This window comes from Pinus tabuliformis, chromosome 4_1 (genome assembly GCF_031772625.1).
Source record: "Pinus tabuliformis cultivar Carrire ecotype Pingquan chromosome 4_1, CPIR1, whole genome shotgun sequence".
Lineage (NCBI taxonomy): Eukaryota > Viridiplantae > Streptophyta > Pinopsida > Pinales > Pinaceae > Pinus > Pinus tabuliformis.
In genome coordinates this window covers 611,335,700-611,407,788 of record NC_142303.1, presented here as the reverse complement: position 1 = coordinate 611,407,788, position 72,089 = coordinate 611,335,700, and the positions used below count along the sequence as shown (strand labels likewise).

At 36.4% G+C, this 72,089-nt stretch overlaps 1 protein-coding gene, 1 long non-coding RNA gene and 1 pseudogene across 6 annotated transcripts; 2 read left to right on the top strand and 1 right to left on the bottom strand.

Annotated features, from left to right (window-relative positions):
• Nucleotides 1–27,532: 27,532 nt before the first annotated feature.
• On the bottom strand, nucleotides 27,533–30,854 carry LOC149177493 (uncharacterized). Of its 4 annotated transcripts, none has more exons than XR_016258773.1 (4): nucleotides 29,022–30,854; nucleotides 28,020–28,802; nucleotides 27,882–27,926; nucleotides 27,533–27,673 (listed from the first exon to the last, which is right to left on the bottom strand). It is a non-coding gene; the product is annotated as an uncharacterized LOC149177493 (long non-coding RNA). The 4 variants fall into 3 exon arrangements; XR_016258772.1 differs by having other exon boundaries at nucleotides 27,882–28,802; XR_016258775.1 differs by lacking the exon at nucleotides 29,022–30,854 and having other exon boundaries at nucleotides 28,020–29,015.
• Nucleotides 30,855–31,512: 658 nt separating this feature from the next.
• LOC149177492 (inorganic pyrophosphatase TTM2 pseudogene) lies at nucleotides 31,513–32,335 on the top strand (annotated as a pseudogene).
• Nucleotides 32,336–32,405: 70 nt separating this feature from the next.
• On the top strand, nucleotides 32,406–36,197 carry LOC149177491 (CASP-like protein 3A1). 2 transcript variants are annotated; one of them, XM_089420152.1, is made up of 3 exons: nucleotides 32,406–32,624; nucleotides 34,165–34,300; nucleotides 35,750–36,197. In XM_089420152.1, the coding sequence occupies exons 1-3, from the start codon at nucleotides 32,491–32,493 to the stop codon at nucleotides 35,963–35,965; spliced, it is 486 nt and encodes a 161-aa protein (XP_089276278.1). In that variant the 5' UTR covers nucleotides 32,406–32,490; the 3' UTR covers nucleotides 35,966–36,197. The 2 variants fall into 2 exon arrangements, with proteins under 2 accessions (XP_089276278.1, XP_089276277.1); XM_089420151.1 differs by having other exon boundaries at nucleotides 34,165–34,326.
• Nucleotides 36,198–72,089: the final 35,892 nt, after the last annotated feature.

Below are 72,089 nucleotides of genomic sequence, written 5' to 3'. Positions count from 1 at the left end.
TTGGAATTATGGAGAAAAAAATACATTTATTTAAATTTTTTGGTTTACCGGTTTGAAATTTGATCTTTTAATATTTTTATCTTAATAAATTTTACATGGCATCATTTTTAATTTCAATATTTTTTGGTCCATATGATAATTTATATTAAAAAGGAGATTAGGGATTTAGCCTAAAATCGTTATATTTTTCAATGTTAACATTCCTTGTGAGTTTAAGACTAAGTATATTGGTTCAATCCAAACCCTCAAGTGGGTACTCCATGAGACAAAAAATTTATACACTTTCAAGCTAAAACTTGTTCAAAAATATCCCTAATATCCAAATACATTTACATTCCATTTCTTACTACTTGTTAATATGTCTTTCTCTGACCTCTCATTTTCCTTGGTGAGATGTTTTTGTCATTTTTCCCAAATAGGATCCAACAAATGTTTTCTATTAACTTCAAGGGGTCGTATATGTTGTCTTTGTCGCCCCTGGAAGGTTCTTCACCATCTATCTGATTTTAACATGGGTCTCCTTTGTCTTTGAATTTGGTGAATCCGCTTTGATATGCTTCTCCCTGACTTTTTTTTCTTCCTTCTTTTGAGCTATATTCCTTGTCAAGATCTTCCCCGATTCCCTCGATGGCTCCTTCAATTTCCTTAGGGTGATGTCCGACATGTTTTTTAAGCTCATTGAAGGGCTTCCCACGGTTGAGAAATCAATTTGACTATAAATTAGGGTAGATTTATCTTCTTTGATAATTGCTTGTGAATGTTTTTGGCTTCTTATTAATGTTTATTATGTTCTCTTCATTAAATAATTACCAAATGTACAAAATACGAAGATCACAAACAACAAGGAACACAAGATTTAGGCTCCAAGCCAAGGTGGAAACCCCTCAAGGGGGAATACCCAAAAAAAAAAAAAAAAACTCCTCTTCTTATAGAATCAGATCAAAGTGAGATTTCCAAGACCCGTGACCATAAAAAGACTCCAACCCTCAAGATGCTAAGCAGAAGCCCTCCTTCCACATAGAAAATCCATCAACAACAAGAGATGTGCCAAGGAAAAACTTCCACAAATCCAAGCTTAAGAGAAACTCTTCTTTACTTGTCAATTTCAGACTTTGGCCCTCCTTTCTTCTGTGATATTTTAGAACAACTCATGCAAATTGCTTGTCTCCAAATGAGCTGAATTCTCCCTTTATTTATATTGTCAAGAGGGGTTCGAATAGACACGTCTTTTGGGGCAAGGATGACTTGATAAGCAAGGCCAACTTGGCATCTAGAGGCAATTTTTACTCAAATTACATATTTGAAAATCCTTTTTCCAAACTACAAATATGCCTTTGACTTTGACTAGTACAAATAATAATGAGCATGAAGAGCCTGATTAAATAAAATAATAATTTGACTTGAGCATGAAACCCATGCTTGAAAAATAAAATTCATTTTTCTTCTTTTTGTTTTTACATAAAATATAGAATGACATAAGTGCAAAGATAATTATGAAGACCAAACCTGGTTACATTTTCCAACACCCACTGCTTCCTACGTTGATGGGATATTGCCTTCTTCATGCGATGGAATAGAGTTTTGATTGTTCCCATCTAGCTCCTCTTCTTCTCATTTTTCTGGCTCTCGGATCTCCCTAACCTCTTGTTCAAGATTTACCATTTCTTCCTCAAGTGCTCCTTTTCTATTGTCATTATTCGTAACTTCTTTTTCATTTTCCTCCTGTGATTGCAGAATGTCAAAAGGATTTGATGAGGTTGAATCTGCATTCTTACCTTGAGTTGATTGACTTTTAATTTCTACTGCTTTTCCTTTGTTTCCCCCCTTCCTCTGTGTTTGTCATTGTTCCTCTTATGTTTCTCTCGCCCTTGCATGGTTGAGCCTTCTTGCAATCTCTTGTGAAATGGCCATATTCATGGCATATCTAGCATTTGAAAGGAAACTATTCATAGTACAAAACTTGACGATGGCTCCACCTGCCCTGTGTGAGGTTGATCTCCGTAGTTAGGCCCTTCTCTAAACCTACTTCCACACAAATATTTGCACAAGCAAACTGAGATCCCTTGGGGTTCAACTCTGTCCAAATATTTCCCTAGATGATTCCCAATTTCTCTTAGACAATCATCACTCCAGCACAATAGAGGGAGTCTAGGAGGCTTTACCCAGACATGCACTGCATTTGGAATATCACCATTCGGGTCAAAGTCCAACAACCATTTATTCAGGTACATTCCCTGAGCCCCAAAGAAATACATGACATTTCTGAATATTGCATCTTTATATTCTTTGTATTTGAACAAAAAAGCAAAGAAATTGTTCCCACATGCAAACAAGTCAATTCCCTTTCATTAGTGGCTTCCATGTTTTTTCTAGCCATTGATCCATATATATGGGGGATAACCACAATCCAATGAATTTCCCTACTAAGGGCCGATCAAAAAATTCCAAAGAAGTTCATCGAAAGCCTAGAGGAAGTGCCACAAAGGGAATGGTTTCTAACTTTTTGACAAATATGGTCTGCGCTTCTTTTGTTCAAGATTTCCTGGAGAGTGATGCTATAAGGGCCTGCAAGTCTGATACCAGAAGATATGGATTCAGATGGTCCACAACTGACTGCCCTTATAGAAGAATGACATGGAAAAGATATGAAAGACATGCTAGTTCATCACATTTAAATTCTTCACAAGGCCTATCTCCAATGTAAGGAAGAAGACCAATGGGGCTCAAGTTCTTCAAAGTCTCGTCTTGGGGTTCACACAAAGGATTTCAAGGTTGTCTCCATGGGATAGAAAGAAGCCAAAAGGCAAGGCTCTAAGAGCAATAAGACATTGATTCAAGGAGATAGTAAATAATTAGTCAATGTAGGGGAAATCATGTTAATGTTAGAGGAATTTCATCCTTTGAATTCTTGAATCTTCAAAAAATTTTCTATCTAACAATGATTGTCATAGTTAATTTATGATTGTTTATTATTAATAAATAACTTGCTAATTTCAACCAAACTTGATACAAGAATTTCCTGAATTTTGAATTTTTTTTAAAATCCAAGCTATATATATAAAATATTCTTATTTGGAAAATATATGAATAAAATAAAAGAGAACTTTAAAATTTGACATCCACTAGAAGGAGGGTTTGAACCTCCGACCTTGTGGTTAACAGCGACACGCCCTAACCAACTGAGCTATTCCAGCAATGATTTTGACGACTTTTATTTATTTAAACTTCAATGCGTTTGAATTTCTTACAATTATCACCTTCCGTTGCCGGGATTTGAACCCGGGTCGCCTGGGTGAAAACCAGGTATCCGGACTAGACCACAACGGAATTTTCATATTAAACTTTAAAAGAGATTGTCCACTGTTTAGTGCAGGGTAGCATCCGCCACCAGTCCAAAAGACGTAAAACAAATTTCCTCACTCACTCCATATTCTGCGATTTTGGCTAAAACTATGTCGTTCTCATTATCCTGCTGCGGGAAAAAGCCACTGGCTTAAAAATCTTTTAGATAAATATATTAAATTACTTTATTCAAAAAAAGTTTCTCACTTTTCTATAATGTGAATTTATGTATGCTCGTTAAGAACATTAATATATAATTAAAATAAATCTAAATTTAAAACAATTCGATTTTTATTATAACCCGTATTAATTTCAAAAAATTAAATTATAATATATATGTATATTGAAAAGTAAAAAAGCTTTTTGGTAAAAGTCATATCATCAAAATTTGTTGATAGTTTTCGAATTATCTAATGTGATTCATTACTAGGATAAGATGAAGAACCAAATCTTCGCATCAAGTTAAATGTTTTTATTAGATTTGTCAAATGTTAGGGTGGCCAAATAAAAAGTTATTATAAGTCTCGTAAAAATAATAATAATGATGTTTGCTTTGGGTTTTGGTATTGTTTTTAATAATTTAGAGGAAGCTTATGCATTAATGCAAGGGTTAATGTTAACCATTAATGCTAATACATAATAATTGATCCTAGATGGAGACTCAAAACTTTTTATAGGCAAAATGATTTCAAATGATGTTGTTATTGATCATATTCTTCGTTCAGTGTTAAATTGCAATTAAAAGAAGGTTCTCAACTTTTCTAGCATCATTCTCTTTGACATATTCAAATAGAACAATGAAGTTGTGGATCATTTTGCCAATACAGACACCTTCTTAAAAGAGGGGATTATTAAACATCAACAAAAACTAGATTGATCTACCCATTCCATAGTATGAGGTTTAAGCCATTTTTCTAAGTTCTAAAATGTCCAACGGATCAACATGTAGGTCATCAAATCATATCACAAAAATAGTTATGAGATGAGATGGGGGGCTCCTTGTCACATGCCCTTAGTTATGTAGTTGCATAGTTATGAATTTGGGAGTGGAATATTCCTTCGCTAAAGTGGGATTAAGACATACTAAATGTCATTGCTAACAAAGAAGCATAGGTTTACAGGCCTGATAACCATGTATGATTTTTTGTTGTGGGTTTCCTTATTTATCTCCCTCTCCTCCATTTATAAAACTTTTCATTATCTCCCTCTCCTCAAAGGTTTTTCCTTCATAATCTTTGGTGAGCTTCTTGACTAGGTTGAATGTGAGGTCTTTTGATGGGTCCAGCCCACCCTTGTCACACTACCCAAAGTTAATAATGCGAAAATGAATGGAATTTAATGATGGCAACTGGATTACATATAATGTTGGTTCATATGACGGTTGATTGTAATGATTTTAAAAGGGATTTGGGGTTCGCGCTTATGATTGGTACTTGCACTAACAGTTGATGGACAAGTGTCCACCCATTGGGATTGTCAACCCCACCTTGGTATGGGAGACTCAGACCCTAACTTTGGTCATTTGCATGTGTGTTTGCTTGAGTCTTGAGAGCTCTGCATTTTGGTATGCTACGGTTGTCTCTATGTGATTTTTTTGTTGTTACTATGCTCTGCCTTGGTTCTTGACTTGGGAAAACTCGTCCTTCGTTTGGTATGAACCTCTGTTGAACCTGTTAATTTCGTTCATGTTGCTTTGTCTGCACCTATTCTTGATGTCAGTTGTGAAACTGTAGTTTGTTGGTTAGACTCTGCGATTTCTCTGTGTGTGATGTCAATGTAAGTTATTTGTTGGATAGCGCGACTTTTTCTGGTCTTGAAACCTTCTATGCGACTGTTGTTGAGTCTCTGGTTGTATTTCTCAGTTTTGAACAGGATGTGGTTGCAGGGTCTCAGCTTCAGCTTCTTCAGCGATGCAAAGGTAAGTTTTCTTGTTCTATGCTATCAGTCATCTCCTCTTTTCACTCAGTTAAACTGATGTTTTTGCTCCTCCGTGAGCAGGGTAACCCCAATTGACTACAATGACTACAGCTTGTCTCTGCCAGGTAAATTCGAACCCAGGTTTTGTTCTTCCTTCTGTTCTTTACTTACTCTGCCACTCAGTACTTATGAACTTTGGTTGATGATGGTTGTTGCAGGTATAATGTCCTGGAGGGTTTTGGACTTCGGCTCTTCGAGACTCCGGCTAGACCTGGGTAGGGTCGTTCCCTGTTTTTCTTGTTACTTGCATTCTGTTGTTGTAGGTTAGGTTTATTGTAATTCTTGTTTCAATGATTTGTGGAGCCGTCGACTGTATGTAGTCACAGGCCGTTGGCTTGCACGGTTGCTCTGGTATTTAGTTGCTGTAGGATTTGCCTTAGGGTTTCTAGGCCCGCACGCTATATTACCCTCGAACTTTGTAAGATGTTATTGTAAGGACTATATAATTATTTGAACGAGGTTTTGAAATTGTATCTGATTGAACAAAGATTTCTCGTGCTTATTTTATAAATGAAACAAATGGGTTTACTCTTCAGGCATACCTAGATATTTTGCTTGGTTTGTTGTTCAGAAATGCTTGTGCCTTATCTGTATTTTTAATGCTTGAATTATACAACTCGTCTTCGACTCCTCTACGTTTGTATACTTGTTAGGTTCAGGGTTTGTATGCCCTTGTTTCTGCAATGCGTTCTTGAGTTATGTCTGCAAATTCGTTTGGGTTCGTAGGCCTGCTTGAATCAATGCAATTCGGAACATATATGTGTGTACATGTTTTTATAGAACAAAATAGAGATTAGACTTTTATTGTTTCTGGAAATTGAACATAATGACAGATAGATAAACAGTTACAGGATGTTGGAAAGAAATGTCTGTGTGCTCAGAGATATCTTATTAGCTTTCTCACTCTTTCTTTTCAAAAGTCGAACCTTACAATTGTGTTTTGTTCCTTTTTTAAAATGACTGTATGGAACTATTTTCTTCCAACTATTGTTGGTTACATTCTATTGGTTACACATTTTTAGTTCCAAGAATTGTTATTGTCCTACGTTATTAACATGAAAATAAAACTAATTACTTGCAACAATTTACCTAATTAATCCTCTACCTTCCTACGTATTGTTCTTTATTAAGTTAAAAAACATAAACAAAAAAAACAACTACATTATTCACTCAGCAAATTCCTCTTCTATCCTCTTCAGAGACTAAACAGCCTTTCCTTTCGTCTTGACCCGTCAGCTAGATGCTCCTGCATCAGGCTCCCAGGGTAAGAAAAAGTCATGGCTCTGTTCCATGAGCTCCTCCACAGAATAACCCACCTTCTGTATCTATGTCGCGTCGAGCCACGAACTGTCCTTGATTGGACAGTTCTTCCACTTGAAAAGGTATCGCAAATACTCTTTCCTGCAAGTCCTCTTGGCTACCTGTGTGTCGAGAATCTTCTCGATCTCATGGGGTTGAGCCAAAGGCATGTGCCTCATCCAAGAACTGTCTCCAACTTGGGTGTCCCGTTCTGGCCGTACCACACTGTCTTCCTCTGGGTTGGCAGTATATGGGAACAGGTCTGCCACGTTGAAAATAGGTGATATGCCTATATCAGGTGGCAGTTGTATCTCATAAGCGTTGGCTGAGAATTTACGCAAAATCTTGCAGGGACCAATCTTCTTGAATTTTAGCTTGTTATACGCGCCCTTAGGAAACCATTCTTTGCGTAAGTGTGCAAGGACTTCATCACCTATATTGAATTGGACTTCTCACCGCTTTAGATCTGCCTGTTGTTTATATTTCTAAATGTTGTCCTGCAACTTTAATTTCACCTATTCGTGTAGTTCACTCATCGCTTCAGCAAAATCTTCCCCATCAGCACTCCTCCTCTCCAACTTTCCCAGATCTCGCAATTCATGTATTCCGTGAGGATGCATGTTGTACAGGATCTGAAATGGACTGTGTCCAATGCTGTGGTTTGGTGAATCGTTATAAGCTAATTCTGCCTGAGCGAGCACACGATCCCATAACCGTGAATTTTCCCCAGTCAAGCTCCGTAACAAGTTCCCCAAACTCCTGTTCACCACTTCTGTTTGCCCATCAATCTGTGGATGATATGCAGAACTGAAGTTCTACTGTGTGTCCAACTTCTTCCATAGGGTGTGCCAAAAGTGTCCCGTGAATTTTACATCCCTGTCAAAAACAATAGACTTGGGTAGGCTGTGTAATCTAACAATCTCCGTGAAAAATAGGTGAGCTACGTGAGTGGCATCACTAGTTTTTCGACAAGGGATGAAATACACCATTTTCAAAAACCTGTCTACCACCACCACCACTGAGTCATAACCTCGCTGTGTTCTAGGCAGTCCTAAGACAAAGTCAATGCTGACTGAATCCCATGGTATACTTGGAATAGGTAGTGGTGTGTAAAGTCCAGTCTTTTGACTATGTCCCTTCGCTAGTTGGCAGGCTTTACACCTATTCACATACTGATATACATCCCTTCGCATTCTTGGCCAGTAATAGAAGTGTCTGAGCTGCTCCAAAGTTTTTTCTATGCCGAAATGTCTGGCTAGACCCCCGCTATGTTTCTCCCGTATAATATTTTCTCTCATCAAACAATCAGGAATACATAACTGTCCCCCTCTAAACAGTAGTTCCTCCTGCAAGTTGTAGTCCAACCATGGACTTTTGTTCCTTAGCACGAGATTTTGACAGGCTTCATAGGCCTCTTTGAAATCTATGTCGGTCTGGTACAAATCTTTCAAATGCTCGAAACCCAACACCTGTATTGTACTTTCCTGTAAGAGCAAGGCTCTTCTGCTCAATGCATCCGCCACCTTATTGGCCTGCCCGCTAATGTGTTTCAACACAAAGGTGAAACTCTGCAAATACTCCACCCATTTGGCATGCTTGTGGTTTAGTTTGTGCTGTTGCATTACATATTGCAGTGCTGAATTATCAGAAAATAACACAAATTCATTCCCCAACAGGTAGTGTCTCCAATGCTTTAAAGCTTGGATGACAGCGTAAAATTCCTTGTTATATGAGGAATATTTCTGCCTGCTTTCATTCAATTTCTCGCTGAAAAATGGAACAAGTTGGTCTTCTTGGCTGAGTACAGCGCCAATAGCTGTACCATTTGCATCGCATCGAACCTGGAAAATCTTATTAAAATCTGGTAACCTTAGAATCGACCTTTCTGTAATTTTCCGCTTTAGGAGTTGAAAGCTGTCCTCTGCTGCCTTGGTCCAACAAAAAGGCTGACTGGCCTTTTTGATGGTGTCCAACATAGGCGTGCAGATTTCACTAAAGTTTCTTATAAATTTGCAATAAAAAATTCCCATCCCATGAAAACTACGTACCTCGAATAAAATTAATGATTGCTTCAATCTTTTTTGGATCCATCTTCAATTCGTTTTCTACAATTACAAAGCCCAAATAAACCAGTTCTCTTTGTAGGAAAGTACATTTCTTCAAATTTATCAACAGTTTATTCTACTGTAATTTCTCCAGCACTCTTCGAACATGTTGAAGGTGCTCTTCTTTAGTCCTGCTAAAAATCAATATGTAATCAAGGTACACTATCACAAACTTGTCGATGAACTCTTTCAGCATTTCATTCATCAACCTCATAAAAGTACTAGGGGCATTACTCAAACCGAATGGCATGACCAGCCACTCGTACAACCCTTCATTAGTCTTGAAGGCTATCTTCCACTCATCTCCTTCTCTGATCCGGATCTGATGATAGCCACTCTCCATATCAATCTTCGTGAAGTATGTTGCCCCACTTAGACAGTCCATCATATCGTCCATCCTTGATAGGGGAAACCTGTACCTAATGGTGATTTTGTTGATGGCCTGTCAATCCGTGCACATCCAACATTCTCCTCCTTTATTGGGAGCGAGAACTGTTGGTACTGCACAAGGGCTCAATCTTTCCCTTATCAGTCCTTTATCTAGCAACTCTTTCACCAATTTCATGATCTCTTCATTATCTTTGGGACTCATCCAAGGACCGATACGCCGCCTTATTTGGTAAGCTTGCTCCGGGTATGAAGTCGATATGATGACTGATGCTTCTTTTGGTAGGCAACTTGTCCGGCAGATCATCAACCACAATGTCTCTGAATTCCTGTAGCATCTCTTGAATTTCTGCAGGCAATTCAGACATTTCTGTGTGCAACAACACTGTCTTTGCCCTCCTCACAACAGCATAATTCACTTCGTTTTCCTCGATCTGTTTCACAAACTGTTTTCCACCTACTAACAACGCTTTTGTCCCGCTTGCTTCTGCTATCTCCTCTTCCTTGATGGGTACAAGTGTATGCTTGACTCCATCTTTAACAAACTTGTAGCAATTCGTTTTTCCATTGTGTACCACCTTCCGATCATACTGCCATGGTATTCCCAACAGTATGTGACACACGTCCATTGGCATGATATCACAGATAACTTTGTCCTTGTACCTGCCAATGTGAAATTCAACCTCACACTATTCATCAACCAATAGTTGGTGGCCTTTCTGCAGCCACGACACCTTGTAAGGGGTGGGGTGCTTAAGCCGCTTCAATCCCAACTTCTCCACCATCTCGGTGGCAACCAAATTATCTGTACTCCCACTGTCAATGATCAATTTGCAGCACTTTCCATGTGATTTGCAAACTGTCTGGAATAGTGCTTTTCGTTGGGTTTATTCAGCTGTTTCCTTGGCTGGCTTCAGCAATACTTTGTTTAGAACCAAGGCCTCCCCCATTTCCGCCACATTTCCTGCTTCTTGGGGCGGTGCCTCAGCTTCCTCAGGCTGTGAAAAAATGTTCCCCTCTAGCCAACTTTCTCTGCTTCAGGGCATTCAAAAGATCTGTGCCCCCACTTGTGGCACCTGTAGCACTGGAAATTAGCTCCTCTACCTCGTCCATTCCCTCTTCCTCACTGATATGGCCTGCCACCTCTAATGTTGTCTCCTTTCTCTATTGTTCTTGAAGCCTTGGAGCTGCTGCCCTCTTCGCTATTACTGGCAGTTCGCCTTCTGCCATAGCACTGTCCTCGTCCTCTATCGGTTCCCCATCCTCTCCTAGCATTTTGTTTTCTAGTAATCTTTTCTTCAGCCTTTACAACACTCTGATAGGCTTCTTCTATGTTTCTTGGGGAAAGAATACTGATTTCATCCAGTATTTCCAATCTCAAACTATTTACGTATCTTGCTATCTTCTCCGGAGTGTCATCGGTATAACTAGCTCTCAAGTTCACCTAGTAGAATTCTTATGTATACTCCTTTACTATCATGCCTTTCTGTCTTAAGTTCTGCACTTGTCGGTAAAGTGAAACCTGGTAATCCTTAGGCAGAAATCTGCCTTTCATCTTGGCCACCATCCTTGACCACTTCTTTATCGGTAGCTTGTTCATTCTCCTTCTCTCTGCTTGGACACTATCCCACCACAGGGTTGCGTGTCCCTTCAATTTGGTTGCAGCGAACCTGACTCTCTGGTCCTCGTTGATCTCTTCACTTTCAAAATACTTATCCAACTCGCTTATCCAGTCCAACAGAACTTCTGTGGACAGGCTGCCATCGTAGTTAGGAATCTCCGGTTTGGGCTTGCTGCTGGCCAACAGAACTGATCTCAGCAACCTCATCTCCGGCCCTTCCTCATCTGATCCGTCTGTTGTAACTACTGCTTCCTCCTCGTTGTCATCTCCTATTTCTGGATCCCTTCTTCTTCCTGCCTCCACTGCCTCTAAACGAGCAGTAAGGATCCTTATTTCTTCCCTCAGTCCTTCGTCTGCTGCTCTGCGCACACCTCTCCCACGTCCTCGTCTTCCAACTTCCATATCCTGACTCTTTCAACTTCCTGCTCTGATACCACTTGATGGGTCCAGCCCACCCTTGTCACACTAACCAAAGTTAATAATGTGAAAATGAATGAAATTAATGATGGCAACTGGATTACATATAATGTTGGTTCATATGACGGTTGATTGTAATGATTTTAAAATGGATTTGGGGTCCACACTTATGATTGGTACTTGCGCTAACAGTTGATGGACAAGTGTCCACCCCTTGGGATTGTCAACCCCGCCTTGGTATGGGAGACTCAAACCCTAACTTCGGTCATTTGCATGCACGTTTGCTTGAGTCTTGAGAGCTCTGCATTTTGGTATGCTGCAGTTGTCTCTGTGTGATTTTTTTGCTATTATTGTGCTTTGGCTCGGCTCTTGACCTGGGAAAACTCATCCTCCGTCTGGTATGAACCTCTATTGAACCTGTTAATTCCATTCACGTTGCTTTGTCTGCGCCTATTCTTGTTGTCAGTTGTGAAACTGTAGTTTGTTAGTTAAACTCTTCGATTTCTCTGTGTGTGATGTTAATGTCGGTTGTTTGTTGGATAGCGCGACTTTTTCTGGTCTTGAAACCTTCTATGCGACTGTTGTTAGGTCTCTGGTTGTATTTCTCGGTTTTGAACAGGATGCGGTTGTAGGGTCTCGGCTTCAGTTTCTTTAGCGATGCAAAGGTAAGTTTTCTTGTTCTATGCCATCAGTCATCTCCTCTTTTCACTCAGTTAAACTAATGTTTTTGCTCCTCTGTGAACAAGGTAACCCCAATTGACTGCAATGGCTGTAGCGTGTCTCTGCTAGGTAAATTCGAACCCAGGTTTTGTTCTTCCTTTTGTTCTTTACTTACTCTACCACTCAATACTTATGAACTTTGGTTGATGTTGGTCGTTGCAGGTATAATGTCCTGGAGGGTTTCAGACTTCGGCTCTTCGAGACTCCGGCTAGACCAGGGTAGGGTCGTTCCCTGTTTTTCTTGTTACTTGTATTCTATTGTCGTAGGTTAGGGTTATTGTAATTATTGTTTCAATGATTTGTGGAGTCGTTGACTGTATGTAGTCACAGGTCGTTGGCTTGCACGGTTTCTCTGGTATTTAGTTGCTGTAGGATTTGCCTTAGGGTTTCTAGGCCTGCACGCTATATTACCCTCAAACTTTGTAAGAAGTTATTGTAAGGACTGTATAATTATTTGAACGAGGTTTTGAAACTGTATATGATTGAACAGAGATTTCTCGTGCTTATTTTATAAATGAAACAAATGGGTTTACTCTTCAGGCATACCTGGATATTTTGCTTGGTTTGTTGTTCGGAAATGCTTGTGCCTTATCTATATTTTAATGCTCGAATTATATAACTCGTCCTGGACTCCTCTACGTTTGTATACTTGTTATTTTCAGGGTTTGTATGCCCTTGTTTCTACAATGCGTTCTTGAGTTATGTCTGCAAATTCGTTTGGGTTCGTAAGCCTGCTTGAATCAATGCAATTTGGAACATATATGTGTGTACACGTTTTTTTAGAACAAAACAGAGATTAGACTTTTATTGTTTCTGGAAATTGAACATAATGACAAATAGATAGATAAACAATTACAGGGTGGTGGAAAGAAATGTATGTGTGCTCAGAGATATCTTATTAGCTTTCCCACTCTTTCTTTTCAAAAGTCGAACCTTATAATTGTGTTCTATTCCTTTTTTAAAATGATTGTATGGAATTGTTTTCTTCCAACCGTTGTTGGTTAGATTCTGTTGGTTACACATTTTTAGTTCCAAGAACTGTTATTGTCCTACGTTATTAACATGAAAATAAAACTAATTACTTGCAACAATTTACCTAATTAATCATCTACCTTCCTACGTATTGTTCTTTATTAAGTTAAACAACATAAACAAAAAAAACAACTACATTGTTCATCAACAAATTCCTCTTCTGTCCTCTTCAGAGACCAAACAACCTTTCCTTTCATCTTGACCCGTCGGCTAGATGCTCCTGCATCATCTTTCCTAGTCTTTATCTTTTAGTGCTCATAATTGGTGGAGAAATCGCTTTCTCTTAACCCCTTCATTTAGAAAGTCTCCCTTTCTTTTACTAAATTTCATGGGCGAGCTCAACTTGTTAAAATACTTTATTTTGTTGATATCTAATTTTTAAATTATTTATGTTTGAACTAAAAATTATCAAAGTTTTATTCAATCTATATAGATGCATACAATCTAGATGTGGATAATATAGGAATTAAAAACCAACACAAAATACAAAAAATTGTAAATAACATGATAATTCATCTTATCCACTATATAAGTTCTCAAAAACCTCACCAATTTTTTTTTATTTATTTTTTATGTTTCCTCATCTATGTTAGCTTTCGTAATTTGATTATGAAATTGCAATCTTAATTTGGATCGACTAATATGTAATGAGTATTTTGTTTTATCTTTTCTTTGTAGTGTCTCTTCTTAATAAGTATTTTGTTTTATCTTTTCTTTGTAGGGTCACTTCTTAATAGCACAATAATTTTTGTTTCCAATTTTTTAATATATAAATTTTTTCTATCTTATATTAGCGAAAATTCATTTTAGAAATTGTAAAAGAATTTGTAAACTAAACATTATAAAAAAAATTGTAAACTAGACTAATATTTTTCATGATGGTCCTGGAACATTTTTGTAGGATATTTATTTCTCCTAAATAAAGAAGAACTCTATTGTATATGTGAAAATTTTCCCTCCACCCAAGTTTCATTTGTTTTTGTATGAGTGATGTGATAATTTGATGATAAGTGATAATTTACTTTTGAATTTGTTTTTTATTTTGTAACATATTTTATTTTTCTGTTCTAGTTTTAGAAGGATTTCCTTTATACTTCAAAGGGTCATCTTATTAGTTTACATTTTTGGATTCATTCCATTTGGGGTTACAACTTTTCAAATATTTTATTGTTTAAATGACTTGCTTTGATTTCACATTTTATCAGCACTTTTAAAAGAGTAGGTTTAATTTTTTAGACTCAATATTTTTTTTTTTTTGTAAGCGAGTGCGGGACCTTTACATTTTTCTGAATTTTTTATTACATCAATCACCTGCCTCTGCAGGACTCGAACCTGGGTGGGGGGAGTGACAGCCTCCGCCCCTACCATTACACCATGCACGTCATGTGCAGACTCAATATCTTATAATTAGTAAATGATATTCAAAATTTCCACTCGGGATTCCAAATACTTTTGAGAGACTACAATCAAATGCAAGATATTTTATATTAAATGCAATTTAAATATAAATTTTGTAAAAACTTGAATTAAACTTTGGAAAATTCCTTATCATGCATTTTAAATTTATATTTGAATGGAAATTTTATTTGCAAATTATATAACAAATCCAACTTAATCATGAATCTATTAAGCATTGAGACAGAAAATATTTATGTACAAACTTCTAATTACATTAAAAAAAATCTAAAATTAAGATAGATTTAATTTAATTTATTTGTTTTTACACCAACTTTTATATATATATGATTTCACATTAAATATTTTCCATATCATTTTATTAACATTATTCATAAATATACAGAGACTTTTTTTTGACATAAAAACACTTATGAGTGTTGGCATAATTTATTATAACATGGTTGTTGACATAATACTACCACATTGTATTGGTAGAAATTTTTATTTGCATAATTTTTCGTCTATAGTTTTCATCATGAAATTTTTAAAAATTTAAAATATAATGGTCATTGATCAAGTTCATGATCAATTGTCAAGAATGCCAATAATGAATGTCGTTATGTGATAGAGATGTGAGACATATTGCATTGTAGTGATTACTTGTTTGTATTGGATAAGAATCAAAATGCCTCTAGGAAACAATCACATACTCCATGCTCTCTTGGTTTATCAATTTTATTTGTAAGTGGTAGGAAACTATAGGTAGCTACAAGCACATGGATTACTTCATATCAATTTGTAAAATCATCCCTTTTACATTGAAGAGGTGCAATGTTAAATTTTTTATTTCCTGTGTTAAAGTAAACTAAGTTGTATTATAAGTAGGTATTTGTATTATGTTAATATGAAAGTGGGATTCATACATATGTATATATCAAACAAAAGTGGTGTTGTATATTGAAAATAAAATAATAGTTATAAATCTAATAAATCTTATACTATGGACATTATACATCTCATTAAGTGAATAAATAATAATGATTGAACAATAAAAATAAAATCATGGTGTTGTATATTGAAAATAAAATAATAGTTATAAATCTAATAAATCTTATACTATGGACATTATACATCTCATTAAGTGAATAAAAAAGAATGATTGAACAATAAAAATAAAATCATGAATACAAATTAGATAAGAATGCAAACATTCAATAAAAGGAATGCATGATTGTGGATGTGCTTTAATGGATAAGAAATATAATCTCCAACAAGGGGTTTGTGGGTTTAAGTTATATTAAGTGTTCAACTCACAATCATACTATAGAAAAATAGAATCTATATTCATAAAATACCAATGGAGGGAAAAATAGAGAACTCACAATGTTATTTTTATGCTAGTGGAAATAATAATAATAATGGAGAATTAATTACAAATGTTGTTTGTATTTTAGATTTCAATAATACTAATAAATCATATAAAGTTCAATGGGTCGTGGTTTAGTGGTTAAGACAAAATGATACCATGTTAATGCCTCATGTTCAAACCCCAATAGGCATAAAAACCTAGATATAATTGATTAAGTTTGACAAAATTCATATGAAAAATTATTTCAAATTATAATTTGTATAAATGCTTTAGTCGTGGCCAAATATTATTCTTACAATCCTTGCTATCCCCTCCCCCCCTCTTTATAATAAGATAATATCATCATGTTAGAAGCAATCGATACAAAGTTTTAAGCTCAAACATAAATGTCTAGAGTATGATTTGGTGCTCTAAGGCAGATAGACTGAGTAAGAATTGGTTCATCAAGGAAGGTGAAATGAGTGGTATTTGGTGTGCTTAAGAAAAAACAATCAAATGCAAGAAATAAATATTGTGTTGTCATACTATTTGTTATTTTAAGGGTGTGTTTTTTTCTTCTTATTTTTTCAATGTGGTTCACGATCCTCGAAGATTAGTGATCACCACGTCCATGGAGTATTTGTACTAGGTAGATCAACCTGAAAGGATCACTTCTTGTCAGCTCAACCTAACCCCAATACTATAGAGAGAATTGAACCTATACTTGTCAATAGCAAATGTTCTTTAACAATTGGAACCTGATTAATTGAGGTAAGCCTAGGGACTTCTAAGAGTGTGTTCTTATTTCAACTCTATAGTTTTTCAAAAAATGTATTGCTAATAATTGTATTTATCAATAATAATGTTATTCTCACAAACTATAACCCATAAAATAGTAAATATTTAAAGCATTCATTGATGAGTCTTATAGAAAGTATATCTTACATGTGCTGGTAACACACTATCCACTTCATATGAGCAACATACATATACTTCCATGTACTTCCTCATTAAGTTGGGTTACTAAAATGTTATAACATGATAAAAGGGATGCAGATATGTTTCCCTCGCATTCCAAAGAGTCATTATCACTATTCCTCTTTGCTTTAAGTTTTATTTAAATTCCTTTAGATGTATCTATTTACTCTATATTTCATTTAAATGTCTTAGATGTATCTATCTATCAATTTTATAGTTAAATCCATTATATCACATAATCTTTATATTTTTAAATATGTATACATAATCAATTTATATATTTAATTTCAAATTTTAAATCCAGTATATCATACCATTTTTATCTTTTTGAATGTGTGTATATAATCAACTTATATGTGTAATTTTGAGTTTTAATATTTTCCGGGATAATCTTACTTCAATGATAATTTTAATTTTTTTTAATAAATACCAAAATTCGAAAAATAATTATAATCTCTTACTTAAAAAAAAAAAAAAATTCATTATAAATTTATAAGGTAATTGTAATAATTGATTATTAAAAAAGAACAACAAAATAAAAATTACATAAAAAATTAACTATGGCATGCCTTAACAAGTTATAGAGTTTTGTTTCTTTTACTTGTAAGAAGCATAATGAATAGGTTGAGAATATCGATTAACAATGGAAGCAGCGAGGCAGCAAGTCCCTGCATTGAGTGGGGTAGTTATGGACTTGGAGCGAGCAGTTTAATGCCCAGTGAGAGAGCAAGCTTGTGTTTGAGATAGATACCTGAAAACTAACCTACATGTTTTCAACAGATCCATGTAAAATTGAAATTGACTGCAGTGAATGTTTCAGCGAATATGTTTCCAAGTTTCATATGGAAGCTAACATCAGGATCTAGGTAAACTAATAAATATTGGCTGAACAAATCTAGCAATAGCAGAAAGCAAACTTACCAAATCTTGCACAAAAAATTTAGCAAATTTAGAATAAAGAAGTTTTATGGAAATATTCTGGAAGTACCTCTTCTTCATTAAGCTTTCTAATTCGCACATTGCTTTGCTTAGCAAATGAGTATCTTGAATCGTGAGTAGAGGATGAAGTAACAGACATATCCTTTTCTCTGGACTGATACCTCGTTTGCTACAGATGATGAAGATGAACCCAAAGGTTCAACATTATGAACTTCCAAAGAAACACTATCAGCTGGAGTGAAAAGTTGTTCTGATGAATCCAGTGGTTTACTTTGGGGCATGTCAGTTGCATTGCTTAGCAAATGAGTATCTTGAGTCTGAGTAGAGGATGAAGTAACAAACATATCCGTTTCTGAAGTTGATGTAAGGCGAGTTTGTGTTATGCTATGACCCCTTGTCAGAGAAACTGGAACTGCAGCACCATCATGAACAATAGGCCGTGAAAGCTCAGTGCTAGAAGCCTTGGAAGTTTCAAGCTTGGGAACAATGGACTGTGAGTTAAAGATGTACTACATGCAATCACCTTTTGTTAGATGCAGCTCGCTGGTTGTTCTTTGTGTAAGATGTGTTGGAATTCAGAGGCACAGCAAATCAACAAATAACACACAGCAGAATAAATCAAGCACATAAACACAGTTCTTAACGTGGTTCACCCAACCAATCTGCGCTACGTCCACCAAACATAGGGATCAGGAATTTATTAATAAAATCAGGAGATTACATCATGAAATCCTCACAAAATTCTCACACTCTCAGCAAACCATCCGAATGATTGCCTGTTATATAGCATAGAGAATCTAACAGCCTCATTAACTCCCTCACATCAAATATAGGAGGCATTAACTCCCTCCCAACAACCTGGAGCTAATCTAGGAACTGAATTCCTATTGTTGTCACCTACAGAGATTTCTGCCTATTTCACTTCAAACAGAAAATCTCAACAATCTCCACCTTGACAACAATTCCCCTGATGCCCTGTTATTATTATTTTATCTTTTCTGCAAGCCAAGAGAAGCCAAACACCAGCGTAGCTTCTCCAACAAAACTGGTTTCGTGAACATGTCTACGCAGTTCTCCTTTGTATGCACCTTTTCAAGAGAGACTCCTCTTTCAATGATAATCTGTCTTACAAAATGGTACTTAATTGGAATATGCTTTGATTTACTATGATAGGCCGGATTCTTAGCCAAATGTATTGCACTTTGACTATCACAAAATAACCTGATGTTGTCCTATAACCTACCAAACTCACCAAGCAAACCTTTCAACCAAACCGCCTCTTTGCAAGCATGCGAAGCAGCAATGTATTCTGCTTCAGTAGTGGATAAAGCAACAATGTTCTGTAGCTTTGACATCCAGCTTATAGCTCCACCTGCAAGAGTAAAGACGTACCCTGAAGTTGATCTTCTCTTATCCAAATCACCTGCAAAATCGGAATCAACATATCCGCAAACAAATTCACTACTCTTATTGTAAGAAATACAATAACTACTTGTGCCTCTCAAGTACCGAAGCACCCATTTCACTGTTGACCAGTGTTCTTTACCCGGATTTGCCATGTACCTGCTGACAACCCCAACTGCATGTGAAATATCTGGTCGAGTACAAACCATCGCATACATTAAACATCCTACCACATTGGCATACGGAATTCGAGACATATAATCCTTTTCTTCATCTGTATTAGGACATAAACTCGAAGAAAGCTTAAAATGGGAAGCTAAAGGGACTGACACAGGCTTCACATTGTTCATTCCAAACCTCAAAAGTATTTTCTCAACATACTTCTGTTGTGATAGCCACAGCTTACCATTGCCCCTGTCTCTGAAAATCTCCATGCCCAAAATCTGTCTTGCCGCTCCTAGATCTTTCATATCAAACGTCCTTGCCATCTGAGTCTTCAATCTGTTGATTTCTTCAATGCTTTTGCTTGCTAAAAGCATATCATCAACATATAACACTAAGATAATGAACATGCCATTATTTAACTGCTTAAAATAAACACAATGATCATATTCACTTCTTACATATTTCAGACTCAACATGAAAGAATCAAACTTCTTATACCACTGCCGAGGCGACTGCTTTAGGCCATATAATGACTTCTTGAGCCTGCAGACAAATTTCTCATTGCGATGCTGAACAAACCCTTCCGGTTGTTCCATATATATTTCCTCATCTAAGTCTCCATGTAGAAATGCAGTCTTAACATCTAATTGCTGCAACTCTAAATCAAACAAAGCCACTAATGCTAACACAATTCTAATTGAAACAATTTTAACCACTGGTGAAAATATCTCATGAAAGTCTATGCCAACTTTCTGAGAAAACCCTTTTGCAACCAGTCTCGCTTTGTACCTGTCTTCCGTATCATTCACACCCCGTTTCAGCTTGTACACCCACTTACATCCCACAGTTTTCCTGCCTTTGGGAAGTTCAACCAGATCCCACGTGCCATTCTTACCTAAGGCCATCATTTCTTCCTTCATGGTTGTTTTCCATTTGTCACTATTTGAACCTTCTACAGCTTCCTGATAACACAAAGGTTCATCATCATTAGCGATCAAAGCAACTGAAGTAACATGATCATCATACCTTCTCGGAGGGCGTTTGATCCTTGTAGACCTCCTTAAGAATGTTTCTGGTGCTTTCACAATTGGCTGTCTATCAACTGTAGGAATTTCTTCATGATCGCCATCTGAGACCTGTTCATGTCCTCCATCTGAACCCTGTTCATAATCTGATTCTGAAACCTGTTCATGACTAGAATCTGAACTATGGTCGTTATGACTATCATTAGAAACGTTGTCAAACTGAATATGCTGGAAATCAGATACATCATCCTGTTTCAATCTTCTATCTACATCTAACTGTACAAGAGAGGATTCATTAAACTTTACATCTCTGTTGATGATGATTTTGCGGGTAGTACGATCCCACAATCTATATCCCTTTGTTCCATCACCATACCCAACAAAGACATATTTTTTCGATTTCGGATCTAATTTAGTTCGCTGATGTTTAGGCACTAGAGCATATACATCACAACCAAACACTCTGAGTTTAGAATAGTCACAAGGGTGTCCTTTCCATACCTCTTGCGGAATCTTGCAGCCTATTGCCGTTGATGGAGATCGGTTTATCACATAACAAGCTGTTGCCACTGCTTCCGTCCACAACTCCTTCGGCAACCCGGCGTTACTCAGCATACACCTTGCTCTCTCTAGAAGAGTCCTGTTCATGCGTTCAGCAACTCCATTCTGCTGAGGAGTATAAACCGTGGTCTTATGTCTCTCGATCCCTGCATCCTTGCAATAGCTGTCAAACTCCTTAGAGGAAAACTCACCACCATTGTCAATTCTTAAACATTTTATAGTTCTACCAGTGTTGTTTTCTACCAATGCTCTAAACTGCTTGAAAACTGTAAAAACATCAGACTTCTTTTTCAACATGTAGACCCAAACTTTCCGAGAAAAGTCATCAATGAATGATACAAAATAAGACGAACCACCATATGACGCTGTAGGGGCTGGACCCCAAACATCTGAATGGATATAATCAAGTATGCCTTTACTAGTATGTTTTCCTGTTTTAAACTTTTGTTTACTTTGTTTACCAAACAGACAATGTTTACAGAAATCCAATTTTCCAGATCTTAGATTAGGAAGTAACTTTCGGTCAGCCAAAATTTTCAACCCTCTTTCACTCATATGCCCCAATCTTTGATGCCATAAGTGAATGGAACTACTGTCATGTTCAGACACAGACACATGATCTGACCCAGTTCTACCTTCTAACTGAAATAGATTTCCCACTTTCTTAGCTTTCATAACTAGTAAGATGCCTTTGTAAATTTTCATTACTCCACCTTGAATTACAGTTTTATATCCATTTGAATCAAGTGCTCCTAATGAAATCAAATTTTTTCTTAAATCTGGTACATGCCTCACATCAGTTAACATTTTGGTTGTGCCATCAAACATTTGTAGTTGTACACTTCCTATTCCAACAATACTGCAAGTGACATCATTACCCATGTACACGACTCCATCATCAACTGATCTATATGTTTTAAACCAATCTTTATGAATACACATGTGGTTAGATGCCCCGGAATCTAACAACCAATGTTGATCATGTTTTGAAACATTAACAGACAATACCTCATCACTCATACCTGAACCAGATACTGAACCTGTATCTGTGGTGTTGGCTTCCTTCTTTTCTGTCGAAGAGCCTTCTTTAGCAGCCTGCTTTCGCTTCCAGCAATCCTTTTTCAGATGTCCAGCCTTGCCACAATGCCAGCACTTCACCTTGGGCTTCTTTCCTTTGGACTTCGAACGAGAGTTGCTATGCTTTCCCTCGGAGTGTCTCTCTCGTGAGCAACCTCTGGCCATCATTACCTCTGATGTAGAGGTGTCTGCATTCGACCTCTTCCTCGTCTCCTCAGCCAACAAGGCTCCAACAACATCGTCAAACTCAAGGATATCTGAAGTACTAAAGCTTATGGAAGTAACAAAGTGATCCCAGGATTCGGGCAATGAACATAATAGAGTTATTGCCTTATCCTCTGAATCAAATTTCACATCTAGACTGTCTAATTGCACCAATAAGGTATTAAAAACATTCAGGTGATCAGCAATTGAGGTACCTTCTTTCATCCGCAAACCGTAAAGCTGCCGTTTCAGGGGAATCCGATTTGTTAAAGATTTCGTCATATAGAGCTTCTCAAGCTTTGACCACAAGCCTGCGGCGGTTTTCTCTGACACAATGTTGAACAGAACATCGTCCGCCAGACATAACCGAATTGCGCTCAGAGCTCTATCGTCCATCTCATCCCATTCATCCTTCGTCATGGAAGGAGGCCTTTTGTTTTTCCTCAACAGTGCTTTCGCCACACCTTGTTGAACCAGCAGATCGTGCATCTTCACCTTCCAGATCTCAAAATTATTCTTGCCATTAAATTTCTCAATTTCAAACCGAGCACTTTGAGTTTTCGCCATTTGTATCAAAAAAACACAATAATCTCCAAAAAGCAACGTTTAAATACCAGCAATTTAAAAAACCAAACTGCCTATGCCTCAAAAATATCTTCCGTTTGCACTTCACACAAAAAATTTTCTGCCTATGCCTTTGTTTTGACACAACAAAAAAACTGCCTTATTACAGTATATAAAGACCTCCGCCAAAAACAAAAATTTTTGTTTTATTAACTTTTGTTTCAAGTATTTTGATGAATGTCCTCGAAATGTCGTGGGAGTACGGTATTGAAAAACCCTGGTTCCCAAAATATATACCCCAATATATTTTAACACCCCACCATTAATATTAATCCACCATCCACCATTTAACATGCGTTCACCCACTTTAAATTAATCCACCATTTAACATGCGTTTCAACCTTTTTTCAAATATGCACCACTCAATTTAATTCAAATGTGTTCACCTCAATTCAAATACGCAAGACTGTAATACGCACCACATAACAGCAATACTGTAATACGCACCAGCGATTTAGATTTAACAGCGATTTAATTTCCACAAAGTTTAAATATGCAACAGCGGTTTAGATTCCACGCAACAGAGATTACAGCGCAATCAGATAGCGCACTAACAGATAAAAACAAACATACCGTTCACAGCAAACGCACTAGCGATTTCAAAAACAAAAAATTCAGGATCAGCGGCTGCTCCGCACAATGCCAAGGCTGCCCAACAAACTGGAGTCTTCTGCTACGCACTTTACTCAGCGCACCGCATAGCAGCAAACCACCAGCACAGTTCGCCAGCGCTCCGGCAACATAAGCCTCCACGCACAACAATCACTCTCAGCAGGTAACGCGCACCAGGCACAGTCCGCCAGCATCAGCAGTCACGCACGCAGTGCCTCCAGTTAGCTTCTCCAGGCAGCGCCTCCAACATGCTCTGATACCAATTGTTGGAATTCAGAGGCACAGCAAATCAACAAATAACACACAGCAGAATAAATCAAGCACATAAACACAGTTTTTAACGTGGTTCACCCAACCAATCTGGGCTACGTCCACCAAACATAGGCATCAGGAATTTATTAATAAAATCAGGAGATTACATCATGAAATCCTCACAAAACTCTCACACTCTCAGCAAACCATCTGAATGATTGCCTGTTATATAGCATAGAGAATCTAACAGCCTCATTAACTTCCTCACATCAAATATAGGAGGCATTAACTCCCTCCCAACAACCTGGAGCTAATCTAGGAACTGAATTCCTATTGTTGTCACCTACAGAGATTTCTGCCTATTTCACTTCAAACAGAAAATCTCAACAAGATGCACTTTGATATTCCTGTTTTGGTAGAATTGGGGATGTTGGTTGCAATGCCAGTGTTAAGGTTTAGATATAAGATATGCTATTTTATCTTTAGCTTTTGGAAATGCTACCGATGACTTAATGCCATGCCAGAATTCTTCTTAATAATTCCTAATGTCAACAGTTTGCAATTGCATCTCTAATGGTGCATTATGAGATCACTCTGTGTCCACTTCATGCAATCACAATGGATCGATATCTCTCCTCTTGATACAGAGATCTCTCCTCTTGATTGAGAAAGCACTTAGACTTTATTTAAGACGATGAAAAGAACCACTAAGTTAACGATGACCAATGCTCTCTACTATTAGAAAATAGGAGGTTTCTCTATAGGTAGGACCAGGAGAACACCTCCTGTTGAATGAGTGAACGGGAAGAGGGAGGAGGACACCTTTGATTGATAGCATGTGTTCTTGAGTACTCATTCTCTTGATCTTCAACATTGTTTCACCTCCTTAGAATCAATCGTGTTGAGACAGGGACCTACCTCCAACCACAAAAGATCAGTTATGCTCTGGTAACAATGATCTCATCCATAGGTCAATGGTGTTGTTAGGGTATTGATTAAAAGTTTTTTTCATTTCATTTATGCTAATGTGGAAATAGTAGCATCGGTTCCATGCCATTTCTTGAAAGCTGAATACCCTCAGTTATTCGGTTCAATGCCGAAAGAAGTATCCTTCTCCAATGTCATAACCAAAGAAGATGCATTCTTAAATGCGAAGATAATATAGCTACTGTAATGAATGACTTTAGATCCTTTTTATTAAGGATATAGCTTCAATGCACTCTTTGGGAGGGACAGAGAACTCTAAATATAGGGAGAGGACTGTGTCAACTTCTTGCAATTGCATCTCTAATTGCGTTGCATTTTGCTTTGCTTTCGAATATCTAATGCTAGTGAATTTGATGTATTTTGTTGTCTTGGCTCTAAGAAATAGAATAGGGCAAATTACATGTATGAATTCATGGGAATTCCTACTTTATTGTCTATGTATCCATGCGTCATTTAACCTTCAGAATTCATGGGAATTCCTACTGTATAACTAAGCTATATAGTACAAGTTATTACTTATTAGCCAATCACTTAATTACCGGATATAATCAGGAAATAAACTGATAGTTATTGCAAAAGAAACCAACATCACCAGTTTATACAATAGAGATTATAATCACATAAAACAGAAATAGTCAATAGTTTAGCAAACAAGCAGTTTTAAAAAGAAAGACCTGGTGGCCATTCTGCTCATCAAGGTTGGGAGGTGCTGAGCTAGTTCGAGCAGGTATCTGCAATCCAACGGACATATCAGAAGGCATTCAGCAATTAAACTCCATTTAATGTGCGCTAATTAAGATCACCAGGATAGAGAAAAGACTGTCAATTCTTGCATCCAAACAATGAAAACAGTCCAACTCCATATCCCACAAACAGTCTTCTAATGGCACATTTAATCAAGTTCAGGAACATACAGTAAAGCAAGTAAGTCTAACTCCATATCCCACAAACAGTCTTCCAATGTCTAATAGGAATTCCTTCTGTACAAGAGTAGAATATAAGTACATTGTACTCTTTCTTAGAAACCATATTCCTTATGAAAGAAGATAGTACTATGAGTACCTTGTACTCTTTCTTAGAAACCATATTTCCTGAGAGAAGATAGTACTGCGAGTACATTGTACTCTTTCTTAGAAACCATATTTTCTGAGAGAAGATAATAAAGTCATGAACTATTAACTATCATTGTTCATAAAGTTTCTTTTGAAGAGAATCAAATTATATCCATAACTAAGCCGAGAACATAAACAATTCATCTCTTTCTCTGTTTCTTTCAACTAAAATCCAAATGACACTTAACAACATAGCTAACTAGATAAGCTAAACTTATTTGAGAGCAGGATTACAAATAAGGATAAGTATAGAGTTATACTTGAGCCCTGAGCTTTACCAGCTTGAAATCAAAATCATCTTTAAGAGCTTGAAATCGGATGACACTATCCAAGATGGATGGTTGAGGCATGACGCAAATTTTCACCACCATAATACTCCCCTATTCCCCTATACAGCACTCTGTTGTAATATCTAGCTGAACTAAACAAAAAGCTACAAATACTCTAATTTTGAAAGAAGTCCAGTTAATTTTGATCGAGTCACTATTCAACCATAACATCGAATTGGATCATTGCATCCTTTGGCCCCAGATTGTTTGGCACCAGCCGATCTCTTTTCCAGGTATTGTTGATGATACTCCTCTGCTCTGTAAAACTTCTTCGCTGGCAGGATCTCTGTCACGATCTCTTTATGCAGTGACCTTTGGTGCCTTTCCATTGATTCCCGTGCAGCTCTTTCCTTCTCAGCTGAATAGTAATATATGCCAGATCTGTACTGAGTGGCTTTATCATTGCCCTGCAAATATATGCACACAGTGCTAACAATTCATGTATCTGATGCAATTTTTATACACCAACCAGATACAAGTGTCTTTATAGTTTTTGCCTTCTATGGTTATGAAATAGGAAAACCACATCAGGATCCAATTATATTTTCTTTTTCTATAACCCACCCTGCACCCCCATAGCAGGATCCAATTATATTTTCTATACCCCGCTCTGCACCCCCATACTGCACCCCATAGCAAGTATGTTAACAAGCCATTGAAATGAAAAGTATATGGTAGATACATTGCCAAATACCTGGATTTGGTTTTCTGGTTAAGGAACCATATGAATGTGTGAAAGGCTTTGAATTTCAGCTTTCAAAGAAGCCAATGCTTCAAGCTGGCAAGTCTATTAGCATAGATATAAGTTAATTCCAAATTCAAGAATATTAATTTTTAAAATACTAATTATAACATGTTTGATCATGTATGATCATGTAGTTTTAAAAAAAAATAGAATTCTTAAGGATTCTATATAGTTTTTAAAAAGATTTAGAGATTTTTAATGTAAAATATTTTTATCCTAGTCAAATCATTTTAGAAAATACAATAAGACTGAAATTTACACCTTAAAATTTCCCAAATTATGTGTTTAATTTCATTGTTATTAAGCTGAATGGGGATCCTAACAAACATTTGAAAATAATATAATGAACCACGCAGTGATATATGAGACTGAAGACGCCCTCAATGCCTGCACTCAGAATTCATTAGGAGTTTAGCTTTGAAGTGCAACTATAGAATATTAATGGGACTCTACTCCCAATTGCATTGCTTCGAACCGGAGAAATAAGGCCAAAGTATACTCAAAACCCGTCTCTGCTTAAAGCACCAGATATATATCACAGCCTGGAGCCTACAAATCTTTTGAAGCACAGGCAATAGAATTCAAATACATTAAGAAGCCCAAATCTGATTTAGTCCGATATTTGAAATACAGAGAATTCTAATGGCTTCCATTTGTTTTTTTAACAAATGGATGCTTCTCAGGAAAGTTGATTTGTCATAGAAGTATGTACATGATTTTGACCAATCTACTCATCTACAGTATGCAAAACGATAGATTTGGGAATTCTATTAGCTAAGTTGCTTCTTTTGAATATGAGAAATGAGAAAACGGTTAGCGTGCATCTTCTGTCCATTCCAACTAGAATAAGAAACCATAATGGTGGAGACTCCTTTGGCAATGGCATCAAAATAGGGGGTCATGTGGATGTTGACTAATTGTTTATAATCGCTGACAGTGTTATTCTCATCGATACCCTGGGTTGTTCCACCATCGCCCACAAAGTGCTTAGCACACGCTACAAAGTATTTGACCTGACAAACATCAATAAATCACATGGTTAGAAAACTATTTCAGGAAATTGTGGTACAATTGATTGATCAAAGAAATTCATATTCTAAGCATGGATAAAGCAAAAGTTTTGCAGCTTAATGTCCAGTTATATAGAAAACTGTGGTACAATTGATTGATCAAAGAAATTTATGTTCTAAATAGGGATAAAACAAAAAGTCTGAAACTTACTGTCCAGCTACATACGGCACCCCCTTCGTAAAGATCTCAGCAAACCTGCTCACATCAAACAAGACATTCTAAACAGTGAAAACTTGACTCTCATTTTTGAATGAACTTCCATCGAGCACATCCGTGCCAGAGTCTTACAGCAACACATGGAGCAAATGTGTATTGAATGCCAGTATATCGAACTTCCAGAGCTGTGGTAGCTCCAATTCTTTTAACCAGATCGGGATCCCTGTATCCATAAAACGTTGATACAAATCGTTAGCCAAACTTTCTAGAAGATTTTGATTTTGAGGGCAGTAATCAGAAGCCAGAGTTCTCATGATATATTAAACATCAACATTTTCACCCTGATTATGTTATTATCCCAATTCAGTTACCCAAGATTTTTCCCATAATCATTCAGATAACCCTAGTTACTTTTCAAATCATTGCCTCCTATGATTTTGCTCATTGCAATCAGAGTGGCCCTTGGCACTTTCCAAATCATAATACTACTTACGATGAAAAAATAATGCCTACGGATATAGGCCCATTGCAATCAGAGTGGCCCTTGGCACTTTCCAAATCATAATACTACTTACGATGAAAAAATAATGCCTACGGATATAGGCCCATTGCAATCAGAGTGGCCCTTGGCACTTTCCAAATCATAATACTACTTACGATGAAAAAATAATGCCTACGGATATAGGCCCAGGCTCTCTAGTATTGTCCAGAGATTAAGGGTTTTCATGAAATGTAGCCGACCACTCAACCTACTCATTTGTTTAAATCATGAGTCATGACATTTTCTAGTTGCAAGGAAATGTTGTGAAGAAAAAATGGAGTTGATACTCTACTTGCCTGGTAGCTCCAAGCCCAACATTGTGAGGGAAGATGGTAGCCCCATAGACATTGTTGTGACAATGAACAACATCAATCCTATAAACACAACGGTTCTGAGATTTAAAAGAACATTTAGGCCCCAAAAAATCACAAAACTCTGCTAATAGTTGCGAAACAGGTAATTCTCGGTAATCAAATGAAGATACAAGAGTGAACTAATTAAAGGAAATTAAAGGAAAATAAGAGATTAATATATTATAAATTTCTAATCTTATACGATATAGTAAATTCTTAATTTCAGGACAAGCATTGCACCTGCACCAAAATCTGGGACTGCTCTAATTGAATTCGGATCTGCAGTTGGAATAGATCATATTGATAATTTATTTTACGGTGGTATTATATTCGGATTAAAGCCAAATTGAAGCGCTGGGCATCAACACAGAATACAGATTCAAGCGCACTCCGTTTTTTTAAGCTTTTGAATATTTGGAAACAAACCCAGGACTTATTATGCCAAACTGAAATGCAAATGATTGTTCATATACAACTCTAGAAACCTCCTCAGAAGCATCTACACATCAAGTTATATCATCAGTGTGATAGAAAAATAACCTGTAAAGGTCCTATATATTTCCCTATATATATTTCCCTAACGGAGCCTTCCAGCAGCGGCCCGAGGGACAGACAGTTGAAACGCCAACGACATGGAGCAACTGCGTGATTTTACTTAAAATGCTTAAAAAACTAAAAATAAAAACACCTCCATGTGGGCCCTTCCATGAGCGCCACATGCCTCACCTCCTTCTCCATGGCATAGCATGCAGGGCCTAAACCATGACACTTGACATTGTATCATGGTCATATGTCAATACAGGAGGCAGAAGGATAATCCAACTGCCCACTGCAGGTGCACCAGTTTCAACTTCATGACCTTCTGCCCTAGTCACTCTATACATCGACTCTTGCTACCTTAGCTGCTGGCTCAAATGTTTAACCTCTTGGCTGTTTAACCGTCTAAGCTCCATGCCTGTTGGTTGTTTAACAGTCTAACCTCCCTGACTGTTAGCCCTTCCCTGCGCTGTTAAGGAGCTCGGTTCTTTCTGCTCAAGATACCGGCAGACACATGGGAAGGAGCTCTGCCAGAAGAGAAGCAGAAGAGGATATTTTGCGAAGAATGGTATTCCTTTTCCGTCTCCCTTTCCATCTCGGTAAGCCTGCCATCACTTAGGTTTCATATTTTCTACCCTCATTTAGATCTCAGCAGAGAGTAGCTTCTTCTAGTGCCGGTTCATTTCTTTTTCCAGCCCACCTCCTCAAGCAGCCCATGGTGCCAAGGATGCCCCTAATCGTCCCCCAAGGCAACGCCCATGAACTTTTAACACAGCATGATAAACATACTCGGTTGGGTTGCCGAGCTTGATTCTATAAGGAACGAAGCCCCACACCTTGGAAAAGTGCTGGACGTCGGGAAAGAGAGCAAGCAAGCTTCCATCACCCCCAACCTTCCTGAAATGGGCTTTAGCTACGTTCCAGAGCCTCTTAATTGGGTCAGTGGATGCTTCCCCTATTCCATTATCTTCAAGCGTGAAGCCTTACGAATAGCCCAATGCTTGAAATCTTTTTCCATCAACCCCAAGGCCCTTCGACCCTCGACCCTCTTTCACTATTTCTTTCTGCTTGCGCTGTCTTTTGGGATCCATATCTGTGTCCTGTAACTCAGTCATATCGACATCTGCTAAGTGACTAAGGGCGTAACGAAGGTACCAGAACTTGTGCTAGTCTGTGCGCCCCTTTCTCGTAAGAAGGCTGTGCGCCCCTCTCGGACTCCACGCGCCCCTTTCTCGTAAGAAGGCTGTGCGCCCCTCTCGGACTCCACCCAGTGTAGGATGGCCGATGGGCTCGTCCCTGCTTTCTTCTGTGTCGAAAGCATCCAGCCAGCCCATGTACTGCTTGGGAACATGCTGACCTGACCTGAATTGGAACTGAGCCCTTGGAATCCAGGAAGGGAAGGCAGCAGAAAGAGGAAACCCGGAGCCCATGAGCTCTCCACTGGCCACACTCAACTTCATGCAGGCTACCTGTCTTGTCTTCCCATCTTCGTGCAGCAACGAAGCATTATCTAAAGTACAATGTGCCAAGCATTAATGCTACCATTAATTGGAAAAAAATAAATATATATAACCCTCCTAAATAAATATATATAACCTAGGTAACCATGTGCCAAGCCTTAATGCTACCATTAACCTGATGTTTTAAACTGATCTAATGTTTTAAACTGCTCTAACACTGATTGGAAAAAAATATAACCCTCCAAAATAAATATATATAACCTAGGTAACCTAGGTTTTTGCCTCCCAAATAACACAATAAATCAATAAATTACTATGTAACTTTCAGTATACTGTTTTAAACTGCTCTAACACTGATTGGAAAAAAATATAACCCTCCAAAATAAATATATATAACCTAGGTAACCTAGGTTTTTGCCTCCCAAATAACACAATAAATTACTATGTAACTTTCAGTATACTCTTTCAACCGCACTAAAATCACAAACAGGTCAACTAATGTTAACATTGTGGTTTCGTGGTTTCGGATAGAGGGTATCACAAACAGGTCAACTAATGTTAACATTGTGGTTTCGTGGTTTCGGATAGAGGGTGGCAGGGACTAATAAGATGGAAGAAATATGATTTTTATTTTTAGATATTTTTAGGCCGATAGGCCTTCCTTTGAAAGGGACCTTTCGTCGTCCTATTCCTTCTGACGGTGACACCTGGCAAACTTTCTTGTTCAGGAAATCATGGATATTCATGATGAAGGCGGTTCTGCGGTTACCTAAGCAGAGGTTGTTATGGGCGGAGAGCTCTAGAACCATCGTCTTCGCCGCATATTTCAATTCGTTCGAGCCATAGGAAGGGCGGAGGCCTCTTGAAGAACCAGGTTGAGCTTGTGAAGAGGAAGGACTGCGACAGATAAGAAATTGCGATGATTCCTGATAGTCTGTCGTTTGAGAAGGGTTTCTATATTTTTATCAGGGCGTGCCAGCTCCTGACACAGAGGAATGGGGATGGGGGGTTATATTGGTGGGATTGGCCGGGCCTTCTGGTGCAGGGAAAACGGTCTTCTCTGAGAGGGTTTTGAATTTCATGCCGAACATCATCTCTATTTCCATGGATAATTACAACGATTCCAGCCGAGTAATCGACGGAAATTATGATGATCCCAGGTTAACAGACTATGATACTCTGCTTCAAAATATTCATGATTTAAAGGCTGGAAAATCTGTGAAGGTTCCTGTCTATGATTTTAAACTCAGCAAACGCACTGGGTACAGGGATATTGACATTGCATCATCTAGGATTGTGATTATTGAAGGTATCTATGCTTTGAGCGAACGGTTACGCCCTTTCTTGGATCTCCGCGTGTCTGTCACTGGAGGAGTTCACTTTGATCTTGTCAAGAGGGTTTTGAGGGATATAAATTGGTCTGGTCAGGCACCGGCGGACATCATTTATCAAATATCAGAGACAGTTTATCCTATGTATAAGGCCTACATTGAGCCTGATTTGCAGGCTGCCCATATTAAAATTGTGAACAAATTTAACCTCGCCTTCTCAGTTTGATAAAAAAAATTCAGTGCAATATCTCCCCCAATTTTGAAGATTTGTCTAGGTTTGATTATCAAAATCAAAACCAGTCATGGGTTTCAAGGAGGACCTGGAAAAGGGAGCTGTGGGGGTGAATGGCGATGTGAAGCTGCCTCTATTGCGTAAGGAACATGGGAAAGAGTACTACAGAAGAAGTCATAAAAAGGGCAAGGGCAAGAGTTCCGAAGCCTTCCAAGGAAGCGTTGCAACTGCTCTATTTTGTACTGCGGTTGTCGCAATGGGGCCCTTGCAGTTCGGCTTCTGTGTAAGTTCACTTTGCTTGTCTGGAATTCATTTGCTTATTTGGGTGAAACTATACAAGCCAATATCCGTACCAATTTGGTTTGTTATGGTATTGTATACAGTACTATGTGCAGAGATAAATTATAAAGTTTTGATGTGATTAATTAATAATCTGCTAATTGGAATTTGAATTTTGCCATTTAGAAGGATATTGAGATTTTGCTTACAACTCGCTGCAAATCCATAGGCATAGAGACAGTGATTTACGTTTTCACAGCGAATGTTTTGGTTATTGCCTATGAATCTTTTGTGGCTACGGATTTTTGTTGTTGAATAAAATTGCTTGACTTTTAGGGCGGCACTACTGTATACCATCACACTGAAACAAATTCATAATTAATAAAGAAAAATTTGCAGACTGCCATGAGTAAACAATTCTCCTTCTCGCCAATATATATTGCCATCTCGCCAACAACATGGTGAACTCTTATACATGGATGCTCTGGATTCAGCCAAGCAAACATGATACCCTTGTCAGCGGTAGCATTTTGGAAGAGGCAACGATCTAGAAGAAGGTTCACGTAGCTTTGCCCAATGGCCATGTCCATTAAATGGTTCCCCTGTTTGCTTCTCACAAGACTCTCTGCAAATCACATCTGCACTAATTCCTGCACAGAGATTTTTTCATTTTCCGCATACATGGCACGATATAGGAAGCAATTTTTGATGTCTGAATTGGACAATGCATCATAACACCATCTTAATAGTGGATAGAGTTGTGGTTCAATGCGAGGATGCAGAGTATCTGCAGAAGAAGAAGAATCTGCATTTTAATGGAAGATAAAGAAGTCTCCCATTCATCTACTCTGCTTTTTCCCCTCATTGCTGCGGCCACTAAGGTTATGGCCAAACCAAAACCTTTACACTTGTCTGCAATATTCTTAGCACACTCCTGTATATCCATAGGAGGAGCAGGGTTGTCTTTGAAAGCAATTTTTCTGAATAACATCCATGCTTCATCGTTAGAGAGTGGTTGTTCTAGCTGTTCTGCTTCATTTGTACACCCTTCTCTTTCATCCCTAGAGGCTTCTGCTTCATCCATAGACGCTTTTGCTTTATATGTAGAGATTTCTGCTTCATCTCTAGAGGGAGGTCGCCCTGACTCTTGTGCTTCATCTACGGAAACTTTTGTTTCATCTTTGGGGAGCGGTCGTGTTGACTCTTCTGCTTCATATGTAGAAAGAGGTTGTCCTTCTCTGGACTCTTGCACGCTCTTGAATTCCATTTGGATCGGATCCCTATTGATAATGAGGTGTGAAGTAGAAGTAACAAACATTGAAAATTCTTGTTGAAGCGATCCTATTCTTATCATTTCAGTGAGGTTCAAGCTGTTTTTGCAGTCTTTCATGGCTTGTCTTTGACATTTGAGCAAGTGAGTGTTTGGTATTTTGTGTGGTTGCAGTGTGTATGCATATTTAGTCACATGGAGAGCGTTTTGTTGTTTCAGTAGTTTTCATCGTTTGTATGTTTATTGCAGTTTTGATCACAATGTTTGTGTGCAGATTCTTGGTGGGAGCTTCAGCAGCTGCTGCTGCTCATTCATTGCTTCAACTTCTGCTATGTGGGATGAAGATGGTGAAAAGGACATCTACTATTCCCAGCAGGAATCATGCCTGGTTGTTGTTTGCAGGCGATCAGGTGCTCTGTTGTTTCTCAAATTTCATGTAAGTGTTATGATAAATTGGCTTAGTTTCAATGAGGACTCGCATCTTCTTCACCCTCCAGAACTGTGTTTTTAGTTTTGAAAATTGATGTGATTAGAGACACGGTTTAAACATAGTCACAGACACAGATGTATATCATTGAAGGTCTCTCCCTTAGCAAGGAAAGGGATAACCTTCCTTCACACATATATGTGTCATTCAAGGCCTGTTGCGAGCAAGGAAAGACAACCTTTTTTCAGTAATTTGGCTACCTAAACTTTTGAGCGAGAGGATGGATTTATTTTCTCCAGATAGGTAAAATATCAAAATATAGTTTCTTCTTCTGCCTTGGAATTGTCGAGTTTTTGGTGTGAGTAATGTGTTTCTACTTTCGAATCGACAAGTTTTTGATGTGAGTTGTGTTAAAGACTATTGCTGTTTTAGAATGGTTAAAAACAATGGTTATTTCTGGACTTATTCTTTCCGGATAGATAAAATATCAATGCAATAAGTCTTTTCTTCTGGAATTAATAAGTTTCTAGTGTGAGTTTATGTGTTAGAGATTTGAATGGTTAAAAACAAATATTATTTTTGGAATATTTCCTTTCAGAGATTTAAAATATCAATGCAATAAGTCTCTTGGAATTGACAAGTTTTTGGTGTAAATAATGTGTTTCCAGATTGGAAATGACAAGTTTTTGGTGTGACTGATGTGTCAGAGACTATTTCTGTCTTAAAATTGTTACAAACCATTCTTATTTCCATATTACGTTAGTGAACTGGTATTGCCAACGTTTCTTTCAAGCTAATGTGTTATAGATTATTTCTTTGTACTGGTGGTCTATGGGAAACTGGTTTTGGGACCGGGACTGGGATTGACCAGACTTTTTTAGTGCATTTTAGTTCCATTTCTATTCTGCATATAGCATTAGGGAATGAAAACTTTACCACCTACAACACAATGAGAAGGGATCAGAGAAGTTGCTGGAGTTCCTTTTCAGTTCCATTTCTGTTCTGCATATAGCATTTTAATTGGAGAATGTAAATTTTACCATCTACAACACAGTGGGAAGGGATCAGAGAAGTAGCTGGAAGTCGTTATCAGGAATGGCCAAAGAAATTGCATTTCAATTATTTTCAATAGGCAAATGGTTTTATCAGTTTTTATGGGAGAGGCAGGGAAGCATTCCCCAGTTTAATGCCTGTCATTTATTCTATGATATTTAGACCTGGGTCCATTGGGTTGATAATACATATTGGGTGTGAAGTGTTGAAACTTGATAATCAGTATGGGTTGTTAAAATTCCATGGTGTCAATGAAATACTGTCTGGAAAAATCCCTGTGTGCCACTCTGGATGAAATCTGCATTAGATTGTTTAAACGAATTCTGCATTTTACCAGAAAAGAATCATATGAACATATTGTGTGTTTCTGTGTCTTCAGGTTTTTGCATTAGGGATGCTGGCAGCAGCATCGGCAGCTGCAGGAGTGACGAACCTCAACCGCACTGGATTCCGCCACTCTGACCTTCCAAACTTCTGCAAGCCCCTTCATCGCTTCTGTGACAAGGCCGCCATCTCCATCGTTTTTGCATTCACCAGCTCTCTCCTTCTGGGAGGCTCTGCAGTTTTGGACCTTTTCTGGCTCTCCAAAAACTAGCTAGCCTGCTTTGTTGGTGTAAAATTACTTATTTATTTATCTCCTTTTCTTCCCCGCGGGTATATAATGATCTCCTTGGATAGAGAATTTCCGTTCTCTTGTGTTTCTGAACAAAGAGGTGTTTTTTTGAACAACCATCAGCCATGCATTACTGGTTTACTGTCTCATCCTATCTGATGTGTTCCTCGTTAATAGGATTATTAATGCCTTCTTTCATGGGAAAACCTCTCAAATGTATGGCTTTGTTTTTCAGAATGATGTGATATTGTGCTGGTAAAAATCTCTGGACCAAATTATATGTTGGGTCAAACAAATCAGAGAAACTGCTCACCTTTCAGATATATAATAGGTAGGTTAGATAGTTTCTTTACATTGTTATGCAAAAATTCAAGTATGGTCATAGAGTTACCATGATCTTTGTTTTTGTTGGTTGGTTTTACATTATTATGCATCTTTTTCAAGTATGGTCATAGAGTTACCATGATCTTGTTGGTTGGTTCAAGGAATGGGAAGATTTTATTTTAAAGTATATTTAAAAAAGAAGAAGTTAAAGCTTTTTTTTTATTTTTGTAGTAAGTTATTTTAGCATCATTTAGTTGTTAAATAATTAGTGATGGCAGTTATATGTAGTTGTTATCTCTAGGGATAACTTATCACTATTATTAAAAAAAAGCCATGCCACCTGGAATGACTTTATTGTTGGTTCATAAAAAGGATAAGTTTTCATTCTTATAAGATGCTTTTGAGTCTTAGGTGGGTTAACCTGTAGCCTTACAAAAAAAGATATATTTTTAACCAAACAAAAACAGTCTTAAAACCTTCTCCAAACCCAAAAAATTAAAAACATATATATTCTAACATATTTAAAAAAACCAAACATATTAAAACATTATATTATTTTATATATAAAAAAAAATAAAAAATAATATTTTAAAATCCCTTAAACTTATTTTACTCACGCAGTGAAAAACAGAATTCATTTTAAACATCGGTTTTTAAAAACCTATGTAAAATGTAACCACAGGTACTCTAAATTTATTTATTTACTATTGTTTTTATTTTGTAATTTAAAAAATGTGTTCATGATGGTAGCGTTAAAGTGAAAAATGTGTTCATGATGGTAGCGTTAAAGTGATGATTATCTTGTTAACGGAAGAAAAAATGTCTTTATTTTTATGTTCAATCCTATATTATTTCATGTTGTTTTAAAAATTCATTTTATTTTATTATGTTTTGAGAATTTACTGACGTTTAAAGTTTTTGAGAATTTATTCTTATTTTAAAAATGTTTGTGTTTTTTCTTGTATCAAAAACAATAATACTTTTAATTCAATATTTTGAATTTTGAAATTGAAAATATATTTTTAAATTTAGAAATTGATTTTCTAAAATCAAAAATATCTTTCTTTTTAATTAATGTAAAGAATAGCCCGGATGCGGGTGCCACCATGCATGACTTGTTAAGGCCACTTGGCACGGTCGACAGGACACGCGACGGACAGAGAGCATTAAGGCTCCTCGCCGCCACCTCCCATCGACCTGCAAGGCAGCATTCGAGCCTTAATGAGGGCGCAGGGTTCACAGCGAAGGCGGATGGCCGCATTCAATGCGGGGACATTCCGACGGAATGCAGAGGTCGTTAAATTTGCTGATTTGGACGCGGACGAAGCCCACAGTGATGGTGCTCCTGCTCTGTGTCCTGAGAATTCTGGAGTCTTTGTGGAATTGGGGGAGACTGGTCGACTGCTGGTCCTCCCTGGTTCATGCCTACAGTCTTTTGTCTGCCATAGTGAGCCGAATTGGGAGAAAACTTCGTTGGAGGAAGTGGAATTTGGGAAAATGGTGCGTGATAGAATGCCATGCCGTCGGGGCAGAGGCTCAGGGAGAGCCAGATCCGCTCGCGGGCCTGCAACTGACCAACACCACCATTGTTGTTGCATTTACTGCCACCGACGAGGAGGTGCACCTCAGGTGCAGGCAAGTCAAGTTGTGGAGGTTGGAGGGTCCAACAATGGCGAGCAAACTCTACCAGCATTCGGCTCTGTCATCTTCTCGCTGTGCAATCCCAGAGAAAATCTGGGCGTCAATGCTCATATTTCAGTCTTGTTTACCAGAATTCCGGAAGAATTGGAAGAAGGCATGCCTCGGCCATCTGCAATGGAGCACCCCGCGGTAACTGAAGAGAGACTCCACCCGGAGCGAGAGGAAAATTTGCCTCAGGCTATGGAGGCAGAGTGTAGGCTCGTGGACAAAGGCAAAAGGCCTGTGGGGGAGGCCTCAAGCTCAAGGGAGGCAGAATTGCGGGAGAACGAACCTGTGCTGCCGGCTTTCATGGACGGACTACCGGAAGGACATGGCTGGGCGTGGATTCGGGAAGCTAAACCAGGGGAGGGCGAGCCCGGGGATGACGAGAGAGAGGGCTAAGCCCAGATGGCTCTCATGCATGAAGACTGGACGCGTGTTGGGTTCGTGGTTGGTTCTCTCTCCTGCTGTCTTTAGTGGTTCTAGTATGTTTTTTCTGTTATATGTTGGTCGTTCTCGGTCATATGAATCATCTGCTGTTTCTGTGTCACTCTTCCGTTATGGAATTGAGTTTTGTTTGGCTTGGGCTATCTCCACAAGCTCTGGTTCTATGTGACAATCTCTGCCCTGCGAGGGCTTTACAGAGATGGTTTTTGTCTTTTTGTTGAAGGTTTTAGGGAACAGTTCAGGTATCTTCAGGTGGGTTTCTCAGAAATGTAATGGGTTGGGGGACTATGCTACAGCTGCCATAGGGCAGCATGACACACTGCATGTAATTTTCCGCTGTAAATATTAATACATAGTAGGTAACGTTGCTTAGAAAAAAAAATTAATGTAAAGAATAAGATAAATATGTTTAAAATAAAAATACAGTTTCATTAATTTCATAATAAAAAAAATTGATCAATTTTCAAAACACCATAGGATAAAAAAATTAAAACTATAATATTAAAAAAAATATAAAATAAAAAACACTCAAATTATTCAAAACATATTTAAATTAAAATTTAATTTTTAAAATATATACCACACTCTAAAACTATAATGATTCTAGGAAGTTTATATTAGTACTTTTAAAATATAAAAATAAATAAAATTCCATATTTTTAAAAATAATTTTTTATTTTTTTAATTTTAATATACATTAATCATAATCATCTTGTAATTAAAAATAAATATTAAAATATTTTAGCTATATTTAATATTAATTTTTTTATTATATTAGTATTTTTAAAAATGTTATGTGAAATTATATATTAAAGTGATAAATTTTAAATTAAAAATAAATATTAAACTATTCTATTTATATTCCATAATGATTTTTTAAATTATATTTGTGTTTTTAAAAATGTTCTGTGAACTCACACAATTAAGTAGAGAAGACATTATATCTTTTAGATTAGCTACAAAAGTCTTTTAACTTAATAAATATTGTATTTTTTTGAATAAATAAATTGAAAAATAATAATATGAAAAGCGTTTTGCCATGTTTGTTATCCTCAAAATATTTATTATTATTATTTTATCAAAGCTTCCTCTAAAATAAGAAAAAATAAGATTGGATTTGGGAGGTGCAAATAGTGTTAGAAGGTTAAGTGAATGTATGGATCAGTTGGGGCTGAAATATAGTGAAAAAGAGGTTAGGCAAGTGCATGGAGAAGAGAAATTAAGGGTGAATGATGATAGGTTTGGTGAAGGAGCTTTTGTATTGAGTTTGTAGTAGTGTGCGAAGGCTCTGGTTTAAGTTGTATTTGAATTTTCTAGAAGAGATGTTGGTTCAAGCACGAATGAGCAATTTGAGTTGGCTAAAGGCTTTCTAATTGTTTTTTATTATGTTAAAATTATATTGATAATTCATTGGTTTTACTTTACTTTCAAAAGCTTGAGCAAGTATAGGATTGCTTTGTGGGATTTGATCCCAAAATCATTGCTTTGTAAATACATACTCAATGAAATGTTAATTGGTTGAAACCTGCAAATGTTTGATATAAGAAAATAAGCCGAAAAAGGTTGAAAGGGGTTGGATCATTGTGCAACTACTTTTCTGTAGATGTTTTATTTATATCTATATTACAAAGAACACACTGAATGTCTTATTTCATTTTAGAGTAAATTAATTACCCAAAATCAAAAAACCTCTATAGATGGCCAAGCATATACGAAGCTTGCTAGTGACCAAGGCAATAACCACCATGACTATCCCCTACCAATATATTTCATTGAAAACCATAATTGTATATTGCCTTTAGAAAGTCAAAACATAATATTACAAAACATATTGATATATTGCTATTAAAAAGTTGATTCCATTAGAAACCATGATATTATCGGATGCCTCGGATCCATCAAGACTGAGGCTGAATTTGTTGATCGTAAGGGCTGTATTCCACAGCCTCCAACCCACAACGTTGACAGCTGAGTCAACAGTCCCAACGAATTGGGCCAAGATTTCAATTCTGCACAATCACAAACCCACAACTTCTTCAAGCTGCTCAAGTGACCTAGAGAACAGGGCAGCATTTCCAACAAAGCATTTCCCAAAGAAAATTGTTCCAAACTGCTTAGGTTTCCAATATCCTAACAATTCTTTTTATGTAATTCTGAATTTTCTAATTTTTTTAATATAATTATCTGATCATTAACTTGCAATTTCTAAATCTGTTCACATAATTTTCAATTACTAAAATGATTAATTTGTCAATCAAGTGAATTACAAAAATCTACTTTTTAATCTAAAAGGATTTCTTTCCTTTTATTGATATTGAAAAGTTTTAAAACAAAATTAATGCATTGCTTATTATGCCCTTTGGTTATTAACTTATTCTTATAAAACCAAAATGATCATTGATAACCCTACTCCTACTAATAAATTTGAGAAGTACTAATAAATTTGAGAAGATTGGTTATGTTTTGTATGACCAAAATGATAACCCTACTAATAAATTTGAGAAGATAGGTTATGCTTTGTAAGATAGGTTATGCTTTGTAAGACCAAAATGATAACTCATCATTCCACTAATAAATTTGAGAAGGATGAGCAGCAGAACATTGAAACGAGTCATCCGTAAGTTGTAACAAAAGGATTTGGGATTTCCAACCTGCCTAAAACGCTGGGAAGCCTAAACAAAGTTCAACCCGGTTAAGAGGTTGGAAGCCTAGACAAGTTTAGTCAAACCCGCAAGGGTAAAATGACCCTATACAGTGAACAAGGGTGTTAACACCCATGCCGGGGAAGAGGCAAAATGAAGCAGTCTCCAGGTCCTCCCTCATGACACATGATGTAATCTACTTATTTTGCAAAGTAATATAAGATGTATTATCTTTCTATAAATGGAAAATAAACAGATCAAAAGAACAAATCCGGTTGAGAAGATTGGTTATGCTTTGTATGACCAAAATGATAACCCTACTTATAAATTTGAGAAGATAGGTTATGCTTTGTAAGACCAAAATGATAACTCCACTAATAAATTTGAGAAGGACGAGCAGCAGAACATTTAAACAAGTCATCCGTAAGTTGTAACAAAAGGATTTAGGATTTCCAACCTGCCTAAAACGTTGGGAAGCCTAAACAAAGTTCAACCCGGTTAAGAGGCTGGAAGCCTAGACAAGTTTAGTCAAACCCATAAGGGTAAAATGACCCTATACACCGAACAAGGGTGTTAACACCCATGCTGGGGAAGAGGCAAAATGAAGCAGTCTCCAGGTCCTCCCTCATGACACATGATGTAATCTACTTATTTTGCAAAGTAATATAAGATGTATTCTCTTGCTACAAATGGAAAATAAACCGATCAAAAGAACAAATCCGGTCTAACTTCATTTGTAAAAGCTACAGTCCTTAAAGGTGTCTCTGCAAGAAAGATATCATGGGATACAATTCACATTTACGGATATTATGAAATTCTGTTATGGTTTTTCGAGAAGAGCGTCTTTTCTCTGTCGACTTGAGGGTTTTAAATTTATTATGGATGTTGAGCATTTTAGCTCTAGCCGAAACCAAATTACAGTGTTAAAATTTCTCTTCATAATTTACAGTGGCTATATTCTCCACTGAGTTTTCTATTGCCGAGAATGTTAAGTAAATAGGTTTGACGTTATCCTTTTCCTGTACTTTTGGTTGCACAGGTTACTTGTAGGATACATATATGCATTTTGGTATAATAGTCTATCCCTAAATGTGAATTGTATCCCATGATATCTTTCTTGCAGAGACACCTTTAAGGACTGTAGCTTTTACAAATGAAGTTAGACCGGATTTTTTCTTTTGATCGGTTTATTTTCCATTTGTAGCAAGAGAATACATCTTATATTACTTTGCAAAATAGGTAGATTACATCATGTGTCATGAGGGAGGACCTGGAGACTGCTTCATTTTGCCTCTTCCCCAGCATGGGTGTTAACACCCTTGTTCGGTGTATAGGGTCATTTTACCCTTATGGGTTTGACTAAACTTGTCTAGGCTTCCAGCCTCTTAACCGGGTTGAACTTTGTTTAGGCTTCCCAACGTTTTAGGCAGGTTGGAAATCCTAAATCCTTTTGTTACAACTTACGGATGACTCGTTTAAATGTTCTGCTGCTCGTCCTTCTCAAATTTATTAGTGGAGTTATCATTTTGGTCTTACAAAGCATAACCTATCTTCTCAAATTTATAAGTAGGGTTATCATTTTGGTCATACAAAGCATAACCAATCTTCTCAACCGGATTTGTTCTTTTGATCTGTTTATTTTCCATTTCTAGAAAGAGAATACATCTTATATTACTTTGCAAAATAAGTAGATTACATCATGTGTCATGAGGGAGGACCTGGAGACTGCTTCATTTTGCCTCTTCCCCAGCATGGGTGTTAACACCCTTGTTCAGTGTATAGGGTCATTTTACCCTTACGGGTTTGACTAAACTTGTCTAGGCTTCCAGCCTCTTAACCGGGTTGAACTTTGTTTAGGCTTCCCAACGTTTTAGGCAGGTTGGAAATCCTAAATCCTTTTGTTACAACTTACGGATGACTCGTTTCAATGTTCTGCTGCTCATCCTTCTCAAATTTATTAGTGGAATGATGAGTTATCATTTTGGTCTTACAAAGCATAACCTATCTTACAAAGCATAACCTATCTTCTCAAATTTATTAGTAGGGTTATCATTTTGGTCATACAAAGCATAACCAATCTTCTCAAATTTATTAGTAGGGGTAGGGTTATCAATGATCATTTTGGTTTTACAAAGAATAAGTTAATAACCAAAGGGCATAATAAGCAATGCATTAGTTTTGTTTTAAAACTTTTCAATATCAATAAGAAATCCTTTTAGATTAAAAAGTAGATTTTTGTAATTCACTTGATTGACAAATTAATCATTTTAGTAATTGAAAATTATGTGAACAGATTTAGAAATTGCAAGTTAATGATCAGATAATTATATTAAAAAAATTAGAAAATTCAGAATTACATAAAAAGAATTGTTAGGATATTGGAAACCTAAGCAGTTTGGAAGAATTTTCTTTGGGAAATGCTTTGTTGGAAATGCTGCCCTGTTCTCTAGGTCACTTGAGCAGCTTGAAGAAGTTGTGGGTTTGTGATTGTGCAGAATTGAAATCTTGGCCCAATTCGTTGGGACTGTTGACTCAGCTGTCAACGTTGTGGGTTGGAGGCTGTGGAATACAGCCCTTACGATCAACAAATTCAGCCTCAGTCTTGATGGATCTGAGGCATCCGATAATATCATGGTTTCTAATGGAATCAACTTTTTCATAGCAATATATCAATATGTTTTGTAATATTATGTTTTGACTTTCTAAAGGCAATTATGGTTTTCAATGAAATATATTGGTAGGGGATAGTCATGGTGGTTATTGCCTTGGTCACTAGCAAGCTTCGTATATGCTTGGCCATCTATAGAGATTTTTTGATTTTGGGTAATTAATTTACTCTAAAATGAAATAAGACATTCAGTGTGTTCTTTGTAATATAGATATAAATAAAACATCTACAGAAAAGTAATTGCACAATGATCCAGGCCCCTTTCAACCTTTTCGGCTTATTTTCTTATATCAAACATTTGCAGGTTTCAACCAATTAACATTTCATTGAGTATGTATTTACAAAGCAATGATTTTGGGATCAAATCCCACAAAGCAATCCTATACTTGCTTTTCAAATTCCTTCAAGCTTTTGAAAGTAAAGTAAAACCAATGAATTATCAATATAATTTTAACATAATAAAAAACAATTAGAAAGCCTTTAGCCAACTCAAATTGCTCATTCGTTAGGCTTGAACCAACATCTCTTCTAGAAAATTCAACAATTCCGATTTAATAATCCTATCGGCCTCTCTTTGTACCTTTTGGGACAATTGCTAGTTATGCATAAAATTAACATTGTGGTTTCGGATAGATGGTGGAAGGGACTAATAAGATGGAAGAAATATGATTTTTATTTTTAGATATTTATGCATAAAATAGGTGGCAAGGACTAATAAGAGGGAAGAAATATGATTTTTATTTTTAGATATTTATGCATAAAATAGGTGGCAGGGACTAATAAGATGGAAGAAATATGATTTTTATTTTTAGATATTTATGCCTAAAATAGGAGAGAAAAAAAAAAGTTTATTTTTTTTATTTTTTTTTGAGATTTTGTTAGAAAAATCATTTTTTTTTTGAGACTTTGTTAGAAGATTCATTTTTAATTTTTTTTTATGATTTTTTTTTCTTATATTTATTGATGAGCAATCTTCTCTTGAGATTAATAGTTTTGTAATAGAGACTAAAAATACAAGTTTCAAATAACTTTGATAAATGATATATATAAAAGATATTAGTATTATTATTATTATTTGTAATATTTGATTATAATTTATATTTATATTTAAAAAACAAAATTATATATGATATTTTTGATAGTCACATATTGTCTTAGTCAGAAAATCGATAGGTTGATAAGTACATAACAAAAGCCTATCACTGAAGAGTGAATCATTGACGTGGTAACTAACCAATTATACAAAAACCAACAAGAGATACCTACACTTCATTTTATTCGTTAACCACTATCGCCATGCAAAAATGAGGTTGACAAAAACACGGTAACAACCACCAACTATGAGACCATGAGATAGAAACATAAGCAAAGATGGGTGTATTCATCCAGGATAATCACATGGTGATTTGGAAAGGAGTCTGCACTAACCATATTGATTGGTTGAGCATTTATAACTACTTCACCATCTAGAGGAGCATTGAAGTCAGTGTCTAGAGTCTCAGACAATATAGCGTTCTATTTTTCTCAATCTAACCATAAGTTCATTCATGTCATAGCATATGTCATGCGAATCTGCTTGAAATCCTCTTGACCCACAAAGAGATTATAATTATCAACTTGCTTATCTCAGAGCATCATGTGAAGAAGAGTCTCCATCTACCTATTTGTATATATAGAATGCATGAAATATAACCTCATATTCCGAAGTTTACTAGAGTCTGGCACCCATTTGGTGTTGCCATGGCAAACCTCAGAATCTAAGAAATAAATACAGTCTCTGAACTCTTTAGCTTCTAGGGTGTGGATTTCATTTCGGACCTCCAAGGGAACTACATCAAAAAAAGTTTGCAACAGACTCCCATTTGAAGAGTCTTTGGTGTCTCGAAGAGGATGCCCTAGGTGCACCTCCCCTATAATTGAGTAATCATTGACAGGGGGGCATGAAAGACCAATACCTGCAAGATAATAGAGCTCGAGAAAATTGGGACAACCATGAAAAGTGACTTGGACTACAAAGTGGACAAGATTACCCAATTAGGACCCAAAGGAATGAGTGAAAATTATCATGAGGCTTACACTTATGAATGGGAAAGCCAAGATATATATCATCGAGAAAAATACAGAGGAAGGAGCCCTGACCCAATGGAACGTTAGATCATTTATAGATAAGAACCCAAGAGTACTTGACATAAGCCTTCTAGGAATCTCGAAAGGGAATAAAGTCACAAGCAAATTGAAAAAGACCCACTGTACCAAAATCCCTTGACCAAAACTGAGCAATTGAATGAGATTCCATAGGGCTTAAGGGATTTAAGGTCACCTGTGGGAAAAACAACAACGAGCTCAAACGAAGGCCCAAACGAGGTATTATGAAGGAAGCACACGAAGTACGTTGTCACTCTTGTTGTATCTCGTTACCCCGGACCATGAGACACCTTAGGAGAGTACAATAAAATAGGGGCCTACTATAAGACTTCAAATAGCCTGAACAATGAAATTGCAAGACAAACAACACCAAAATCAATGAATAACATTGATACAAAACATGATGTAGACCTCAAATAACATATGACAATGACCAACAAAAGGATTTAGGCTAACTTAAAGACTACAGGGAAGAACCAGAAACCAAAATTGAAATACCTCTCTAAGGACATACGATATCAACTAAGTGAGTAATGTGGAGCGGAAGGTGAGGAACTAGACCAAGCCCTGTATGCAAGACAAAAGAGGTTTGCCACCTTAAGGTCACCTAAAGGGTTCTCCACTCTACTTCATGAGACAAACTATTATATACCACAACTGACGAAATGCAACATTTAACAGATGTGCGCCCAAGTTGAATCAATATGCCCACCAAGTGCCAAGTGTGATGTTTCTCCCACAAAGCTATCATCCCAAGAATTCGTAGGATGGTGAGGTCATGTCATTTGTCAAGGTGATTCCCTACCATATCCATTCCCACATATGAGCTCACAACCTTACCTGCTCCGAATAACTAGTTCGTTTTTCAGTAATCCTCACAAAACACACATTGCTCGTCGCTCGTCCTCACAAATTTAATGTACAAATGCCTCCGCCATACAAAGGCTCTACATAAACCGATATGTAGCCACAGGTGATGTGAGACTTGCCAAGTGGAGGCCAAGGAACGACCACCAAAGTCTACCTCCAACTTGACCAAACAAATTGTTTGCATGCCAATCATGAGTGGCAAAACCACCTATTTGTCAGAAAATGGAAAGTCGATGACTTGTAATCAACAAAACACCCCTTAAGGATATTAGCATTATTGTTAAATTCAAGATAAAATTAAAAAAACATGCATTATTTATCTAAATATTCTATCACCATCACTAAATGAATATATCTTCCACTATTATTGGTCCAAAAGATCTAATTATATACCATTCAAATTTTCCAGTGCAAATTAATAGGAATCAAAGCCTTCACCAAATCAATAAAAAAATATACCCACCCTTCACCATTGATATCTTATCGTATTAAAATTCATCAAAGCCTTCACCAAATCAATAAAAAAATATACCCACCCTTCACCATTGATATCTTATCGTATTAAAATTCTCATCATGATGATACGAGCTATTTTCACTCTTTAATGAAGTATAGAAATTCATATTTCCACATTAATATGTAGGATAAGAACAATTGAAACATAGATAATAAAAATGCCTACTATCAACATTGTCTCACTAAATTAATTATTGGTTATAATATTATTGGTGTCCATATTGTTTGAGGACTTGGTTATGATGTTACTTTGTCCATATTGTTTGAGGATTTTCAATTTATCTAGTTATCTGCAGCGTTCGGTGGTATAGTTTTCGTGGCATACGATTTTATAATGTCTTTTTGATGATTACTTCACGATTTTTTTTGGTTTGAAAAATACATATACTTGAAGTGGAGACTAATGTTGCCATATCAATATTTGGAATTACGGAGGAAAAAAAATACATTTATTTAAATTTTTTGGTTTATCGGTTTGAGATTTGATCTTTCAATATTTTTATGCTAATAAAATTTTCATCGGATCATTTTTAATTTAGATTTTTTTTCGGTATATCTATATGTATTTGAAAGAAATGAATATGATAGTTTATATTAAAAAGAGATTAAGGATTTAACTTAAAATTGTTATATTTTTTTTAGAGATATTAATATTTTTTTGTGAGTTTAAGATTGAGTATATCGGTTGAATCCAAATCCTCAAGTGGATATTTTATCAAACAAAAATTTTATTCACTTTCAAACTAAAATTTTTCCAAAATACCCTTAAGATCCAAATACATTTACATTCCATTTCTTACTACTTGTCGATATGTCTTTGACTGACCTCTCATTTTCCTCGTTAAGATGTTTTCACCATTTTTCCCAAATAAGATCCAACAAATATCTTCTATTAACTTCAAGGGGTCATATATGTTGTCTTTGTCGCTTTTGGAAGGTTCTTCCTCATCTACCTGATTTGAACATGGGCCTCCTTTGTCTTTGAATCTGGTGAATCCGCTTTGATATGCTTCTTCGTGACTTTTTTTTCTTCCTTCTTTTCAGTCATGTTCCTTGTCAAGATCTTCACTGACTCCCCCAATGGCTCCTTTAGTCTCCTTAGGGTGATGTCATACATGTTTTTAAAACCCAGTGAAGGGCTTCCCACTGTTGAGAAATCAATTTGACTGTAAATTAGGGTAGATTTCTCTTCTTTGATAATTGCTTGTGAATGTTGTTGGCTTCTTATTAATGTTTATTATGTTCTCTTCATTAAACAATTACCAAATGTACAAAACATGAAGATCACAAGAAATAAGGAACATAAGATTTAGGCTCCAAGCCAAGGTGGAAACCCCTCAATGGGGAATACCCAGAAAAAATTCTCTTCTTATAAAATCAGATCAAAGTGAGATATCCAAAACCCATAACCGTAAAAATACTCCAACCCTCAAGATGCCAAGTCAAGCCCTCCTTCCACATAGAAAATCCATCAACAACAAGAGACAAAAACATGTACAACATCAGGAACAAATTTTCAACAAGAGATGTGTCAAGGCAAAACTTCCACAAATCCAAGCTTAAGAGAAACTCTTCTTTACTTGTCAATTTCGGACTTCGGCTCTCCTTCCTTCTGTGATATTTCAAAACAACTCATGCAAAATGCTTGTCTTCAAATGAGCTCAATTCACCCTCTATTTATATTGTCTAGAGGGGTTCAAATAGACATGTCTTTTGGGGCAGGGATGACTTGATAGGCAAGGCCAACTTGGCATATAGAGGCAATTTTTACCCAAATTACATATTTGAAAATCCTTTTTCCTGACTATAAATATGCCTTTGACTTTGACCAATACGAATAATAATGAGCCTGAAGAACATGATTAAATAAAATAATAATTTGACTTGAGCGTGAAACCCATGCTTGAAAAATAAAATTCATTTTTCTTCTTTTTGTTTTTACATAAAATGTAAAATGACATGAGTGAAAAGATAATTATGAAGACCGAACCTAGTTACATTTTCCAACACCCACTGCTTCCTACGCTGATGGAATATTGCCTTCCTCATGCGATGGAATAGAGTTTTGATTGTTCCCATCTAGCTCCTCTTCTTCTCCTTTTTCTGGCTCTCGGATCTCCCTAGCCTCTTGTTCACCATTTACCATTTCATCCTCGGGTGCTTCTTTTCTATTGTCAGTATTTGCAACTTCTTTTTCATTTTCCTCGTGTGATTACAGAATCTCAAAAGGATTTGATGAGGTTGATTGAGTTTTACTTTCTACTGTTATTCCTTTGTTTCCCCCCTTCCTCCATGTTTACCATTGTTCCTCTTATGTTTCTATTGTTCCCTCACCCTTGCATGGTTGAGCCTTCTTGCAATCTCTTGTGAAATGGCCATATTCATGGCATATCTAGCATTTGAAAGGAAACTATTCATAGTAAAAAACTTGATGATGGCTCCACCTGCCCCGTGTGAGGTTGATCTTCGTAGTTAGGCCCTTCTCCAAATCTACTTCCACACAAATCTTTGCACAAGAAAACTGAAAACCCTTGGGGTTCAACTCTGTCCAAATATTTCCCTAGATCATTCCCAATTGCTCTTATACCATCATCACCCCAGCACAATAGAGGGAGTCTGGGAGGCTTTACACAGACATGCACTGCATTTGGAATATCATCATCCAGGTCAAAGTCCAACAACCATTTATTTAGGTACATTCCCTGAGCCCCAAAGAAATATGTGACGTTTCTGAATATTACATATTTATCTTCTTTGTATTTGAACATGAAAGCAAAGAAATCGTTCCCGCATGCAAACAAGTTAATTCCCTTTCATCAATGGCTTCCATGTTTTTTCTAGCCATTGATCCGTAGATATGGGGATAACCACAATCCAACGAATTTCCCTACTAAGCGCTGATAAAAAAAAACCAAAGAAGTTCATCAAAACCCTAGAGGAAGTGCCACAAAGGGAATGGTTTCTACCTTATTGGCAAATATGGTCTGCGCTTCTTTTGTTCAAGATTTCCTAGAAAGTGATGCTACAAGGGCCTGAAAGGCTGATACCAGAAGATATGGATTCAGATGATCCGCGACTCACTGCCCTATAGAAGAATGACATGGAAAAGATATGAAATACATGTTAGTTCATCACGCTCAAATTCTTCACAAGGCCTATCTCCAAAGTAAGGAAGAAGACCAATGGGGCTCAAGTTCTTCAAAGTCTTGTCTTGGGGTTCACACAAAGGATTTCAAGGTTGTCTCCACGCGATAGAAAGAAGCCAAAAGCCAAGGCTCTAAGAGCAATAAGACATTGATTCAAGGAGATGGTAAACAATTAGTCAACTTAAGGGAAATCATGTTAATGCTAGAGGAATTTCCCCCTTTGAATTCTTAAATCTTCAAAGAGCTTTTTATGTATCAATGATGGTCATAGTTAATTTATGATTGTTTATTATTGATAAGTAACTTGCTAATTTCAACCAAATTTGGTACGGGAATCTCTGGAAGTTTGGATTTTTTTTGAAATCCAAGCGATATATAACTTTTTGTTTTAATAAATGAAATAATTTGCTATATTAAAAAAATATATAATATATTCTTATTTGAAAATATATATGAATATAATAAAATATAAAATTAAAACAATCAACATGCGCTAGGAGGGCTTGAACCTTCGATTTTGTGGTTAACAACCACACACTCTAACCAACTGAGCTATTCTAGCTACAATTTTTACATGTTATATTTATTTGTAGTGTTTACTTGATAATGAACGAAAGACTAGAAAAAGGCAACATGAATGACGAATATCTTCGAAAAACATGAAAACAATTATCACCTTCCGTTGCCGGGATTTGAACCAGGTATCCTAACCGAACTAGGTGACAAAGGAATTTTCCTCCTGAACTTTAAAAGAAATTATCACTTGTCACGACCTTGCAACTTGTTGTGCCTCTTCGTTAGTGTTGATAGCCAACTCCTGGTGAACCAGTGGTGAACCTACTCAGATCTTTCACACTCTTTTGGCATACACAATGGCTTCCATGCCTTACTACTGCCTTGGTGTCCCTTCGATCCTTTGGCAAACTTCCTGCGAACTTCGGACGAAAGCTCAACAGAACTACTATCACAGCAGACTTTTAAATCACAGAGATACTCAATTGCGGGAATATGGTGTACTCATTTTATTGCAGAAAACCCAAAAATATTACAGAGATTGACTGTCGTCGCATTTACCGGACTTTTTACCGTTCCTTAAGAACAAGTAATACCGGAGGCTACCTGGCGATGGATAGACTCTGCCTCAGAAATTTTACAAATTGAAAGACTCTTACTAATGGTTCAGCCACTTTAGGTTCTCACCAGTGCCGAGCACACTGATGCGCGGGCTTCCAAACCACCTAAAGACTTGAGTGAATCTTTCGTGGTGCAAGCAGATCAGACACTTTGGTTCGCAGATGCAGAGCAGGAAAGCTACTCAACTCACAACTAACAAGACTCAAGACTCTAAACACTCAAAACTCCGATGCCAAACAAATGAGCCTTACCCTCCTTATATAGGAAGAGAGGGGGGGACAAACATGATCTTTGGTCGGAACAAAGAAAAGACTTAAAGCTAAAGGAATCATTGCTTTTCAGTTTTTATTAGAGTGACGTCCGCACAAATATTCGGGTCTATAAAGTGGACCGAATAATTGCTTTTGGGTAATGCTCAGATATTATCTGTAAAGTAGATTCTTGTACTTAAAGTAAATCTGATAGATATCATGACTCTCTACACAGTGGATGCTTTTGTACTAAAGCCCACAAGAAAAGACTAATGGAAAATATTACACTGTGGAGGCTTTCGAACAGTAAAGCCCACGGGAAAACTGGTCACAATTCAGCGCTTGTGACTGGTTCACATCAAAATATCTTGAGACCCAGAAACCGGTCTTGTTTGTATTGCATAGTGTCCCATGCTTTGGTGTAGATTCGTCGAACAATGATGGGCTTTCCCAGCACGATTTGATGTTGTACTTTAGTAAGGACGAGCCATTCCATGTGCTCTCTCATGTATTCTTCAAGAGAATTATTGTACTGGGCGGTTTGATAAGTTGTCCATTCAGAACTAGCCATTTCTTTTACAGTATGATAGACTTGGTGGTTACATTCTTTGTTACATTGCATAATACAGGTTTTACCCATATTTTTACAGTATTTTTCATGTTCTACAGGATCCATGGTTGTCATGTTCATCCCATAATCTTTCCACCAATCTCTGAACCATTGACATTGCTGATAACCTTGGTAGTGGCCAACTGTGCTGAACTTGATCCTGGTATAATGTGTTTCTGTTTGATCATCAATATTTAAAAATTGCCACCAGAGCTTCTTGTAGTCTGCAAAATCATAAACAGTGTCAGGAAACATGATGTGTGGATCATTTCTGGGCCATCTGGCAGCTGGATGGACTTTTCCATGACCAGGCTCTCTCCATAAGTCTCTAGTTCTATAGATGCAGACATGCCTTTCATATATTCCTGTATTTTTCCCTCCATGATACCAAATAGTAGCAATATCATGAAAATTTTGTTCTAATGCTATTCTTGCTACTTCAGCATTTCTTCGAGCTTTATCATAGACCATGTCGTGTATCCATTTTCTCCTTTTTGGGTAGACTTTTCTTTCTGGCACATAATACTGGAGATCTGTGTGAGGCTGTAGATTGGCATCTAATACTTTGGTATTACGGAGCTGCCATGTCGGTTTCCAATCTCTCTTGTAGGTCTCCCATTCCAATTCATCCGGCACAGTCTTCAAAACTTCCTGTCTCTGGTCATTATCCCATTCAGTCATAATAATCATTACATGATCTTCTTTTTGTTCAATATATTCCCGGCTGAGGAAGTCAGGAAGGCTGTTATCTTTTCCTTTGATGTGTTCTACTGAAAAATCAAAATTTGCAAAGAGTGCTTGCCATCTAGAAAACTTTGCTTCTCCAGCTTTCTTGATATCTTTAGATAAAACTTTCTGCATGGATAAAGCATCTGTCCTGAGAAGAAAAGGCTTATTTATTAAATAAACTTCAAACTTGCTAATACAATTCCATGCTGCTTTTACCTCTTTTTCAATGACAGAGTAGTTCTATTCTGCTGAGTTCTAGATTCCTGAGGCAAATTGAACAACTTGTTCTTCTTTTCCAATTCTTTGTTTCAAAATTCCTCCCCATCCCACATTGCTTGCATCAGATTCAACTATCTTAAAAGATTGGTCATCAGCTACGTATAATATAGGCAAAGACTTTACCTTGGCTTTGATTTCTTGGACTGCCCTGGTATGAAGATCTGACCATTCGGGGGGTTCTTACCGAGTCACTTATTGAGCACCTTCCTGTCACTGGCACAATCCTGGTAGAAATTGCTGACATAGTTTAGGCACCCCAGAAACCTTTGCAGTTGTGTTTTGTCTTTAAGCACATCTGGGAACTTGTCTGCGAATTCAATGGCATGTTGTTGCAGAGAAATTTGCCCATTGCTAATTGTGTGTCCCAAGAATTTTATAGAAGTCTGGAACACTTCTATTTTCTTCTTGCTCAGCACTAGTCCATTCTTTTGAACCAGTTTCACGAAAATATTGACATGTTTGAAATGGTCATCAATATTCTTAGAAAAAATTAAAACATCATCAATAGCCAATAAACATGAGGTTATGCTTATGAACCTCAAGTGCCATAAAATGTCACAGTTTGATGATTTCCACAGAGACTGGATGCAGCGGATCTATGAGGTAAAAGACTCCAAAAACTTGTTATGGAAACAGGCATACCTTGCTGCTCTACCTTCTAGATTTGTTGATTATATCAGAATGCAAGAAATTTTCCAGTTACCTTTTGAATCTTATACATGGGGTGAGATATATTCTCATATTACAAAGACATTGGTGAGTCTTTGTACTAGTTCAAAGGTTAACAAGTCTCTGGAAAAATTATCAAGATTACCAGAAAAAAGTCCATCTGTAGCAAGTATGGACTCACAATAGACGATCCTTTGGTCAAGAAAAGAAAGTCCAGAAAGAGAGCCAAAAGAGAATTTAAAGAGACATTCTACAGAAACAAAAGAAATTACCCAAAGGATAAAAGAAGATATCTTGTAAAAGATAAAAATCAGAGATATAAGAAGAAGGGTTATTACAAATATGTTCCAAAGACTCATTATTACAACCCATCTGATATTCATTTGCACTCAACCAAACAAGAAAAATGGAATAAAATCACTTGTTGGTTGTGCGACCAGAATGGGCATACAGCTTCCAGATGTCCCCAAGGTGAAGAATCAAAGTTCAATAAAGGGAAGAAAATAGTTGTTTATGCTCAGAAGTCCAAGCAAGTCAAGCAAGAACACTTAGGGCCTATTTTTTGTGTCAGATGCAAATCCAAGACACATGTTACAGAAAGATGCCCAAGTCTTTCCATCAGAGATACAACCCAGCAGCATCAAATAGAAGAATCTTCTCTTGATTATTTTAGTTCTACATCAGAAGAAGAATTGCAGGCTAACATCGGCCAGTATTATGAATCAGACTCATCAGAATGTTCATGCTCAAATTCAGATGAGTGTGCTTGTCATGTTTTTTATGAAGAAGTTTCTGAGTATTACACCAGCTCTAGCGAAGAAGAAAGGCCTAAGCCTCTAAAAGAAAAGGTCCTCATGGCATCTACTGAAGAAGAAACATAATTGAAGATTTTATCTCAAATAAGGGCAATGGAGGAAGGAGATATGAAGAATCGCCTGATTGAAGCATTCACTGACCAGCTCAAAACCAAAGCTTCCAAAGAATCAGGTAAGAAGCCTTTATTTATTGATGCATCTTATGAGAGAAATACTAAATCATTCCAAATGCATCACCAAAAGCCAGGAAAAGTGAGGTCACTGACTCTGGGAGAAGTAAGTGGTGAAATTCACCATCTCAAAGCAGAAATCTCTGCAATTAAAACTCAAATTGCAGAAATACAAAAAGGGAAAAACCTTACAGGAAAGAAAAGGGAAGAAGAGGATTCATGGAATCCTACGGCATATCATCAAGAAGTGCAAGTTGCTGAATGAATGCAAGATCCACATTTTGGATTTAAAGATATGAGGTTGTTCACAATCACCTATCAGCAACATCATGTTAAGGTAAAAATCTGCATCCAAGGGCAAATTTTTCATATGACTGCTTTACTAGATTCTGGTGTAGACATTAATATACTTAACGTCAAGAATGTCCTCGCCAAATATTGGGTTCCAACTGAAAGGGAGGCAGTAGGCTTGGGAAACAAGAAACTCCAATATGAAATTCCCATAGCTTCATTATGTTTTGATACTCATTGTGTATATATGAAGTTTGCTCTCGCAGATATTCCTGTTGACTGTCTATTAGGGAATGTCTTTCTGGCTGCAGTAGAGCCTCATGGCTCAGCCAGGCTAAAAGGAGGAAGAGCCGGATACTTCGTTTCCGTTCCCACATCAAAAGGCAGAAGAAAGAAAATCGAACTTCCTTATGTTTCAAGCCCAAGAATTTCAACGATGGTCCAAGCCATGCAAAAACTGGATAAAGAAGAATCTCTATTATCAGATCTCAAAGATCTGAAAGGCACATTAAGGATTGAAGAACAACTAAAAATGCCCCAAATTAAAAGAAATATCCAGGATCTAAAAGGAAAATTGGAAGAAACATGTTGTTCAGAAGATCCAAATGCTTTCTGGCATAGGAAGCAGCATACTATCAAATTGTCGTACAAAGAGGGATATACTAGAAAGCCCTATAAGAGTAGAGCCATCCCAATGAGCAAAGAATACAGAGATATTTGCCAAAAAGAAATCTAGCAATTGCTTGACAGAAGATTGATCAGAGAATCCAATAGCCCCTGGAATTGCTATGGATTCTATGTGAATAAAAGGGCTGAACAAATTAGAGGAATTCCTAGACTTGTCATAAATTACAAACCTCTAAATTCAGTTATGGCTGATGACACTTACCCGATTCCGCACAAAGGAGATTTGATTAGAAGGATTGCAGGTGCCAAGGTATTTTCTAAATTTGATCTAAAAGCAGGATTTTGGCAGGTTTCCATTGATGAAGCAAATAAATTCAAGACTGCTTTTAGTATTCCAGCAGGTCATTATGAATGGAATGTCATGCCATTTGGCCTCAGGAATGCTCCCTCAAAGTTTCAGAAAGTCATGGATGATGTTTTCAAGCCATATTTTGATTGGCTAATTGTTTATATTGATGATGTTTTAATTTTTTCTAAGAATATTGATGACCATTTCAAACATGTCAATATTTTCATGAAATTGGTTCAAAAGAATGGACTAGTGCTGAGTAAGAAGAAAATAGAAGTGTTCCAGACTTCTATAAAATTCTTGGGACACACAATTAGCAACGGGCAAATTTCTCTGCAACAACATGCCATTGAATTCGCAGACGAGTTCCCAGATGTGCTTAAAGACAAAACACAGCTGCAAAGGTTTCTGGGGTGCCTAAACTATGTCAGCAATTTCTACCAAGATTGTGCCAGTGATAGGAAGGTGCTCAATAAGCGACTCGGTAAGAACCCCCCAGAATGGTCAGATCTTCATACCAGGGCAGTCCAAAAAATAAAAGCCAAGGTAAAGTCTTTTCCTATATTATATGTAGCTGATGACCAAGCTTTTAAGATAGTTGAATCTGATGCAAGCAATGTGGGATGGGGAGGAATTTTGAAACAAAGAATTGGAAAAGAAGAACAAGTTGTAAAATTTGCCTCGGGAATCTGGAACTCAGTAGAACATAACTACTCTGTCATTGAAAAAGAGGTAAAAGCAGCATGGAATTGTATTAGCAAGTTTGAAGTTTATTTAATAAATAAGCCTTTTCTTCTTAGGACAGATGCTTCAGCCATGCAAAAAGTTTTATCTAAAGATACCAAGAAAGCTGGAGAAGCAAAGTTTGCTAGATGGCAAGCACTCTTTGCAAATTCTGATTTTTCAGTAGAACACATCAAAGGAAAAGATAACAGCCTTCCTGACTTCCTCAACCGGGAATATATTGAACAAAAAGAAGATCATGTAATGATTATTATGACTGAATGGAATAATGACCAGAGACAGGAAGTTTTGAAGACTGTGCCGGATGAATTGGAATGGGAGACCTACAAGAGAGATTGGAAACAGACATGGCAGCTCCGTAATACCAAAGTATTAGATGCCAATCTACAGCCTCACACAGATCTCCAGTATTATGTGCCAGAAAGAAAAGTCTACCCAAAAGGGAGAAAATGGATACACGACATGGTCTATGATAAAGCTTGAAGAAATGCTAAAGTAGCAAGAATAGCATTAGAACAAAATTTTCATGATATTGCTACTATCTGGTATCATGGAGGGAAAAATATAGGAATATATGAAAGGCATGTCTACATCTATAGAACCAGAGACTTATGGAGAGAGCCTGGTCATGGCAAAGTCCATCCAGCTGCCAGATGGCCCAGAAATGATCCACACATCATGTTTCCTGACACTGTTTATGATTTTGCAGACTACAAGAAGCTCTGGTGGTAATTTTTAAATATTGATGATCAAACAGAAACACATTATACTAGGATCAAGTTCAGCATAGTTGGCCACTACCAAGGTTATCAGCAATGTCAATGGTTCAGAGATTGGTGGAAAGATTATGGGATGAACATGACAGCCATGGGTCTTGTAGAACATGAAAAATACTGTAAAAATATGGGTAAAACTTGTATTATGCAATGTAACAAAGAATGTAACCACCCAGTCTATCATACTGTAAAAGAAATGGCCAGTTCTGAATGGACAACTTATCAAACCGCCCAACACAATAATTCTCTTGAAGAATACATGAGAGAGCACATGGAATGGCTCGTCCTTACTAAAGTACAACATCAAATCGTGTTGGGAAAGCCCATCATTGTTCGATGAATCTACACCAAAGCATGGGACACTATGCAATACAAACAAGACCGGTTTCCGGGTCTCAAGATATTTTGATGTGAACCAGTCACAAGGGCTGAATTGTGACCAGTTTTCCCGTGGACTTTACTGTTCAAAAGCCTCCACAGTGTAATATTTTCCATCGGTCTTTTCTCGTGGGCTTTAGTACAAAAGCATCCACTGTGTAGAGAGTCATGATATCTATCAGATTTACTTTAAGTACAAGAATCTACTTTACAGATAATATCTTAGCGTTACCCGAAAGCAATTATTCGGTCCACTTTATAGACCCAAATATTTGTGTGGACGTCGCTCTGATAAAAACTGAAAAGCAATGATTCCTTTAGCTTTAAGTCTTTTCTTTGTTCCGACCAAAGATCATGTTTTTCCCCCCCTCTCTTCCTATATAAGGAGGGTAAGGCTCATTTGTTTGGCATCGGAGTTTTGAGTGTTTAGAGTCTTGAGTCTTGTTAGTTGTGAGTCGAGTAGCTTTCCTGCTCTGCATCTGCGGATCAAAGTGTCTGATCTGCTTGCACCACGAAAGATTCACTCAAGTCTTTAGGTGGTTTGGAAGCCTGCGCATCAGTGTGCTCGGCACTGGTGAGAACCTAAAGTGGCTGAACCATTAGTAAGAGTCTTTCAGTTTGTAAAATTTTTGAGGCAGAGTCTGTCCATCGCTAGGTAGCCTCCGGTATTACTTGTTCTTGAGGAACAGTAAAAAGTCCGGTAAATGCGACGACAATCAATCTCTGTAAAGAGATTCTCTCTCTGTAATATTTTTGGGTTTTCTGCAATAAAATGAGTACACCATATTTCCATGAACTGGTATTGCTCCACCTTCTACTTCTATCAATTCTTGTCCGAATCCCAAATGCTTTGATATTCCCTTCCCACATGAGCCAGAGCCAGATTCATACCATGTCCTTATGGTACATACTGTTGAAGAAGAAGATCCTAGACTCACTGAGATGACATGTTTAATGAGGCCATCAAAACCAAGATATGGGCTAGGAAAGCTTGAGCAATCACAATTAATTCCAGAATGCAGAATTAAACAAATTCCTTCTGATTGTAAAAAGCCTGCAGTAATGGAAATGCATAAATTCTTTTCACTCATGGATGGATGCTTGAAGTCAGAAATTAGTGCCAAATGGATGAAAGATATGCTGAATTGGGATTTGTATACAAATCCTCATGCAGAAGAATTTGACCAAGCCTACACCCCTGAACAAAAAAGACAGTTAGCAGTTGATTGGAAACATTATATGGAAGCAAATAACACTTGGATATCTTTCTATTCATGGAAGGATAAGATTGCTCCTATAAATGTTTTCACTGGAACCACCTCAAGCATTTCTGGTGACAAACATGGATGGATTGCACTTGATGGGTCAAAGGTAGAAACTCCTACTACATTTCCTCCTTATAAAGGAATTGTTTTAGGAGAAAATACAAATGCAGCCAAAGCCATTCCTCTGGTCCAAAAAGATGACAATGCTTTAGGCATTGATGGGAGAATCCAAAAAGCCAGTGAACAATTAAATTGGACCAATACTGCTATCAAAGGCTTAGAGATGAATGTAGCAAAAAAAGAAGATGTAAAGAAGCAGATAGATGTTGTACAATCTTCATTGAATAGTGTAAATAATTGCTTGAATAATTTGCAGTTTGATTCCAGCATGACTCGCTCTTATACCAGAGAATCATTGAACAAAATAGAAGAAGTAGGAGAAAACTTAGGTGTAACTAAGATCCTCCTTACTGGCTTAACGGAAAAATTTGAAAGAATACAGTTGTCAAAGATTGAAAAGCCAGTTCCAAATTCTTTTCTGGTAAAGAGAAATATTAAAATTGAAAATCCTGTGAGAAATGTCCAAAAATTTCCTCTATTGTTTCCTAAAGAAATTGCCTCATCATTAGGAGCTGATGAATCAGAACATATTAGTATTGCTTCCTTATTCAAGGAGACAGAGGCAGAAGAAAAAGAGCAGAAAACATTAGAGACACAGATTCTTCCAATCTATGAACCTCTGGAACATAGATTTTCTAGATATTCTGCTCCTGACATTGAAGGGAAAGGGAAAATGCCTGAAGCTCATACTTTCTTCCCTGATTCTCACAGAGAATGGAACATAGACAACATGAGTATTGGCCAAATTCACCAAATGATAGATTTGATGTATACTGAATATAAGCTCATGTGTCTTAGAGGTAAATCTGAAATAGATGCTTGTAGAACCATCATTCAATGTTTTACAGGTACTCTCCTCAGGTGGTGGGAGACTGAATCTTCTCCTAAGCTCATTGAAACCATGGAAGCAGAAGTTCTCAAAGATGAGAAAGGAGATGTTATTCACAATCTAGATGGCACTGTCATCAGCAATATGATTGGCGCATTGACATCAATGATTCTGGAACATTGGTGCGGAAGTGAAACAGAAATAGCCAATAAACATGAGGTTATTCTTATGAACCTCAAGTGCCATAAAATGTCACGGTTTGATGATTTCCACAGAGACTCGATGCAGCGGATCTTTGAGGTAAAAGACTCCAAAAACTTGTTATGGAAACAGGTATACCTTGATGCTCTACCTTCTAGATTTGTTGATTATATCAGAATGCAAGAGATTTTCCAGTTACCTTTTGAATCTTATACATGGGGTGAGATATATTCTCATATTACAAAGACATTGGTGAGTCTTTGTACTAGTTCAAAGGTTAACAAGTCTCTGGAAAAATTATCAAGATTACCAGATAAAAAGTCCATCTGTAGTAAGTATGGACTCACAATAGACGATCCTTTGGTCAAGAAAAGAAAGTCCAGAAAGAGAGCCAAAAGAGAATTTAAAGAGACATTCTACAGAAACAAAAGAAATTACCCAAAGGATAAAAGAAGATATCTTGTAAAAGATAAAAATTAGAGATATAAGAAGAAGGTTTATTACAAATATGTTCCAAAGACTCATTATTACAGCCCAGCTGATATTCATTTGCACTCAACCAAACAAGAAAAATGGAATAAAATCACTTGTTGGTTGTGCGGCCAGAATGGGCATACAGCTTCCAGATGTCCCCAAGGTGAAGAATCAAAGCTCAATAAAGGGAAGAAAACAACTGTTTATGCTCAGAAGTCTAAGCAAGTCAAGCAAGAACACTCAGGGCCTATTTTTTGTCTCAGATGCAAATCCAAGACACATGTTATAGAAAGATGCCCAAATCTTTCCATCAGAGATACAACCCAGCAGCATCAAATAGAAGAATATTCTCTTGATTCTTTTAGTTCTACATCAGAAGAAGAATTGCAGGCTAACATCGGCGAGTATTATGAATCAGACTCATCAGAATGTTCATGCTCAAATTCAGATGAGTGTGCTTGTCATGTTTTATATGAAGAAGTTTCTGAGTATTACACCAGCTCCAGCAAAGAAGAAAGGCCTAAGCCTCTAAAATAAAAGTTCCTCATGGCATCTACTGAAGAAGAAGCAGAATTGAAGATTTTATCTCAAATAAGGGCAATGGAGGAAGGAGATATGAAGAATCGCCTGATTGAAGCATTCACTGACCAGCTCAAAACCAAAGCTTCCAAAGAATCAGGTAAGAAGCCTTTATTTATTGATGCATCTTATGAAAGAAATACTAAATCATTCCAAATGCATCACCAAAAGCGAGGAAAAGTGAGGTCACTGACTCTGGGAGAAGTAAGTGGTGAAATTCACCATCTCAAAGCATAAATCTATGCAATTAAAACTCAAATTGCAGAAATACAAAAAGGGAAAAACCTTACAGGCGAGAAAAGGGAAGAAGAGGATTCCTGGAATCCTACTGCATATCATCAAGAAGTGCAAGTTGCTGAAGGAATGCAAGATCCACATTTTGGATTTAAAGATATGTGGTTGTTCACAATCACCTATCAACAACATCATGTTAAGGTAAAAATCTGCATCCAAGGGCAAATTTTTCATATGACTGCTTTACTAGATTCTGGTGCAGACATTAACATACTTAACATCAAGAATGTCCCAGCCAAATATTGGGTTCCAGCTGAAAGGGAGGTAGTAGGCTTGGGAAACAAGAAACTCCAATATGAAATTCCCAGAGCTTCATTATGTTTTGATACTCATTGTGTATATATGAAGTTTGCTATCGCATATATTCCTGTTGACTGTATATTAGGGAATGTCTTTCTGGTTACAGTAGAGCCTCATGGCTCAGTCAGGCTAAAAGGAGGAAGAGCCGGACACTTCGTTTCCGTTCCCACATCAAAAGGCAGAAGAAAGAAAATCGAACTTCCTTATGTTTCAAGCCCAAGAATTTCAACGATGGTCCAAGCCATGCAAAAACTGGATAAAGCAGAATCTCTATTATCAGATCTCAAAGATCTGAAAGGCACATTAAGGATTGAAGAACAACTAAAAATGCCCCAAATTAAAGGAAAGATCCAGAATCTAAAAGGAAAATTGGAAGACTAGGCGACAAAGGAATTTTCCTCCTGAACTTTAAAAGAAATTATCACCTGTTTTATCACAAAAGCTATGTCATTCTCATTCCCCTGCAGCGGGAAAAAGCCACTGGCTTAAAAATCTTTTAGATAAATATATAAAATTACTTTATTCAAAAAAAGTTTCTCACTATTCTATAATTTATAGAATTTATGTATGCTCGATAAGAACATTAATATATAATTAAAATAAATTTAAATTTAAAATATTTAAACTGTCCCATCTTTATTGGCCCAAAGATGTATGTATACTAAGTACTAGTTTCAAAAAATTAAATTAATATGTATGTATGTATGTATGTATGTATATATATATATATATATATATATATATATATATATATATATATAATTTACATATTTTTATATATGAGATTTGTCGGGTGGCAAGGGAAAGCTTATTATAAGTTTTGTAAAAATAACAATAATATCAGTAATAATGTTTATTTTGAGTTTTGGTATTGTTTCTAATAATTTAGGGGAAGCTTACACATTAATGTTAGTTATAAATATTAATATATAATTTTTTATCTTAGATGGGGATTAAAAAATTTTGATAGGAAAAATGATTTCAAATGATGTTGTTATTGATTATATTCTTCATTCAGTCTTAAATTGCAGATAAAAGGATGTTCTCAACTTTTCTAGCACCATTCTCTTTGATGTACTCAAATAGAACAATCAAGTTGTGGATCATTTTGCCAATAAAGGCACCTTCCTAAAAGAGGGGATTATTAAACATCAACAAAAACTAGGTCGATCTACCCATTCTATAGTATGAGGTTTAAGCCACTTTTCTAAGTTCTAAAATGTCCAATGGCTCGACGTGTAGTCATCAAATCATATGACAAAGGTAGTTATGAGGTGAGATGGGGGGCTCCTTGTCACATGCCCTTAGTTATGCAGTTGCATAGTTATGAATTTAGGAGTGGAGTATTCATTCATTAAAATGGGATTAAGACATACCAAATGTCATTGCTAACAAAGAAGCATAGGTTTACAGGCCTGATAACCAGGTATGATTTTTTGTTGTGGGCTTCCTTTCTTGATTTATTGCTTCAGATTTCTAGTGGCACCTGTGTTTAGAGAGAACTTAATTGTTGAGTTTGGTTCTTCATTGAGAAGTTATGTTGGTTTAATTACACTTCAAATCTAGTGATTTCTTGCTTGGTAATATAAAGGTGGCATATTTGAGATTAGTTGTTGGTTCTGGGAAGGCATAGGCTTGTATTTGGTTTCTTGGAATTGGGAAATGTTATTTCCATTTTGTTCTTCAAAGGTTTTCATGTTATAAATCAGGAGGTGTGTTCTATAGGCCTATAGTGAATGCTTCTAGTTTTCTTTGGTTTAGTGCTTTTGATTTATGTTTCCTCTCTTTGGTGTTGCTCTCTTGATTGGGTCTAGCTATGGTTTGTTGCTCATTTTGTAATGTTTTTGTAGGTGTGCTAATGTTCTCTTTCTTGTCTCATAATGGATTATCAGGAACTACGAAAAATTAGGAGGGCTTTCAAAAATCAAAAACAAGTTATTCTTGCCAATTGGTCATCAATTTTAACAACCATTACAAAGATTCAAGAGAATGAGCAATAAGTAGTTTCTTAGGTTGCCACAATTATGGGCACACTTATATGATAGAATTGTTAAATGGTAGCCTTGGAAGTGAAGTGTAATATGCTTCAAACCATGGTGATTAACATGAGCAAGGGAGATCATTTAGGGGCATCAAACCGAGTTCAATCCATGAACTCAAATTATGGGAGGTTGAATGAGTAAGAAATAATACACCCACTTGATGATGCAATGGAAATTGAGTGGCCAAGTCCAGAACCAAGAAATTCAACATCAGAAGAGGCAAAAAGTAGTGTTAGGGTCCTAACCTCTTTAACCCGCTAAGTTTAGATATGTGATTATGTATTTTTATTTATAGAGACCATCACTAATAAAGAAGGACCATGTAATGGTGTGAAAGCAATGAATATAAAAAAGCTTACTAGAAAGTTCCTTCCCTAAAATGTTCTTAAAAAGTAAAAAGTACTATGTAAAAATGAGGGAGCATTGAGCATTGTAAAAGATTTTTTAAAAAGTTATTTACAATCAAAACTTGGTTCAATTAAAAGTTATCCCTAAAAAACAAATAAACATTATTCTCCATTAATAAAAATATAAGATTATAATTTTTATTTATCTATTATGAATGGTAAATATTCTCTCAATTTTAAATAATATCTATAATTTATATTTTAAATATTTTTATTTGAAACATCACAAATAATTAAAGCATTTTCCTAAACACAATTTTAGAGTAAATTAACTTACTTGTAAACATTTTCTAATTCATTTTAGTGTCTTTTTTTTGTTGACTAGCGGAATTGGCAACAACGGTGGTATCGTACTCGTGTTACACGGGGTCGAATCCCACGAGCTGTGAAATTCATTTTAGTGTCTTATACACACTTATATATTTAAATATTTATAAGAAAATCTCACTCTCAATAAGAGTAGTTAGCTTCTCTTAATGCAAAAAATTGTGTAAATCACTTCAAAGTGACGTCCTTAAATATTATATTGTTTAGTATTAACACAATTTGGAATGACACAATGATCAATCTATCTTCATGTGTAAGATCTTCATCATGATCATAATGTTAAGATTGAAGGTGGCATTAATCTTCCTAATCACCGGCAAGAAGGCCAATAATGAATTTCATTATATGAGAAAGAGAGATTATTTTAATACACTTCATAATATTAGATTATAACTTTATATTTAAATTTCTAAATTTATTAATTTGATTATAGTTAATTTGCGTAAAATGATTTTAATTTTAATTTTATTAATTATTAAAAAGATCAACAAAATTATATGTAAATTTTCTAGTTTTTAACGGGTAATTTAAATTATATATTTTTTTGTTAATTTTAATCAAAATTCAACATATATTTTTAAAAACTTGAGTTTAACTTGTTTAATTTATGGAATTCGAGTGCTTCACACATTTTTCAGTGTGTGAATCTATTTATGCATTCAAAAATATATTTTAAATAACAAAAAATTACTTTCTTAAATATTATGGATTAAAATATATTTTTATCAATTATTTTCCAATTTATACTATTAATATACTTGTTGCATTTTCCAATTAATTTTATTATATATATGGATGTTATTTTGGGATGTATATTGTTGATAACTAAATTAAAATTCTGTAAATTTTATTTTAAAATAGAAAAACATATTTATGTAATTATAAAATATTAGAGTTTAAAAGGTCTTGAATAAATGGTGATCAGATACATTTTTAAGGTACTCTTTGATGTGAAGTCACTAATTCAATATATTAAACATGATGAAAATATAGCCGTTCAAAACTTAAAAAAAATACTAAAAAATTTAAAAATATTATTTTAATTTAAAATTTTAAAATTAAATATATATATATATATATAATAATACATCTTAATCTTGTAAAAAATATAAATAATTTGGTAAATATTATCCAGTATCAAGTGAAAACTAGAAGTGATATTTTGAAAATTATAAGCATTTATAAGTATAAAGCTCAAGATTATAGAATTTATATGATTTTCTTTTGCTTTGGTTTTTTAATTTCCATATGTCATGTAAACATTACCATTATTTTTTTTTAACATGGAAACGCCCCTGTCATCTATCCATATATGTTTATGTATAGCAAGAGAGTTCGAATCTTCTCACAATATTGATCCCAAAACTGAAATACATAATAGTTTGATTTCGTTGCCCAAGCAAATCAATCGTATCATTATTCTGCTTATAAATGATTCTGTTTAGATTTGCGACCGTTTAAAAGTCCTAATTCACGCTCCAATCAAATAATGATAAGGTGTGATTTTATGCATATGGTTGTTATAAAAAATAAATATATAAAATATAGAGTTTAATTTATTATTTCTATTAACAAGTTATTTATATTAGATTTTGTGTTGGTGTTTTACAATTTATTACGAGAAAAAGTTGTAGTGTTTATAAATGAATTTAAACATTTAAATGTTGTTTTAATGTGGGATATTTTAATACTTTTTCTATAATGAGTTGACACTTAAATGTTTACACCTATTTAGGTACACTATAATATCTTTCCCATAGTGAACTGTGAAGCGCCCTTGAAATACTAAAACATTAAATAAAAAAGTAATAATAATAAAACATGGACTCAGAGCCTTATTATCCCTATTTTTAAAAGTGGGGATACGAATAGCCCTTCTAATTATCAAAGAATTATGATCAACGCTCTCTTAGCCAAGTTATATGGTATTATTTTGGAAAAGAAGTTGAGCATATGGCTTGAAAGTGAAGGTAAGCGGGCTAAAGGCCAAGCGGGTTTTAGAAGGCAACACTCAATAACAGACCACCTCGCTACGCTTAGGATCATTGTGGAGGAATGCCACAATGACAAATCAAATCTCTTTTGTTGCTTTGTGGACTTTAGAAAGGCTTTCGATACGGTTCCTAGAAACAACCTATGGAATAGATTTGAAGAGCTAAAGGTTCATTTCGAGTTGAGAGCTACTGCTATAAGGTTATACGAGAATGTAATTTCCAAGTTAAAGAGCAATGAGGGGTGGTCGAAAGATATTAAGTGTAATATTAGAGTTAAACAAGGTTGCTCCCTCTCCCCTACCCTATTTTGCATTTGCATCGACAAGCTAGAAGGTTGTTTAGAGGAAGCAGGTTGTGTTGGCACAATCTTAGCTGGGATAGTCATCATCCTTCTTCTCTATGTTGATGATATTGTTCTTCTCGCAAGGTGCCCATCTGATCTTGATAAGCAACTTAGACTTCTTTGGGATTTCTGTTCTACCATAGTTATGATTGTTAACATTGACAAAACAAAAGTTATGATTATCAAATCCATGAAGGACACTTACGCTAATTTTATGTATGGCAATAGTAACTTGGAGGAAGTGTCTTCTTACAAGTACCTAGGAATTGATATTCATCAGAAGCTCAACTAGAACTATAACATTGGGAAAAGGATTAATGGAGGGTGGAAACTTTAGTCACTCCTGTTATCTTATATGGATGTGAGGTTTGGGGTTGCAGCATCTCTAGAGAATCTTGGAGAAAGATTGAGCAAATCCTGAAGCGTTTTATAACGTATAACCTCAAAACTAAAAGCAATACACCCTATCCTATTCTCCTTATAGAAGTGGGTCTTTCCCCTATCAAGAGCCTAGCTATGACTAGGCTTCTGTTGTACAAGCACAAACACAATAACATAGGAGACCATAGACTTCCTAACCTAGCTTTAAATTCCAGCCAAAACCACCTAAGGCTCAAACGAGGTTGGTATAAAGACACCAGGGCCTGGTTAAACCATTGGGAGATCGACGGGAATGTTGCACTGCAAAACATTATTAACATTCAAAATATTGTTATTTCTAAGTTCAAAGAAAAATTGTGGTGTGAGAAAGATTTAGTAGCTAAAAGAAAATTATGATATTATAAGGAGGTCATCAACCCCACCCTAGAAGATCAAAAGTATCTCTACGTTTTAACTAGCTCAAAGAAGAAAATTAATATAGCCAAGATTGGAACGAACTCTCGTGAACTCCATAGTGAAATGGGTCGTTGGGCAGTTCCTAAAACACCATGGATGGAAAGGATCTTCCATCTCTGTGAGAATACGAACATCGAGGATGAAAATCACTTCCTCTTAGAGTGCCCCACATACAACCACATTAGATCTCAGTTTCATAATCTTTGTTGCAATACCGACCTTCCTAGCCTTTTACGATGTCAAAATTATAGTGAGCTCGGGAGGTTTCTCTCCAAGCTTTTTGAGCATAGGAATAAAATCTTAAATCAAACTAAATAATTCGTTTCTTTAGGTCTAATAGACCAAAGTTTGGTTTTAGTGGACGTTAACCAGCATCATCATCATCATCATCATCATCATCATAATTTCGGTTTAATTAAAAAAGTAAAAAATAATAAAAATAACATATCAATTCAATTCAATTTATTATATTGTAATTTTGTTTTTATTAATTAAATTACAAACGTCATTTTTTAGAAAAATCATAATATGCATATCACATTAAAATAAATTTAAATAATAATGATTCATATTCATAACCATGATATTTTAAATTATATAATTAATAAACACAAAACACATAAAAACTTAACAAATTTAATTAATAAGCATACAATTAAAATAAAAATAATTTTTAAATATAAGAATAAGATATATATTTTTTTTCTAAGTAAAGGCTAAATCTATTAAAAGAAAGTCAAAATAATATTACAAGTTGTAGCTTCAGGAATAGGCATCTGAGAGCAGACAACACAACAAACCATCCCAAGAATGGGAGGACTATAAGCAAAAGTAAGAAGTCGAATCCTAGTAGGATCATTAGCACAAAAAGGAAAGCTAATCGAATCCACATAAGAGCTACAATCTGCCACTTTATCAGAAAAAGGGACCACATTCCAGTCTGCCGAGAGGAAATCTGAACTATCAAGCCAAAAATCGCCTGAGCGCATCGAACCAGGACCATACATGAGAAAACAGGGAGAAGCGAAAATGCCAGGTAGCGTTACATTTCCATTCCCAGGTCCGGAGGCTCCTCAACCACTGGGCAGGCGTTGCCATACCAATCCTCTTCAGCTGTAGCCACGTCACCAGCATCATTGCCGCTAGGAGGAGTCGACGAGGGACGAGTGTCGCTTGAACAGCCAGCCGCGGCCAACGATACCAAGTTGCCATGCGAGCTACCACCTGGCTGCTGAGAATCATCAGGGCTTTCGACCTTGTCATGCTGCTTGCCACGCTCATTCAGCTTGTCTGCAGCTGCCATATTCTGCTCATCCTCCTGGCTTTTCCCTTTGCCAAGATTATCCTGAGAGAGCTCGGCAAGAGGGTGGATAGTAACCAGAGGTGGCGCTTCTTCTTCAGAAAAAATAACCGAAACATGGGCGGAGATAATGGGCCTGTTAAGGTTGCTTTGGAACCGGAAGCGGGAGGACTGAAACGCGCTATGCGAGAAAGGCCTGCAAGGAGGGTTGAGAGGAGGCACTTCTGACTGAGAAATGGGCAAAGAAGAGGGAGCAGGATTTTGGTCAGCGGACTGAGCTCTCTGAGAGCGTCCTCGCCCCCCACGGCTTCCACCGATACGACTATGCTTTCTATGCCGAACCATGATGAGGCTGCAGAGGGAGGGCGAAGGAGCACATGAAACTTCGGTGGGGAATAGATAAAGGACCAGGTGGATTCCACAGAAAATCGAGAAACAGGCCTGAGACTGAAGAAAGGGGGGCGCAGTTCCAGCGGCGAGAGCCACCAAGAGCGACACACAGGAATCACAAACTGAATTGTAGCAGAGAAGAGCTATAGGGGATGAGCAGAGGCGCGAGAATGGGAAATAAATATAGGGAAGGAGAGCCGAAAGGACCATGATTGAAACAATGTTTACCTTGCGTTGGACTGAACGATTCTTTAATGCTAACTTCATGTGGGATCGGTCTCGCCTTAAGTGAGCCGAATCCAGCCAAGAGCGAGCCAATTGACACCAGTTGGAGGCATGGGTAATTGCGCGGTGCAGCAGATGGCAGTACCACGCCCCTGCAGTCCTGAATAACTTCATTAAATCTCATTTAAGTCACCTGCATCCGGGTAAAAATAAGATATATTTTAAATATAATATTATCTATAATTTATTGACTATATAAATTTTAATAATAATTTATATTTATAACTTTTCTAATCATTATATTTCAAAACTTAGTATTTAAATTCAATTAATAAGAATATAAAAACTCAATATTTACAATTTTATTTGCTAAATTATATATATATATATATATATATATATATATATATATATATATATATATATATATATACTATAACTATATGTACTATGAGGTTTTAATAAAATGAAAAATAAGAATATTTTTCTATATAGAGATGTGAGATTTATATAAATATAAATAATATTATTAAGGACTAGCACATATCCATTTTAAATTTAGATTCACCAAGTGCTGAGAGGAATCAAATTTCTAGAGGTGCAAATCTTTCCTCAATTTTACTTTTATTTTTATTTTTTTCCAACTTCAATAGATATTTATTATCATGATAGTATTTGGAGACATCCTTTAGATTATGAACATGTCCCATTTAGATTCAAACATTGTCATGAATATAGACATCTTATCAAGGACTATTCAATGAATGCAAATGAATTGCTCACAAAACACCCCTCTAAAAAAAACAAGATGATTGGGGAAAAGTCTCCCAAATAAAAATAAATTTGAGTCCTTGGGGTGCCTCAAATTGTGACAAAATCCCTAAATCTAGAAATAGGTTCGAGTCTCTCTCCTCTCCAAAGGAGTCTTCGAAGTAAGATAATATTCAATCAAACCTACAACTAACAAGAAGAAAAATCCATAAGCCCTTACTGATTCCTCCAGAGCATGTGCAAATATTTCTAGAAGAGTACCAACAAAATCCATTACTACAGGAAATGGTTCACTCCCTATCAGAAGAAGTTGAAGTGCAAGCCCTACTAGAAGATATGGATTCAGATGATCCACGACTGACTACCCTTGTTGAAGAATGGCATGGGGAAAATATGAAAGACATGTTAGTTCATCACACTCAAATTATGTACAAGGCCTATGTCCAGTGTAAGGAAGAAGACCAACAGGGCTCAAGTTCTTCAAAGTCTTGTCTTGGGGTTCACACGAAGGATTTCAAAGTTGTCTCCACGCAAGAGAAGGAAGCCAAAAGACAAGGCTCTAAGAGCAATAAGGCATTGATTCAAGGAGATGGTAAACAATTAGTCAACTTAGGGAAATGATGCTAATGTTAAAGGAATTTCCTCCTTTGAATTATTGAATCTTCAAGGAGTTTTCTATGTAGTAATGAGCAGTAAGGCATTGATTCAAAGAGGTGGTAAACAATCGTTGAGAAATCTAGGGCATCATTAGATAGGAGATTTCTCTTCTTGATAATTTCTTGTGATATACTTTTACTTCTTGGATTATGATTGTGTTTTTGTTATGTTATTATTGTGATATTTTCATTGAGGCAATTACCAAATAAACAATAGAAGACAAGTGACACAGTGTGTATACTTGTCATCCAAGGCCAAAACCTCTAACTCTTTGAGTGGAAAGCCTAATCAGAAATTTTTCTTATAGATCCTCAATTGATGAATACCAAGACTATGGCAAAGACCCTTGAATCTAGTGTCCTCCCAAGAACCTTGTCACTAGCCTCCTTGATGCTCTACCTCTTCTTCTTCTCGGATTCCTTCTAGAGTTTCGAACTTCTCTTCTTGGATTCCTAGAGAATCTCGGTCTCTTCTATTCCACACTGCGCTTC

What these genes read in the sequence shown, in the direction of transcription:
- LOC149177491 (XM_089420151.1), top strand. Translation starts at nt 32,412, where the DNA reads ATGGGTTTCAAGGAGGACCTGGAAAAGGGAGCTGTGGGGGTGAATGGC. An exon ending in CCTTGCAGTTCGGCTTCTGT is followed by an intron (nt 32,625 to 34,164) that starts GTAAGTTCACTT and finishes GTTTGTGTGCAG; the next exon opens with ATTCTTGGTGGGAGCTTCAG. An exon ending in TGTTGTTTCTCAAATTTCAT is followed by an intron (nt 34,327 to 35,749) that starts GTAAGTGTTATG and finishes CTGTGTCTTCAG; the next exon opens with GTTTTTGCATTAGGGATGCT.